General features: G+C 36.2%; 1 pseudogene; it reads left to right on the forward strand.

The window, feature by feature from the left end:
- Positions 1-2,620: 2,620 nt before the first annotated feature.
- LOC149195739 (acyltransferase GLAUCE-like) lies at positions 2,621-52,138 on the forward strand (annotated as a pseudogene).
- Positions 52,139-72,089: the final 19,951 nt, after the last annotated feature.

Genomic DNA, 72,089 nt, shown 5'->3' on the forward strand with positions numbered 1-72,089 from the left:
TTGCGGTAAAGACTAGCTTCTATTGATGAGCGTGAGGTGGTTTAGCCTCGGGATGCCCTGGTTGGTTATTTTGGTTTGAGTCCCACATTCATGCTTGGAATATGGTACGAGTGTGAATGGATGAAGAGAGGATTGGTTCAACCATTCTATGCTTGGGTGGAACATGGTAGTCCCATCCCGGGTTGGCTTTTGCATACATTAATAATAGGTCCTTTCCTTGATATCTTATGTGTAAATGTACTGGTGTATATGTGGATTCTATGGCTGATGTATCCTTGATATTTCTATTGTTATTATGTTGGTTATAAGCATGTTTTGTGATAGTGATGATGTATGGCTCTCCTTATGTTTTGATTTGTAAATGAATGGATAATGTATCTATGACCTAGTAGATGCTAGTGAAGCCAATGAAATAAGGGAACATTGCTTCTTAGTGATTATCAGATAAGTATGAGACCCCTATGCTCAGATCTGTTGTTTAAAATTATAGATTACATATTTGTAACATGTTTGAGGAAATTCTTTTCATGGTTGGTAGGAATCTAGTCAAGTCCTTGTTCAAGCAATTGCATTTGTATTATTGTTCTGTTGTTATCTTTCATTCCTAAAGGCGTCATTGATTTTTGTGTAGTGACCTGGTCTTTGGGCCTAAAAAATTGGCTCAAATCATGGGGATGCAGGCACAACGTTGGGTAGAAAAATCCCTAGAAGTTGGCATACCCGTGTTGTAGGAGCATCTAGAGCACCCTGGATACATGCATACCCATGTCAAGGGAGTGTCCAAGAGTTAAATGGTCTAAAATCTTAGTGGGACCCAGGGGATGGTTACCTGAGAGGTGTAGGTTTTAACCCTGTACAAAAATAACTTGCAAACGAATTCTTAAAGATAGAAAATATACAATGGCGAGAAACATAAAACAAATGCACAGATATTTTCCCCTGGATCCCAAAACCAAGACTACCAGATTAATTTTTCATTATTTTCCTTTCAACGTTACAAGACATATATATACATGTTGAAGCTTTCATAAACCCCAATCCATTAACTTTGGATTAGAACATAACCATAGTTCCCTTGATCGGATCTACAAAATACCATGCGTAGAAAACCATCATTCCCAAAACCATGCGTGAAACCCATGTGCAAAACCATATGTAGGTATGCCCACCTAATATAGGGTCCAAAAAAAATGCTCAGGCCACTACCCAGAACCCTATGTAGGGGGGCAGTAGCCACACTTCCAACCCCCCAACAAGGGGGGTTGTCGCCCCCCTATCACCCCCCAGCTACGCCTGGTGCATGGGGCCAGTCGTAGAAAGAATATAGCACACACCGAACATCCTCCCACTTGTTTTTTTCTTTTCCACAAAGGGGGTCATAGGAGAGCTTAGTCATTGGTTTAGCCCTACAATGCCCAATGTTTCTCTACACCAAGAAAAATTCTCAATGCTCACAGACTTCATCAATGCATTTGCAAGATTCTTCAAAGTGTCCACCTTTACCAGCAACACATTTTTGTCCTCAACCATATCCCTAACAAAGTGATACTGAACATCGATGTGCTTTGTCTTTGAATGATAAGAAGGGTTCTTTGCCAAGAAAAATTCACTTTGGCTATCACAGTCTATACTTATAGCTTGTTGTACCAACCCCATACTTAAACACAATCTCTACAACCAAACTGCATCCTTGTTTGCATGAGTGGCTTCCATTTATTCTACCCCTGTAGTTGAAAATGCCACTACAGACTGTCTCTTTCTCATCCAACTGACTGCACCTCTAAATAGGTTAAACACATACACACTTGTAGATATTCTCTAATCCAGATCTCCAGCCTAGTCTACATTAACAAAGCCATGAATGTCCAAAACTTTGTCCAATATTGGCCTTCCTTGGTAGCATAGATGATGGGACCAGCCCATAACTATGGATTGACATTAATTAACCAATGATTAAATTGTGATCTTGGTCAACACATATGATTTAGTGTTAAGCAATTGGATTAACCAAGATATTTCTCTGTCATATTGATTTCGGAGTTATTGTTGGTACGCTGGTTGTACTCACCCCGATTTTCGCCTTCCCGCTCTTTGGTGTTACCAAAACCCTCGTTTCACTTAATTGGTCATTTCATGGTTTCCTCTCTACTGCTATGAGGGTTTGTGTGCTTGGCCTGCTTGCGGCTATGTAGAGCTTGGCAATACGCTCTGTATGCACCCAGCTATGGATTCCTCCACCTGGTGGCAAGGTATCTCTGCCCACACTTGCAGTTTCATCGCCTAGTTGCCTGGGCACTGTACTGAAGGCTTCGTCGACTTCGTGAGAGGGTTTATGTCGTTCCTCTGTTGGCTCTTTAACCTTCTACGTGGTTATTATGCTTTCCTCTATTCCCTTGTCTTGCTCTGCTACAACTTTTCTAGTTAAGCTTCCTATTTTGATTCTCTGGTTGATGTATGAATATTTTAATGCTCTGGCAGGTCGCAGTCATAGTGGGCTTCCTTGGCTTCACTCGGTCCTAGCAAGGTAAGTTCACCCCTCCATGCTATAGCTTGTCTTCTTCATTTTTCTTCAACACTAACGGCAGTCGCCCCTTTGTCTACAGGGTTTTCACTGTTGACTATGACTCAGTTGGGGTTTCGTTCCTCCAATGCAAATACTCTTCAGGTAAGCGACTCTTTTGGTTGTGCTTGTCAATTTTTTTTTACTTCCAGGTTGTTCTCGGCATACAGTTAACTGACATGCTCTGTTGGTTCTCTGTGGCAGGTTGGGATTTGCTCCAGACTTGGTCTTCGAAACGATTACAAACAATGGCTCTGGTAGGGTCATTCTCTATTGTTGTTACTTAATTTGTAGTATTATTACTCTGTCTAGACACTAGAAAAAGTCCCAGTACTCCTTCGTTTAGTTGTCTTTGCTGTCGAGTGACCTTGGCTCTGTTTGTATGTAATCTTCGACTGTTGTTCGAGCTCTAGACACTTGTAATTTATTCGCCTTTTCTATTGTGACCGACTAGGGTCCAACCCTGGCTTTTGGGCTTTGGCTGTTTCATATTATCTTACTCTGTTTTAATCAATCACTTTGAATTGTTCTTGATGTATGCCAGTATTATAGTTATAAAGGAGGAATTAACAAGAAATTTTGTGTAAATGGGTTACCTCTGTTTTGGATTTCGTTCTTCAGTAGTTGTATTCTCGTTCTGTTGAGAACTGGCTCGTAACTATTGTCTGCTTTCATATACTTGGGAACTGTTGTTGTTTTTACTGGAACTCTGTGTTGGGAACACTTGTTATGGCTTCTTTGTTGAATTCAGGAACTATGTATATGTCTACTAGAAGAATTAGATGGAAACAATTAGTGCTATTTAATTCACACACATAGTAATTAGAGGGAAGAAATAAATAACATAGACAGTTTGTTTGCAGATGGATTTAGATACTCAGGTGTTTGAAAATTATTTTCTCCTTTTGTATTTCTATTCTCGTGCATTGAACCCCTTCAAAATGTATTACATTGGTTTTTGTATTGTATTCAAACAGTTACTCGAACTGTTCACAGTTACCCTTCAGTTGCTTTTATAGTTACATAATTGATAACTATTTTGGGTTTTCTTATGCTGTAGGATTTACAATATTTTTTTTAAATGAAAAGACAGTTGTAAGATAGATTAATAAAATGACAGAACAATGTGATGGTAATGACCCTAACCTAACTGTACTGTTCCTAATATCCCTTAACTAATAATAAAATTAAAAAAACTAGTTCCTAGACACTGTTTTGATCAACAAATGTAAATGAAACTAAATGACAATGAACCTGTCCTCCTTAGCTAAGACCAAACACCTTTCATGGTACCCTTAGCTGGATGCTCCTACATCAGGCTCCTAGGGTAATAAAAATTCATGACTCCGGTCCATGAGCTTCTCGACTGAATAGCCCACCTGCTATATTTGTTTGGCATCAAGCCATGAATTGTCCTCAATGGGACGGTCCTTCCACTTGACCAGATATTGCAGATATTCTTTCTACTGAGTTCGCTTGGCTGCCTGAGTGTAGAGGATCCTCTCGATCTCAAGGGGTTGAGCGGAAGGCATTTGTCTCATCCAAGTCTCACTCCCTTCCTGTGTGTCCTATGTAGGTCGTGCTGTACTGTCTTTCTCAAGACTGGTAGTATATAGAAACAAATCTACCACATTGAAGATGGGCGAGATGCCTATTCCAGGTGGCAGCTATAATTCATAAGCATTGGCTGAAAGTTTTCGGAGAATTTTACAAGGGCCAATCTTTTTGTATAGCAGTTTGTTATATGCACCTCTAGGAAAACGTTCCTTGCACAAATGTGCGAGGACTTCATCCCCCACATTAAACTATACCTCTCGTCGTTTCAGATCTGCCCGCTGCTTATACTTTTGACTGTTGTCCTGCAACTTCATTTTTACCTACTCGTGTAGGTCATTCATTGCCTTGGCGAAATCTTCTCCATCAGCACTCCATCTTTCCTGCTGTCCTAGATCTCGTAACTCATGCACTTCGCAAGGATGCATGCCATATAAGATCTAAAAAGGACTGTACCTAATCTAAAAATCACTCTTGAGTGATCGCAGTTAAATAATTATTGAATGAAGGTATTATAGACTCATGTTCTAGTGTGTGTCTATGTCTTTTAGGCAACGGATCGATCAGATTGCAAAATACACAAACACTAGAAAGATGGAAAACAATAAGAGAAACACAGTAAGAAAATACAAGAACACAACAAATTAATAAGGAGTTCACCCTATCCTCCAGGGCTACGTCTCCGGTTCAACTTTTAGTGGTGGCCTTCTTTTATTTGTCTTTAAAGCAAATATTTACAATGAGGAGCTCAATTTGAGTCTCCTGAAACAGATAATACTTGGTAGGGTGGTTCTTGGATTCTCCAAGCCACTAGAGTGCACAGACTCTTTTCCTTTCCAAGTCTTGACCTCTCTGGTCTTTAATGGGAGGAGACCAATGTGGTGCTCAATTCCCGATAGATCTTCACAGGGATTTGCTTGAACCTCTCAAGCCTTCTGTCTGCTCGATGCTGCCTTAGGTCAGCTCGGCTCTCTGATTTCTGTTTCTTGCTTCACTGTCTTTTCTTCGCTCTCACTCTCTCTGTCTTCGTTTTCTTCTCCTATTCTGTTCTCTGTCTGTTCATGGCTTAAAGCCAATCTATCCTTGATTGTTCGCTTCCTCTTCCGCCCCTTCAGATTGCCTGCTGATGTTCATTTGGAGTTCCCTACCTCTGCGTCATTGCCATCGTCCACAAGGAAGTGGCCACTTGTCTTCTCACGAACTGCGCCAACTCTTCCTTGACAGTTCGGTAATTCAGTTAAACTGTGGAATGATTCATCCACCAACTCAGCGGTCAAATAGGACTTCATAATTTTACATGCCGCGGCTTAATTCCCCTGTCAATTCCAGTTTCTCCATTGGGTGCAATCTCCACCGTCAGATCTAGATCACCCAGTTCCTACAGTGTTCACTCATTTCGCACGGTGTTCTCTCATCCACCGGACACACATCGTGCGATGAATGGAATAGCTCATTTTCAACCAAATCCGCTTACCGCCCAAGGATTCCCTCGATATACCGCCGGTTTTGGAGCGCAGGACCCGCCTTTCACCTTAGCGCTTTCCCCATGGTTTCCTGGCTTCCCATGCAACCGAGCACTCGGGCCTTTCCTTCTCGAGGGTTTTTTCCCATCTTAGTGTGAATCGCGCATCAGAAATGGCCTCCGTTTCCAGATCCAGGCTTCCCAACTGCCAGTTTTGCGTCCTGCGCAGTCTCCATGGGCCTCGATTAGCATGCTTTGACCAAGGTCCTCGTCGTTCCTTGTTGGCTGCAAACTACCACTATCCAGAGGTCTTCTTGATCACTCTTTGTTCATAAATTTCTAAGGTCTGTCCTAATTTGATAAAGTCATGGAACTTTGATAATTCTTCATGGATCCAATTTAGATCACGGCCTTCCCATTGAAAAAGCTTTTGGACCACCAAAAGTTGGTTTTCAAGCATCGACTAAGTGAGGGCACAATTGTCTCACTTGTCCAATCTCTGTCCACTTTGCACTGCTCGGCTTTGAACCCTTGAGCCCAATTCTGAGGTACTCAACATCTCCTTTTCTTGTCATCCTCACCTCCCTGTCCAGAACTGTGTCTTCCTGCAATTCATTAAGATATTTAGGTAGCAAGTCATCAATAGAAGGCAATTGACTCTGCTCTTCGGGATCCTCAATTAGTGAAGGTTCAAACAACCTCAAGCAATTTGCATTTATGACTGAGTAGATGTGCATGTAAGCTGGTAGATCAAGGCGAAAAGCATTCTCACCAATCTTCTCAAGTATCTTGAAGGGTCCATACCTGATAGGCTTTAGCTTTTTACCTTCACCTTGCATCCTGTCCTTGCTGATATACAGCTAGACTTGGTCACCAACTTGGAAACTATGCTCCATCTGATGCTTGTCATGCCTTGCCTTGTATTTGGCTTGGCTCTTTTCCAGTTGTTCCTGTACTGCCTGGTGGATCTCTTGGATTTGTTCAATGAACCTAGTTGCCTTGTCCACATCACTGTGTCCCTCAACTGTGGTGTCTTTACCAAAGACAAAATCCAAAGGAGACCTTGGTGTGAAACCAAAACAGGTCTCAAAAGGAGATCTCTGTGTAGAAGAATGTTTTTCTCTGTTGTAAGCATGCTGCACATAACACAAATGTTCATCCCAAAGCTTAGGATGTTTGCTGCAATATCCTCTGAGTAACTAGATCACTGTCCTATTAACTACTTTTGTCTGGCCATCAGTTTGTGGATGAAAAGTTGTGCTTTTCTTCAGTTTGGTGTCCATCAGTTCCCACAGACTTGACCAAAACTTCCCCACAAATCGGGTGTCTCGATCAGATACAATGGAAGTGGGTAATCCAAAATGAACCCATACATGTTCAAAGAATAGTTTTGTAGTTTGTTCAGCTGTAATCTGTTTATTACAAGGTATCAAAATACACATTTTGCTGAACCTATCCATAACAACATATAGATAATCATGACCTTTCCTAGATTTAGGCAGTCCTCCAACAAAATCCATGGAAAAACTTTCCCAAAGGTGAGAAGGAACTAGTAATGGAGTGTACAAGCCTAGTTTTCTATTGTTGGGCTTGATTTTGGCACACATAGTACACCCTCTTACATATCTAGAAACTGTCTCGTTCATTTTTGGCCAATAGCAAAATCTTTGCAGTTGTGCAACTGTTTTACTTACCCCAAAGTGACCTGATATCAGAGAAGTGTGTACTTCTCTAATTATATTTACTCTTTCAGTTTGTGGAATGCATAACTTCCCACAATGGTATAAGAGTCAATCCTTTACATGATAATCTAATTCTTCTAATCGTTTGCCTTGACTTAAAGTTGCATATACATCTTTAAAGTCTATATCTTGAGCATATTGTTCAATGTAGCTTTCATGTAGCACAGAATTATGCTTAAGTATAGTAGATGCATCTATAATGGGTCTAGATAACATGTCTGCAACTTTATTGTGTATGCCCTTTTTATATCTGATGACTAAATGAAATTTTTGTAGAAAACCCATCCATCTATAGTGCCTTGATTGCTACAACTTAGTTTGGGAGTGTAGATATTGAAGTGGTTGATGATCAGTATGTATTACTGTCTCTTTGCCCATTAAGTAATGTTTCCACTTTTTCACACTCTGAACTAATGCATACAATTCCTTATCATATGTAGGATAATTAACTACTGCAGAATTAAATGTCTCAGAATGATAACATATGGGTTTACCATGCTGTGTCAACACTGCTCCCATGGAATAGTCACTAGCATCTGTTTGGATCTCAAATGGTATTTGAAGATCAAGCAGTGCTAGTACATGTGTTGTACTAATATTTTCTTTCAAGGTGTCGAAGGCTTTCTGCTGTTTTCCTCCCCACTGAAACACCTTGTTCAATCCTGTTAAAGCATGTAAGGGAGCTGCAATTAAGGAAGAGTTAGAAATGAACTTCCTCTAATATTGTGCTACTCCTAAGAAGCTTCTAACTTCTGTAGTAGATTTGGGTTTAGGCCAGTTTACAATGACTGCCACCTTAGAGGGATCTATCTTCAATTCACCACCCCCTACTATATGACCCAAATAATTCAAAGATGTTTTGCAAAATTCACATTTGGAGAGTTTAACATGAAGTTTTTCTCTTTTCAAAACATCTAATGTCTGGTTAACATGCTTTAAGTGTTCTTCCCACGTTTTACTAAAAGTCAAAATGTCATCCAGATACACAATAACAAAATCATAAAGAAAAGGTTTGAGTATATCATTCATTAATCTCATGAAAGTAGCAGGAGCATTAGTTAAGCCAAAATGCATAACCAACCACTCATACAATCCCTGCTTTTTTTTGAAAGCAGTCTTCCATGCATCTTGTTCTGCAACTCTAACCTGATGGTATCCACTATGCAAGTCTAGCTTGGAGAAATAAACAGCTTCTTTCAATTGATCTAAAAGATCATCTATGCGAGGAAGGGGATAACGATTTTTTATTGTTATCTTATTCAGTGCTCGATAGTCAATGCACATTCTACACGAACCATCTTTCTTTCTCACCAAAACGATTGGTGACCCACATGGTGATGTGCTAAGTTTGATGAACCCTTTCTCGAGCAACAACTGCACCTGCTTCTTGATTTCAGCATTCTCTAAAGCGGAAAACCTCTTATACCTCTGGTTGCAATGGTTGTTTCATCTCCTGAGTCTGACCCCAAATCTTTCTAAATAGCTATAGCAGTCTTCTTCTTCTTTCCCTCGAACTTCTTAGGTCTCAGCTCTGGATGTAGAATCGAACAATGCTCATCATCATGCCCATCATTTTTACAGTGAGTGCATGAAGCCTTGCTTTTCTGTGCAGTGTTACCCTTCCTGGCTTTCCATTTCTATTTTCTTTTCTCCTTATTCTTGCTTGCAGTGGGTTGGGATGATCCCCCAACTTCTGGACTTCCATTCTTTCCTCTAGCTTCTAGATGAGTAGCTTGTACAAATACCTCCTCTATACTAGTGGGATTAAACATGAGGATAGTGTGCCTCATGTAGTTTTGTAGACCACCAATGTACTTCAACAAAGTCTTAGGTGAGTCTAATGAGATTCATAGAATCAATGCTCTCTTTCTAAATTCTTGAGTGTACCCTTGCACACTTCGCCCTTTCAACTGTCGAAGAGTTTGCCAACTCACCATGGCTTGTTGCATGTAGGCCAAAAGATAGAACTACTTTTTGATTGCAGAAACAAATTCACTCCATATAGAGATGGTCTTACCATGTCTTTTCATGTCAGCTTGGGTTCTGCCTTCCCACCAAACCAAGGCAGTGCCTCCAAGGCGTAGGCTTGCTAGCTGAATCTTGCTCTTGTCTGAATCGATATTCTGTACTCTGCAATAAACATCAATTTGTCTAATCCAATTGTCCAACTTTTCTGCATTCAACTCTCCATCATATATAGGTAAATCAAATTTAACATCTAGTTTGATCAAAGATGCTTTCTTTTTAGGGCTATTAGGAGGTGTGAGAAAGCTTTCCTCTTTCCCTTTGCCTTTTGAGTGGTCATGGGAATGTGACTCATCTTCTCCTTTGTCTTGCTTAGAGCCTAATGAATCTTCATCGTTATGTTTTCTAAAGTCCCTATACATTTATTCTACCATGGACTTTATGGCTAGGAAACTACCTATGAATTAAGGGTCTGGCCCCATAGAACCTTCTTCTAACATTGTCTTCCGAGGATAGACTCTCTCGATTTCAGGATTAGTTTCGACCAACTCTCCTTCTCCTAATTTGAGCTTTGATCTAGTTCGCATTCAACAGCTAAACCAACACAAGCTTGTCTAACCTTAACAGCCTAAAGCTCTGATACCACTTGATTTGAAAATCACTCTTGAGTGATCGCAATTAAATAATTATTGAATGAAGGTATTACAGACTCATGTGTCAGTGTGTGTCTATGTCATTTTAGGCAACGAATCGATCAGATTGCAAAATACACAGACACTGGAAAGATGGAAAATAGTAAGAGAAACACAGTAAGAAAATAAAAGAATACAACAAATTAATAAGGAGTTCACCCTATCCTCCAGGGCTACGTCTCCGGTCCAGCTTTCAGTGGTGGCCTTCTTTTATTGTGTCTTTAAAGCAGAGATTTACAAAGAGGAGCTCAACTTGAGTCTCTCGAAATAGATAATACTTGGTAGGGTGGTTCTTGGATTCCCCAAGCCACTAGAGTGCACAGACTCTTTTCCTTTCCAAGTCTTGACCTCTCTAGTATTTAATGGGAGGAGCCCAATGTGGTGCTCAATTCCCGACAGATCCTCACAGGGATTTGCTTGAACCTCTCAAGCCTTCTGTCTGCTCGATGCTGCCTTAGGTCAGCTCAGCTCTTTGTTTTCTACTTCTTGCTTCACTGTCTTTTCTTCGCTCTCGCTCTCTCTGTCTTCGTTTTCTTCTCCAGTTCTATTCTCTATCTATTCATGGCTTAAAGCCAATCTATCCTTGACTGCTCACTTCCTCTTTCGCCCCTTCAGATCGCCTGCTGCTATTCGTTTGGAGTTCCCTGCCTCTGTGTCATAGCCATCATCCACAGGGAAGTGGCCACTTGTATTCTCACGAACTGCGCCAACTCTTCCTCGACAGTTCGGTAATTCAATTAAACTATGGAATGACTCATCTGCCAACTTAGCAGTCAAATCGGACTTCACAATTTTACATGCCGCGGCTTAATTCCCCTGTCAATTCTGGTTTCTCCATCGGGTGCAATCTCCGTCGTCAGATCTGGAGCCCCTAGATCCTACGGTGTTCGCACATTTTGCACAGTTGACTTGCTCGACCATTAGCGTGCGATGAGAGGCAGTTTTCTCTCTCATCCATCGGACACACGTCGTGCGATGAATGGAATCGCTCGTTTTCAGCCAAATCCACTTACCGCCCAAGGATGCCCCTGATATATCGCTGGTTTTGGAGTGCGGGACTTGCCTTTTTCCTTAGCACTTTCCCCACAGTTTCCTGGCTTCCCATGCGACCGAGCACTCGGGGCCTTTCCTTCTCGAGGGGTTTTGCCCAGATTGCGCATCAAAAATGGCCTCCATTTCCCGATCCGGGCTTCCCAACTACCAGTTTTGCCTCCTGCGCGGTCTCCATGGGCCTCGGTCAGCGCGCTTTGACCGAGGTCCTCGTCGTTCCTTGCTGGTTGCAAACTTCCACTGTCCAAAGGTCTTCCTGATCGCTCTTTGTTCATAAATTTCTGAGGTTTGTCCTGATTTGATATAGTCATGGCACTTTGATAATTCTTCATGGATCCAATTCGGATCAATACCCCGTGCTGCGATTGGGTGAGTCGTTGTAAGCGAACTCTACCTGGGCAAGCACACGATCCCACATTCATGAATTTTCCTCAATCAAACTTCGTAGAAGGTTCCCCAAGCTCCTATTTACCACCTCTATTTTCCCATCGGTTTGCGGGTGATAAGCAGATCTGAAACTTAACTGCGTGTCCATCCTTTTCCACATGGTGCGCCAAAAGTGCCCTGTAAACTTCATGTCCCTGTCGGAAATAATGGACTTAGGTAGGCCATGTAGCCTGAAGATCTCTGTGAAAAATAAGTGGGCCACGTGAGTGGCATCACTGGTCTTTTTACAAGGGATGAAATGTGCCATTTTTGAGAACTAGTCTACTACTACCATCACCGAATCATAACCCTGTTGCGTCCTTGGTAGACCCAAGACAAAATCCAAACTGACTGAGTCCCACGGTCTACTTAGAATGGGCAATGGTGTGTAGAGTCCCGTATTCTGACTGTGTCCTTTCGCCAACTGACACACTTTACATCTGGTCACAAATCTCTGCACATCCCTTTGCATTCTTAGCCAATAATAAAAATGGCTGAGCTAATCTAATGTTTTTTCTATGCCGAAATGCCCGGCTAGACCTCCACTGTGCTTCTCCCGAATGATATTCTCTCTCATTGAACAATCAGGAATGCATAACTGTCCCCCTTTAAACAATAGCTTCTCTTGCAAATTATAGTCCAACCATGGACTATTGTTTCTCAGCAAAGGATTCTGATAGGCTTCATAAGCCTCTTTGAAATCCATGTCGATCTGATACAAGTCTTTCAAATGCTCAAAGCCCAGCACTTGTATCGTACTCTCCTGCAAGAGCAAAGCTCTTCTGCTCAACGCATCTACCACCTTGTTGGCCTGTCCGCTAATGTGTTTCAACACAAAGGTGAAACTCTACAAATATTCAACCCACTTAGCATGCTTGTGATTCAGCTTATGCTGTTGCATCACGTATTGCAGTGCAGAATTATCATAAAATAAAACAAACTCATTCCCCAGCAGATAGTGTCTCCAATGCTTCAGTGCTTGGACGACAACATAGAATTCTTTGTCATAATATGAATACTTTTGCCTGCTCTCATTCAACTTCTCACTGAAAAACGCAACAGGTTTGTCTCCTTGGCTAAGTACAGATCTAATGGCCGTACCGCTTAAATCACAGCGAACCTGAAAAAGCTTGTTAAAATCTGGCAATCTCAAGATTGGTCTTTCTGTGATCTTCTTCTTCAGTAGCTGAAAGATTTTCTCTGCTGCCTCGGTCCAACGAAAAGGCTGACTTGCCTTTTTTATAGTGTCCAACATAGGTGCATAGATCTCACTGAAATTCCTTATAAATTTACGGTAAAAACTTGCCAGCCCATGAAAACTACGTACCTCAAACAGACTTTTTGGGGATGGCCAGTTAATGATTGCTGCAATCTTCTCTAGGTCCATCTTCAACTCGTTTTTTGCAATCACAAAACCCAGATAAACCAGTTCTCTTTGAAGAAAAGTGCATTTTTTAAGATTTATCAGCAACTTATTCTGCTGCAATTTTTCCAGCACACTTCGAACATGTCGAAAGTGTTCCTCCCTCGTCTTGCTGAAAATTAATATATCATCAAGATACACTATTACAAACTTTCCAATGAACTCTTTCAGCATTTCGTTCATCAGCTGCATAAAGGTACTAGGGGCGTTACTTAATCCGAATGGCATTACTAGCCACTCATACAACCCTTCATTGGTCTTAAAGGTTGTCTTCCACTCATCCCCTTCCCTAATTCGAATCTAATGATAACCACTCTTCAAATCAATTTTCGAGAAATATGCTGCCCCGCTCAGGTAGTCCATCATATCGTCCATCCGTGGCAGTGGAAATCTGTACCTGATGGTAATTTTATTGATGGCCCTCGAATCCGTGCACATTCACCATTCTCCTCCTTTCTTGGGAGCGAGAACTGTTGGAATTGCGCAGGGGCTCAAACTCTCCCTTATCAGCCCTTTATCCAGTAATTCCTACACCTGTTTTCTGATTTCCTCATTATCTTTGGGGCTCATCCGGTATGCTTCCTTGTTCGGTAGACTTGCTCCAGGTATAAAGTCAATATGATGACTTATACTTCTCTTGGGAGGCAATTTATCTGGTAAATCGTCCACTACAATATCGTTGAATTCCTGCAGCATTTTCTAAATTTCTGCAGGCAAATCTGACACTTCTGTGTGTAACAACACCGTTTTTTCCCTTCTCACAACAACATAGTTCACTTCACTATCTTCAATCTGCCTCAAAAACTGTTTTCCACTCATTAATAACACTTTCGTCCCGCTTGTTTCTGCTGTCTCCTCCTCCTTGATGGGCACAAGTGTGTGCTTGATCCCATCTTTGACAAACTTGTAACAGTTTGTCTTCCCATCATGTACTACCTTCCGATCATACTGCCATGGCCTTCCTATCAGTATATGACATACGTCCATTGGCATAATATCACAAATAACCTTGTCTTTATACCTGCCAATATGGAACTCAACTTCACAATGTTCATCCACCAATAGCTGATGGCCTTTATGCAACCACGATACCTTGTAGGGAGTGGGTTGCTTCAGCCGCTTCAACCCAACTTCTCTACCATCTCTTTGGCAACCAGAGTATCCGTGCTCCCACTATCAATAATCAACTTACAGCATTTTCCGTGTGACTTACAAACTGTCCGGAATAATGCTTTCCTTTGAGTTTGTTCAGCTGTTTCTTTAGCTGGTTTTAACAACACTTTATTCAAAACTAAGGCTTCCCCTGTTTCCAGCACATTTTCTGCTTCCTGGGGAGGTGCCTCTACTTCCTCTGGCTGGGCAACATACGCTCCTCTTTGACCAGCTTGTTCTGCTTCAGGACACTCAAAAGATCTATGCCCCCACTTGTGGCACCTGTAGCACTGATAGTTAGCTCCTCTACCTCGGCCATTCCCTATTCCTCGCTGATATGGCCTGCCACCTCTAATGTTGTCTCCTTTTTCTGCTGTCCCTGTAGTTTTGGAACTGTTGCCCTCTTCACTATTATTGGTAGTTCATCCTCTGCCATAGGACTATCCTCTTCCTCTGCATGTTCCTCATCCTCTCCTAGCATTTTGTTTTCTGGTGATCTTCTCCTCTGCCTTCATGGCACTCTGGTAGGCTTCCTTTATATTTTTTGGGGAGAGAATACTGATTTCATCCAATATTTCCAATCTTAAACCATTTACATACCTTCTTGTTTTCTCCACGGTGTCCTCAGTGTAACCAGCTCTTAAATTTACTCGGGAGAATTCTTCAGTATATTCTCTTACTTTCATCCCTTTTTGCCTCAAATTCTACACTTGCTGATGTAGTGCAATCTGGTAATCTTTGGCCAAAAATCTACCCTTCAACTTGGCCACCATTCTTGGCCATTTCTTTATTGGAAACTTGTTCATCCTTCTTCTTTCCACTTGGACACTATCCCACCACAAGGCTGTGTCTCCCTTCAGCTTTGTTGCAACAAACTTAACTCTCTGATCTTCACTGACCTCTTCACACTAGAAATATTTGTCCAATTCGCTGATCCAGTCCAATAAAACTTCTGTGGACAAGCTGCCATCATAATTTGGAATCTCTGGCTTAGGCTTGCTACTAGCCAATAGGACCAACCTCAACAATCTCATTTCTGGCCCTTCTTCATCCGATCCATCTGTTGTAACTATGGCTTCTTCTTTGCTGTCATCTCCTACCTCTGGATCCCTTCTCCTCCCTGCTTCAACTACCTCCAAATGGGCAGTAAGGATCCTAATTTCCTCCCGCAATCCTTCCCATACTACTCTCCGAGCACCTCTTCCATGACCTCATCTTCCAACCTCCATTTCTCAGGAAAACTCCAAATCCTGTTTTGATACCATAATATAATGGGACCAACCCGTAACTATGGATTAACGTTAATTAACCAATGATTAATTTTTGATCTGGGTCAACACATATGATTAGTGTTAAGCAATTGGATTAACCGGGATATTTGTCTGTCGCATTGATTTCGGAGTTATTGTTGGTATGCTGGTTGTACTCACCTCGATTTCCGCCTTCCCGTTCTTTGGTGTTACCAAAACCCTCGTTTCATTTCACTTGGTCATTTCCTGGTTTGCTCTCTGCTGCTATGAGGGTTTGTGTGCTCGGCCTACTTGCAACTGTGTAGAGCTTGGCAATATGCTCTGTATGCACCCAGCTATGGATTCCTCCACCTGGTGGCAAGGTATCTCCGCCCACACTTGCAGTTTCGTCGCCTGGTTGCCTGGGCACTGTACTGAAGGCTTCGTCAACTTCGTGAGAGGGTTTATGTCGTTCCTCTATTGGCTCTTTAACCTTCTGCGTGGTTATTATGCTTTCCTCTGTTCCCTTGTCTTGCTCTGCTACAATTTTTCTAGTTAAGCTTCCTGTTTTGATTCTCTGGTTGATGTATGAATATTTTAATGCTCTGGCAGGTTGCAATCACAGCGGGCTTCTTCGGCTTCACTTGGTCTGGCAAGTAAGTTCACCCATCCATGCTATAGCTTGTCTTCTTCATTTTTCTTCAACACTAACGGCAGTCGCCCCTTTTTCTGCAAGGTTTTCACTATTGACTGTGACTCAGTTGGGGTTTTGTTCCTCCAACGCAAATACTCTTCAGGTAAGCGACTCTTCTGGTTGTGCTTGTCAATTTTTTTTACTTCCAGGTTGTTCTCGGCATACAGTTAACTGACATGCTCTGCTGGTTCTCTGTGGCAGGTTGGGGTTTGCTCCAGACTTGGTCTTCGAAACGATTACAAACAATGGCTCCGGTAGGGTCGTTCTCTGCTGCTGTTACTTAATTTGTAGTATTATTCCTCTGTCTAGACACTGGAAAAAGTCCCAGTACTCCTTCGTTTAGTTGTCTTTGCTGTCGAGTGACCTTGGCTCTGTTTGTATGTAATCTTTGACTGTTGTTCAGGCTCTGGACACTTGTAATTTATTCGCCTTTTCTATTGTGACCGACTAGGGTCCAACCCTGGCTTTCGGGGTTTGGTTGTTTCGTATTATCTTACTCTATTTTAATCGAGCACTCTGAACTGTTCTTGATGTATGCCAGTATTATAGTTATAAAGGAGGAATTAACAAGAAATTATGTGTAAATGGGTTACCTCTATTTTGGATTTCGTTCTTCAGCAGTTGTATTCTCGTTCTGTTGAGAACTGGCTCGTAACTGTTGTCTGCTTTCATATACTTGGGAACTGTTGTTGTTGTTACCAGAACTCTGTGCTAGGAACACTCGTTATGGCTTCTTTGTTGAATTCAGGAACTATGTATCTGTTTACTAGAAGAAATAGATGGAAACATGCAGTGCTATTTAATTCACACACACAGTAATTAGAGGGAAGAAATAAATAACATAGACAGTTTGTTTGCAGATGGATTCAGATACTCAAGTGTTTGAAAATTATTTTCTCCTCTTTGTATTTCTATTCTCGTGAATTGAACCCCTTCAAAATGTATTACATTGGTTTTTGTATTGTATTTAGACAGTTACTCGAACTGTTCACAGTTACCCTTCAGTTTCTTTTATAGTTACATAGTTGATAACTATTTCGGGTTTTCTTGTGCTGTAGGATTTACAATATTTTTTTTTAAATGAAAAGACAGCTATAAGATAGATTAATAAAATTACAGAACAATGTGACGGTAATTCCCTAACCTAACTATATTGTTCCTAATATCCCTTAGCTAAAAAAAAAAAATAAAAAAAAAAAACTAGTTCCTAGACACTGTTTTGATCAACAAATGTAAATGAAACTAAATGACAATGAACCTGTCCTCCTTAGCTGAGACCAAACACCCAATCATGGTACCCTTAGCTGGATGTTCCTGCATCAATAGACCATAATCACTAGTGCCAGGAAAATACCTAAAAACCGACATCACTATTGTCCAATGCTCCTTCCTTGGTTTTTCCATAAACCTGTTGAATACTCCCACTACATGTGCAATGTCTCGTATAGTATAGAACATTGCATACATCAGGCTACCAACTACACTTGCATATGGAATACAGTACATGTCCTCTTCCTTTTCTTGTGTCTTGGGACACTATTCAACAGATAACTTTACACTTACAGGAATAGGAACCTTCATCGGTTTACTATCCTACATATTAAACCTCTGTAGTATTGTCTCGAGATACTTCCTCTATTTTAACTAGAGCTTCCTCTTTACCCGATCTCGTTTAATTTCCATGCCCAAAATATAGTTTACAGCACCAAGATCTTTCATGTCAAATTTGGAGGACAATTGGGTCTTCAAATCCTAGATAATTTCTTTGTTATTTCCAATCAGGAACATATCATCCACATACAAGACCAAATAAATAACATGGTCACCAATTAATCTAAAATACACACAATGATATTCTTTGCTTCTAGTGAAGCCAAGTCCCTGTATATATGTATCAAATTTCTAATACCACATTCTTGGTGATTTTTTTAACTCATACAAAGACTTTTTTAAACTGCATACCAATTCTTTCTTACCCTTCACCGCAAAGCCTTCAGGTTGCTTCATGTAAATCTCTTCTTCTAGATCCTAGTGAAGAAATATTGTCTTCGCATCCATCTGTTCTACCTCAAAATCAAAAGCAACAACAATAGATAAAAGTAATATAATAGAAGCTACCTTAGCAACACGAGAAAAAAATATCACCAAAATCAATTCACAGCACTTGGTAATAACCTTTTGCTACCAGTCGAGCTTTATATTTCTCCACCTTTCCTTCTACATTCATCTTTTTCTTAAACACCCATTTTCTTCCAATTGGTTTCCTTCTAACCAGCAACTCCACCAGATCCCAAGCCTCGTTTTTGTCCAAAGATGCCATTTCATCAACCATGGCCTCTTTCGAGAGTTTATCATCCTCTAAATATACTGCCTCCGTGACAGTTCTGGGATCATCATCAGTAATAGATAAAGAAAAATTTGAATAGAAAGTAGATGGACTATACCTTTCTAGTTTCCTTATTTCTCGAACTGATCTTCTCACAGCTGGAGTTTGTGGCTCTTTATCTTCTGATTTATGTTGTGTTGTAGAGTCCGATTCTTCCTCCTTTAGCTCAAAATCTATCTTCTCAAGTTCCTTTGGTAGGATTTCATGTTTAATAACATCTTTCACCTCTCTAAACACCACATCTCAACTATACCCAACCTTCCTTGTTTTTGGGTTCCAAAGCTTATAATTTTTTCAACCATCCTTATACCCAATAAAGATGCACCTTTCAGATTTACTATCCAACTTGGTTCTTTTCTCTTTTGTAACATGTACATATGCATCACAGTCAAATACCCTTGGATATGAAAGAGATGATTTCTTACCAATCCATACCTCACGTGGAGACTTATCGTCCAACACTGATGAAGGTGATCTATTAACCAGGTAGCATGCAGTCTCCACTACCTCTACCCAGAATTCTTGTTCTAACCCAACACCACTGAGCATGCTTCTTGCCTTTTCCATCAACATCTTGTTCATTATTTATGCAACTCCATTTTGCCGAGGTGTGTATGGATTAGTCTTCTATCATGATATACCACACTTCTTACATAACTCTTCAAATTCCTTCTTGCAAAACTCTCCACCATTATCTATCCTCAACACCTTTATCTTTTCCTCTGCCTGGTTTTCCACCAGAGCCTTAAATTATTTAAACATGTAAAAAAACTTCAGATTTCTCCCTAAGGAACTATATCCATGTATTCCTTGAGAAGTCATATATAAATGATACATAGTACACATACTTACCCGTGATGGAACCGACACACTTACCCTGTGATGGAACCGACACTGGTCCAAACACATCATTATGCATAAGCTCTAATATCCCTTTGGCCCTCTTAGCACCAAAGGGTAAACTCACCCGGTTTTGCTTCCCATATACATAATGTTCATAGAAATCAAAATCTAGAGAGAAATTAGACATACATTATACCATACCATTACCATCAAGTATTCGAAGGCCCTTATCTCCAATATGTCCAAGCCTTTGATGCCATAGCATGGCCTTTTCTCCAGAGACTACAAGGTTTTCTGATCCACTTTCAGGAACCACAAAACCATTGCACCCATCAATAACACTGCTACCCAAAAGCTTGTACAAAGTTCCAATATGAACTCCTCGCATCAATACCAGTTCTCCCTGAACCATCTTGTGGGTATCTTTCTCAAACACTGTTTTTACACCTACATCATCCATCTTTCTTACATAAATCATATTTACGGCCAATGAAGGAAAATGCAAAACAACCAGAAGTGTTCTAATCCTTCCACCTTGCAAATTCAACTTGAATTTTCTGCGTCAAATGATTCCAACCTTCCTGTCATCCCCTACGAAGACATCACCACCATCATATTTCTCATACTCGCAAAACCACTCCCTGTGGGGAGTGAAGTGAAAATATGCACCGGAGTCAATCAACCATGCCTCATGATCTACATGCTTACTTGAAGAAGAAGCCAAGTACAGATCCCCACCATCATCTGAGGTGGTTTTTGCCTCTATAGAAGGAGCATCATCAGATCCATTTCCTTTCTCAAGAGCTTTAGATCTACGATCCTTTTTTAAGTGCCCTTCCTTTCCGCATTTGCAACATACCTTTATCAGATTTCCTAGAGATTTAGATCTCCCACTTGAGGACTTATTTTTGTTTCTATTCTGGGACTGTTCTCGTACAAAAAAGGCATCTCCATTCTGGCCCTCCATATTTTTCCATCTCATCTCCTCCGATAGCAAGGATGAAACTATTTCATCAAACTTTAAGGTATTTGTATTTCTACCTATTGCAACAACCAAACTATACCACGAATGTGGTAGAGAACATAGCAAACTGATGCACTTATCTTCATCTGAAATTTTAATATCAACAGATAACAACTGGCTCACCAAAACATTAAAGGCGTTCAGATGCTCCGTCATCGAGTCTCCATCCTTCATCCTCAGGTTATACAACTTTTTTCATAGGAACAATTTGTTCACCAGAGACTTAGATTGGTAGAAAGTCTCTAACTTTTCCCACAAAGCCTTCGTCGTAGATTCCCCTGATACATTCAGCAATACTGAGTATGAAATACACAACCATATTTTTCTCTTTGCTTTTTGATCCAACTTCACCCAGTCTTTAGTTGACATTGTAGTTGGTTTAGTACCAAGATCTATTACAATCCACTGATCTTTATCCACCAGTAGATCCTCCATCTTGAGTTTCCACAATTCAAAACTCTGACCGTGAAATTTCTCAATCTCTATCTTTCCCCTGCTCGCCATCTTCTTTCACCGCAAGAATCAATCTCACAGATCTCCCACTGAACAGGATCTACCACAGGCCCGAGCAAAACCCCTCAGAAGTAAGGCATCCCCTTGAAGCAAAAAAAAAATCTGATATGAAACGTAGGTTTTAACCTTGTACATAAATTACCTGCAAACGAATTCTTAAAAATAGAAAATATATAATGGCGAGAAACAAAAACCAAATACATAGATATTTTCCCCTGGATCCTAAAACCGAGACTACTAGATTGATTTTTCATTATATTCCTTTCAATGTTACAACACATATATATACATGTTGAAGCATTCATAAACCCTAATCCATTAACCATGGATTAAAACATAGTCATAGTTCCCTTGAATGGATCTACAAAATACCATGGGAAGAAAACCATCATGCCCAAAACCATGTGTGAAATCCATGCACAAAACCATAGGTAGGTCCGCCCACCTAATATAGGGGCTAGTCATGGAAAAAATATAATACTTTTTTGATATTTGTTGTTTTTGTTTTAAACAATTCCAAGTAATATCTTACCTTCTTAAGGTTTAATAGTCCATATTTAATTTTAATGAATGATAATCATCATCATCACTATCATCAGATATAATCTAAAAATATAATAGAGAAAACCATATTTTATATAATATATATATAATTGTAATAAAAAAATTTAAAACAATAAATTTAGTTTGATATAAAAATTGACAATTATCAATATGCTGAATTTAAATTTTGTGATCTATATCAAGTTTTTAATAAGAATTTTTGACCTAAATCACATTATAATACTTTTGCATTCATTAATTCGCAACAGATTGACAAAAATATTATAATATGATTTCCATCAAAAAATCTTCAAATTATCGATATATTAAAAATTCATAAAATATAAATAACTTGCGAAAATAATGACCTAATATGCCCACAGTATTAGAAAATACAAATAAATTTTTTTATTCATTAAAAGCCCAGTCGTCGGCGTTAGTAAATTAATTAATCTTAAACGTTACCGTCATGTTTGCAAATTTTTCATCGTTGTATTTATTAACTAAATTTAGAAAATTTATTTGCCTCTCTTGGGACTCTCGACTCGATATGCCCCCAGTAATTACGGAGATTCAAACTGTGTTTTTCACCCGTGTCAATACGGCAATAATTCAAACTTTGTTTTCATCCGTGTCAATACCGTAATTTAAGCTTCGTGTAGCGCGCCCTTGGTGCATATACCTTTCACCTCTGTCAACTTTCTTCACATTTTTATGCTCTCAGTCAACACGGCATTTAAACTCTGTACCATTTTTCAATCTGCGTGAGCAACTTTTCCTCACTGATTACGGCGATTTTTCATCTCAATATGCCCCACTGATTACGGCGATTCAAACTTTGTTTTGACCCGTGTCAATACGATAATTTAAGCTTCGTGTAGCGCGCCCTTGTGCATATACCTTCCAGCCGTAGTCTTTAACGCGACTTTTTGAAAGCCTTTCCGGCGATTTTTTCCGGTGAAAATCCGGCAGTGATTTATGGAAATCCAAGTTTGATAACTAATTTCTGCACAATGAAACTGTCCCAGGGGTTTTTCAGGGTGCTGAATCCGAATATGCAGTTAAAAAACCATTTTAACTGCAACAAATCATGATTTCAGCTCAATTTCTTCCGCCGGATTCCGTCACCGGAATCTCAAAAAGTCGCATTATAGACAACTCCTTCCCTTCCACCTTTTTCAACTTTCTTCCGATGAACCCGATCGTACGTCCGGTACTTCCACAAGGACGCGGCGATCCCTATTTCCAATTTTATAGAAAAGTTATTGCGTTTGATATGCCCTTTCGATAGTCCCATATAACATGTTGTTTTTTTCTTTAATTATCACTGTGTGTTATATTTAGCTAGGCGCATATCAAGGCTCAATAATAACTTTTTTATGGAGTTGGAAATAAGAAGGAAAGCTCTATTTCCAATTCTATAGCATTTTAAATGCAGCTTGACATGACCTCTCAATACCCCGATATAACACGTCGCCATGCCACTGCCATTGAAAAATAAACAGAAATCAATATGCCCTAGATATCTAGTGGCCATGTTAGACCGCATAGGATTGGAAATAGAGCGTTCCAAATAAGAGTCCCCCAAAGACGCCAGGCAGCACTCTCGCTCGAGAATGACACTGGAAATTCCGAGATTTGCAGACTGCTACGGCTAATCCAGACGGCCCAGCGCTTACTATAATAACTTCTTCATCGTCGAATTCATTGACTGATTCGTCGAATTTCAGTATGGTTGGTGTTGAAAAGTTTGCCATTTGGTCAACTATTCAAATTTTCCACACGTTCGTCAAACACAAAGCTACACAATCTTCTCACGTACCATAACAAAATAAAAGTACTTCCATTGGTTTGAGATTTATCGCTAATTGTTGAGATATTATCTCAACTTCTAAATCTAAAATTAGAATTAATTAGATCATAATCCAATTATATATTTATTATATTTGTATACACCTTTTATATTTATAAATAAATATATTTTAATTTGAAATTTACTAGTAATTTTTGAGAGATTATCTCAACTTCTTTATTAAATTGCAATCGAATTATATATATGTATTATATTTATAAATAAAATATAGTTTTGTGCGAATAGCTAGGTTTCTTTTATACAAATCGATGCTACGTCCATTTTTAGCAGAAGAATGAAAAAAGAAGAACGTTACCAGCTTACACATTTTATACAAAGATGCCACGTGATGAAGGTGTGAATTCATTTTTGCAATTTCGACTGAATTCATTAATTAATGCATGGACTCTTGTGATATTATAATGTAATGTATTGTGAGAAAAGCTATTCGATCTCTCTTTTTAAATGTAGAATTAGAATGGAGCTAATCTAATTTTAATTATTTTATAAGTAAATTAAAGTTGGAATATTTTATTTATAATTAATATTGAATCATTATTATATTAATTATTATATTGAATTAGACGTTTTTCTATTGTAAAATTGTCTTTACCACAAAAATTTCTTTATGGAAAATAATATTCTATTGATATTGGGTTGTTTTCTCATCCATTCAAGTTCAATTCTAAAAGACACGTTTGACCCATTGTGATAAGAGTAGTCATGGGGACTTCAATGATAATAGCCAATACTAGTCTATGCCCAAATTACTCCAACTAGTTACTGGCTGCTTCACTATAGTTTAAAAAAAAAAGTAGTATTATAGTGCAATGTTCTTTAGTCATGTTTTATTAATTTATTTATTAAACTTAGTAACCCTATTTATATTAATATAACACAAAAATTGGCTTTCTGCAAGCAGACAAATAACCAACATATTTTCTACCAAGTTTTTATGCATTTTAAAATTGTGTCTTCTAGGAGTTTTGAGAAGGCATTTTACTTTGTAGAATACCTAGAATGTATTTATCTTAGCCACTGGCATAGGTCATCTATCATTGATGACCCTTGAGCTCTAGGAGCTACTTAAAATCTCAATAGGTCAAGTGTGGTGGTCCCACAAGTCTTGTTTGGCCTTGGATACCTAGAATATTTATATTTTGGTTAATTATTAGGTTCCTACCTTTAGAGGCTAAGCATAGGTCCATCTAAATATCGTGTCTCGTGTTTAAAGGCATTGTTCAAGGCTTTATAAACCCTTAATCTCTCTTTAGCGCCTAAGGGATGACCATCTTCCCTAAATCATTTCTAATACCCTACAACTCAAAACCACCTAAAACTAGTAACATCCCCAATCATAGGTCAAGATAATATCAAGAGGACATGTGGTGTTGCTCATGACATCCTTCTTGGCCCTAGATGGCTAGAATCTTCCTTTAGGTCCTAATGTGCATGTTTCCTTCCCTTACCATGTCCAAAGCCCCAAGCCTTGTACCTAGTGCTTAAATATTAATCCCTTAGGTTTATAATCCCTTAGGTTTATAATATTAATCTTAGGGTTTAGTATTAATCCTAAAGTTTATGATTTTAATCCTAATGTTTAATATTAATATCTTGGGCTTATAATATTAATAAATTTTTCTGTTTATTAATCCATTGGGTTTATCATATTAATCCCTTGGATTTAAAATATTAATAATTGATATGAAACCAACTCACAAAATAGAAGAAGAGATGGATCAACGACTTCAAAATCAACCTCTTCAAGGGGGCAACCTCCTTTATATTACACAGATGAACAATTCTTCGATGATACAAATGACAAGACCTCCTTTCTATATATAGGAGTCTAAAGGGGTCACAATATAATCAGAGCCTACATAACAATAATATTGTAAGGGAACAAAAATAAAAATAGTGGGCTTCTATGGGGTACAATAATAACAATATGGCGACTACATGGGCACAATAATACAAAAAGGGGGTTCCACTAATAACAATAAGGGCCACACTAGTAGTATAGAGACCTAACATGCCCCTCTCTTCCAAAAAAGTTTTGTTCTTAACGCTTGAGTAGTTTTGGATACTTCTGTATAAAATTATCGTCCTCCCATGTGGAATCTTCAGTGGGTAAGTTCTTCCACTTGATGAGATACTCTGAAATTGATCGATTTCATAGCTGTCAAGTTATTGTTTCCATGACTGCTTCAAGTTCCAATATGATTTTTCCTTCCTTGTCAAGTTTTGACAATATTGTTTGAACTAGGATCTTGTCACCTATAACCTTCTTTAAGCATGAAACATGGAGAACTAGGTGCACTTAGGAAGATGCAGGAAGCTCCAATTTGTATGCCATAGTATCAATATTTTGCAACACCATGTAAGGACCATATTACTTTGGTGATAATTTTTTATCCTTCTTAACTTTCTTGAGGGACATTTGTTTGTATGGTTGTAGCTGTAAAAATACCCAGTTGCCTACATCAAAACTTTTTTTGCTGCGATGTTTATATGCTTGTTGTTTCCTTCGATTATGCGCTAAAGTGAGGCTATTCTTTAAGAGTTGGAGAACTTATTGTTGATGCTCGATGTGGTATTCCATTGTTTGAACCTTAGAATGATTGTCCAATACCTTTTGGAGATATGTAGAAATAGACGATTTCGTTGTTTGGACCTCTAGTAAACATAATTGTGCAATTACGCCTCGTTGTTCTTTCTTTAGAAGATTTTTCATGCCATTAAAGTTGATTATCTTTCTTGGTTTCCCTATGATACCCCTTAATTCAATTTCCTTTCATTCCCAAAAAAATTCAAGAAAAGTTCTTGAAAATTAAAAGCTATCATACCCAAAGATTGTAACCATTGGACTCCTGGTACAACATCAGCACCACCCATTGGAATAGAAAGCATTAGACTAGTCAATATGTATTATCCCATGGATAGATTGATATTATGAGACTTTCCAAAGTAATTTATGGTTCCTCCATTTGCAACCATCACTTGACACTCTACTGCTGGATATAGGAAGAAATTCAATTCCTTGTCTATCTTACAGTTAATTAAATTATGGGTACTAGCCGAATCAATCAACACTATTACCTTTTTCTTGTTGATATGTCCTTCTATCTTGAGAGTTTGAGGAGTGGTAATTCTTGTCAATGCATTATAAGATATTGTTAGATTCATTTCTTCTTTCTCTGGGGTTGGTTCCTAGTGTACATCCTCTTCTTTTGATGTTTCTTGTTCCCTTTATTTCTCCTCTTCCCAATCTATGTACATTAATTTATTCTCAACACGCTTATGACCTTTAGTGTATTTGCTATCACAACTATAATAGAGGCCTTTTGCTCTTTTTTCTTCCAATTGTTGTGGTGTCAACCATGTAGGTTGTGAAAGGCTAGGAGCAACAACACTTCCATCTTTATAGTTGTGAGTGGTAGGATTCCTTGTTTCCATAATTTTGCTTTCAATGTTTCTTGCCAACCTGAATGCCTTATCCATTGAATCAGGTTCCCAAGGACGAACCTCATGTTGGATTTTATCCTTTAAAGTTCCTATGAAAACATCAATCTTATGCTCATCTGGAATATCATTTACCCTTATATTCAATTTTTGGAAGTCCTCAATGTGCTCTGCTATTGAACCCTTTTGTTTGAGATTTATCAATTGGCTAAAGAAGGTGTTTCTCTTTGTATCTTCATAATGGGCTATCATTTCCTTCGCTAAAATTAACTAGGTGACAAGTGGTTTATGAGAAAAAAACCCCTCTATACCATACAAACTGATTTAGTTCTAAATATAAAGATGTAATATGTACCTTTTGTGGCAGTTGTGCATCATGTAGATCAAAATATTTCTCCATCTGTAGTATCCAAGTTACCATATCATTGCCATAAAACTTCCTCATATCTATATTTGGAATATGGTGGGTCTTCAATCCAATGTTAGAGTCTTTGAAATCATGATTAACATTTCTTTTGTTCTCGTCATGAGTTTCCTCTATTACCTTTTCGCCATTAGAAAACCTTTCTTGTAGCGACTTTGTCCCACCTTCGATCAAACCTTCCATGTCTTTCTTCAAATATTCCATGTTTCCATACAGTTTTTCTTCTATACCATTGATATTATTGATCATATCTTCGATCACATTCTTCAAATCACCCCTCCAATTTTTCTTACTAGGTGTTTCTATTTTCTTGATTCGAGTCATTTTTTTCTTTTATGAGCTCAATCTTGAATCTGTTGTATCTTTATAATTTCATATCGCCAAGGTATAAATTTCATCTCATGGTATCCCTTTGAGGCCTCTTTCCAACCCCACAATTCTAATTGAGATTTCATTCTCCAAGAAAGAGTTATGCCCAATCTCTCACGATGACGTAATTATAGACTAGTTCAGTAGAGAAAATTTATACGAAGTTCCACATGTCATTTTTTCTACCTTCAGCCCTGAAAATGATACACAAAAAACTAAAGTTTGTCCTATTTTTTTGTCATTTTTACGAAATTGAAATCCAAAGCTCAAAGAAAAAGTTATGACGCTTTTCCCAAGGTCACCTATTTGAGATGGAATTTGGGAGCCCGTAAAATCCCTAACTTCCTTGGATCATATCTCAAAAAATATAGTGATAAAATATCTGAAATTCGAACATGGGGTTCATCAAGATTTTGGCTCAAATGGGTTTTAATTTCAGTTTCTGAAACTTCATATAAAAAATTATCGCAAAAATTCTACGATGACCTGTTTGAAGCAGTGAAACCCTAGAATTCAAAGCTCTGATACCAAATGTTATGAAACTGACTCACAAAATAAAAGAAGAGATAGATCAACGACTTCAAAATCAGTCTCTTCGAGGGGGAGACTACTTTACATTACACAAATGAATAATTCTTCGATGATACAAATGACAAGACCTCCTTTCTATATATAGGAGTCTAAGGGGTCACAATATAATCAGAGCCTACATAGCAATAATATTGTAAGGGAAAAGCAATAACAATAGTGGGCTTCTATAGGGTATAATAATAATAGTATGAGGATTACATGGGCACAACGATACAATAAGGGGGTTGCACTAATAATAATAAGGGCTACACTAGTAGTATAGGGACCTAACAATAATCTCTTGGGTTTATAATATTAATCCCTTGAGTTTTTTAATATTAATAATCTCTTGGGTTTATAATATTTATCCCTTGGGTTTATTAATCACTTAAGTTTATAATATTAATCCCTTAGGTTTATTAATCTTTTGGGTTTATAAAATTAATCCCTTTGGGTTTATTAACCCCAATGGTTTATAGTATTTACCCCTTGGATTGATTACTTGTTTGGTTTTATGCTATTAATAATCCATTGGATTTATAATATTAATAATCCTTTGGATTTATTGATCCCTTTGATTTATAATAATAATAATTCTTTAGGTTTAGAATATTAATAATCTCTTGGGTTTATAATGTTAATTCCTTAGGTTTATTAATTCCTTGGGTTTAATATTTTTCCCTTGGGTTTATAATCCTTTGCGTTTGCAATTTATTATTATTATTATTATAGCATATATATATATATATGGTTAATATTGCTAATTTAATATATATATATATATAATATGGTGAAAGATAAATAAGTATTATTAATAATAACAATATGATATTATTATATTATATGTTAATTATGTTATAGTTTGAAATATAAATGTTAATATATTAATATAATAACTGAATATTAAATTAATCAGTTGTTTCAGATTATAATATTAATAGTCTCCTGTATTAATCCCAAGGGTTTATAATTTTAATCTCTTATGCTTATAATGCTAATCTCGTGGATTTATTAATTCTTTGGGTTTATAATATTAATCCTTGCGTTTATTAATATTAATCCCTTATTTTAATAATATAAATCCCAATTGTTTATAATATTACTCTTTTGAGCTTATAATATTAATAATCTCTTGCATTTATAATATAATCATAAGGGTTTATAATATAAATTATCCATTAAGTTTATTAATATATTGAGTCTATAATATATATTTTTTAAGCGAGTATGAAAAAATTCTATTAATAAAAGGATTTTACATTGATAGCATGCTTATCCAAAAAATGTAGTATTACATTGCAATGCTTTTTAGTATTGTTATCATGTAATATAATATATATTAACCAACATTTATATTAATGTAATATAAAAAATGGCTCTCTACAAGGATACAAATAACCAACATATTTTCTACTAAGTTTTAATGAATTTTAAAATTATTTCTTCTAGGAGCTTTGGGAAGGCATTTTACTTTCTAGAATACGTCGAATGTATTTATCTTAGATACTAGCTGAGGTCATCTATGATGGTTTAAGGTGTCATTCATGACCCTTGAGCCCTAAAGGCTACCTAAAACCTTAATATCTCAAGCGTGGTGGTCTCACAAGCCGTGTTTGGCCTTGGATGCCTAGAATATTTATAGTTTAGCTAAGTCTTGGGTGCCCAACTTTTACCATATTAAGGCATTGAGAGTTATTCTTAATGCTGAAAAGTTTATGAGGGCACTAACATCCTTTCTTAGAGGTCGAGCATAACCTCCAAAGGTTATGTGTGGTGTTTAAAGGCATTGTTCATGGCTCTAGATCCCATTAAGCTTTATTTATGACCCAAGGCATGACCTTCTGAGGTGAAGTAAAATTATAAGTGTGGACACGAATGAATTCCTCTAGCCCAATGATTGTTCTAGCCACAACATATACATTCTATGGAAGATTTCCTTATGTTAGAACCAATTAAGAGATCTTACCTCTTAGTCCGCTTATCATGTTTGTGTTGGGTGTGGAGCATGATTATTTAGAGGTCTTTGTTTTAGCCGGATGTATACCCCAGGAAGTTTGTACACCCCTCCACGCGAGGGGGTGTGGGGGGGCCTTGTCCCCCCCGCAGGGGTTCGGAGGGGACTTGTCCCCACCGCGGGGGTTCAGGGGGGCCCATCCCCCCCAGCTGGGGGGTCCAGGGGCCAGCGGTCCCTCGGCAGGGGTTTTGGGGGCAGCGCCCCTGAAGCTAAAAACAGATGTAAAATTGCCTTGTAAAAATATAGTAATTGCTTGGATGATATGACGGTAGAACTTATGTTTAGTTTAGGGTTTTTTGCCCTAGAAGGCAACCCCCTCTCTTTGTATCAGGGCATTGTATTGAGGTTGTGTAATAGATGTGTATTTCTCCGAGTGAGAAATAGAGAGGCGAGACTGTGAGAGAAAATAGAGGATATTACAGCGAGTCTGTTGTAGGTTGTGTCTCTTCATTTTGCTGGATAATAAAAAGGAAGGAATGGCTGCTCAGGGTGGACGTAGCCCAAACTGGGTGAACCACGTATATCTGTGTCTCTTTGGTTTTATGCGTTTTCTGTGTTTATATTTCTGCTATATTCTATGTGTTCCATTGCTTTGTAATTTATAATTTTCTAACAACTGGTATTAGAGCCGAAGGTCTATTTGGTTGATAAACTCACAAGAAAGAAGGGTTCCTTGTTCGAGTGGGAGCAATGGCGGAAGATGGTAAGTTTATGGTTGAGAAATTTAATGTGCCAAAACTTCTCGCTTTGGAAGATGCAGATGGAAGATTATCTGTATCAAAAAGATCTATACCTACCATTGGGCAGAAAAACAAAGTTGCCGATAGGTATGACAGATGAAGAATGGAACCTTCTCGATAGAAAGGCACTCGGAACAGTACGGTTGTGCCTCACAGCATCGGTCACCTTCAACATTTCGAACGAAACAACAACAGAGGGTTTGATTAAGGCATTGGCAAAACTATATGAAAAACCCTCGGCCTCAAACAAGGTATTTATTATGAAATGATTATTTAATATGAAGATGTTAGAAGGTGGATCTGTTGCAGACCATTTAAATGATTTTAATATTGTTACAAGTTAGTTAAATTCTGCAAGGGTAAACTTTGATGATGAAGTTAGAGCTATGTTATTCTTGTGCTCATTACCAGAAAGTTGGAATGGTTTAGTAATGGCCATTAGTAACTCTGTTTCTGGATCTAGTACTTTAAAGTTTGATGATGTTGTCGGTGCTATCCTTAGCAAGGAAATGCGACAGAAAAGCTCCAGTGAGACATTGGGTAATGCTTTGAGTGCAGAGTCTGTGGAGTACTAAAGAAGGTACATTTTGGTAATTATTTCAGCATCTTTTCATTAGAATTTACAAACCTTTTGCATCATGAACTAGGAAAATGATAAGGACTTGTAATAAAACCTGTGAGATTAATGTGCAAAACGAAAACACTGACAATTGTCATTTTCTTATGCAGGAAGAAGGAAAAACGAAAAACTGTCGTTCCAAAGGAAAGGACAAGGACGGGTTAACCGTTGTCCCTTTGATGGGGAACCGTATGCAAACAAGGCAAAACAAATCAAAGCGAATCAGCCCTGGAAAGGAAGTGGAGATATTGGCTCGGCGTAAGAAAGAAAAGAGATAACTGATGACTAACGGTTCGGCGAATCCCTCAGTATCCTTTGATCTTGAGGGATCGATGCTTTAACTATTTTTTCACCTAGACATCTCCGCCTTCACCATTATAAAAGGGGCAACACTGTTAGCTCGAGGGGTAGAGCTTGTTATGTTTTATGTAATTTCTCTTAAGATTAAAACTTTGATCATCGAGTCTCGTTGAGAACTGATCTACTGTAATTCCGCCTTATGCATTAATACAAACTTGGTTGCTATTTCATCTATGAGTCTGGAATAACTTCAAGCGGTGTACCCCTAGAGGCTAAGGGCCTGGCCCTGGAGGACACTTGCTCCTGTACTATTACTTTTGGTTTATGCTTGGTTTTCTTATCATCGTTATTTGGTAATCTGATGTGTTTTGTTAGTTTACATCATATGCTCTGTTATGATTAATTTATTGAGGTTTCTAAAGACAGAACTATTGTATTAACTTTGCAACGTATCACTGTTCTTTTAAGTGATTGATATAATACTGCCGGTCTTTTCAGAATACTGTTGCTGTTTAATTACAAAGTATTTGTGCTGTACACTTATTTCATTGGAACTACTAAACTCATCTTAGGGATTATGTTCTTTGCGACTGTTGAATCTATAGACATTGATGTTCCATTCTGAATACAGTCATAATCTTTATAACTGAGATTGATAACTGGTTTACCAATATCAGGTTACTATCAAGGTGTGATGTGTGCATATATGGTTTTCAAGCACTGTTCTATAGTCTAGCATTAATCAATGCTGTTCTATTTTTGTGTGTTGTTCAATTCGTCCTTAAAAGTGAAGGATTGCCAATTGATTCCTGTAGGTCACGATTAGTGCATTTGATCTCATAGATTAAGGTGTTCCTACTTGTTAGACTTAATTGTTGTTACAGTTTCCTGTTTGCTGTTCCATTTCAGGACTGCTGTTCTATTTCTTATTTGCTGTTCCATTTCTTATATGTCGTTCCATTTCCTGTCATTTGTTATTTTGGTGTGAAGAACGATCTAAGGCTGTAGTGAGTATTGACATTTATTGTCCGGCTCCCAGATCCACAATCTGTTCTCTGATTTCCTTTAGTTCCATCAGTTTACAAAGGGATGAGTTACTGCTACTGAACCCTTGACTGATAAATTGCTTAGTTTTCTGCATGTGTGGTTTAATCTTCTGAAGTAGTTTGCTGTAAACAAGCATCCATTTACTCTTGTATTTTTGAGCACTGTATTGCTAGCATTACTCTAGAAAATGATAGCCTCGGACTAAGAAACTCTTTGAAATAACGAAATGTTCCTGGATTGACAAACTAATGTGAGGTAATTAGAGGTGAAAGAGACCCTTTTTATAGCTCGACAAAGTCTAGGGGAAGAAAAATGGAAAGAGGAAAGATCTCAGGATATTGCAGTAAATCAAAGAAAGGTAGATCCAAGTCCAGATCAGGGATAGTGTGTTGGAAATTTGGAAAGAAAGGACACCTAAAGAAAGACTGTAGATCTCGGAAGGGAAAAGAAGGAGATGCACAACAAGAAAACAATCATGAAGCAAATGTGACAGGTGAGGTGTTACAAGATGCTTTGATTCTTTCTTTCGAAAATATTACTGATTCTTGAGTGGTAGATTCAGGGGCCTTATTCCATGCCACACCTGATAAAAAATATTTTCATGACCATGTTCAAGGAGATTTTGGACAAGTCTATCTCGGTGATGATAATCCCTGTAAAATTGTTGGAATGGGTAAGGTTCTTGTAAAATAGTAGAATGGAAACCAATGGCTATTAAAGGAGGTAAGGCATGTTCCATATCTGAAGAAAAATTTGATTTTAACAGGGCAGTTAGGCGGTGAAGGTTGTGTGACAACTTTCACAAATAAAGCTTGGAAGGTCACCAAAGGAGCCCTGGTAATAGAAAAAGGCAAAAAGGTTGGTACATTGTATTTATGCAATGATATTTCTAACTCTGTTAATGTTTTAACTTCCAAAGGAGCAAATGCAGCATTATGGGATCATAGGCTCAGACACATGAGTGAGAAGGGGATGAGGAATTTGTTGCCAGGTTTGAAGAATATTGATTTGAACTTCTGTGAGAATTGCATTTATGGAAAACAAAAGAGAGTCAGATTTCTTAGAGTTGGGAAAGAAAAGAAGAGCGAAAAATTAGAGCTTGTGCATACAGATGTATGGGGACCTGCTCAGGTATCATCTCTCGGTGGCTCTCATTATTATGTTACTTTTATTAATGATGCAACTAGAAAAACTTGGATCTATTGTATTAAGAATAAATTTGATGTATTTGATACTTTCAAGAAATGGAAAGCTTTGGTTGAGATTGAGACAGAAAACAAATTGAAGTGTCTCAGATTAGACAATGGAGGTGAATATTGCAGTAAAGAGTTTGATAGGTACTATTCAGAGCATGGAATTCGCAGAGAGAAGACAATTCCAAGAACACCACAAGAAAATGGTGTGTCAGAAAGGATGAACAGAACAATCATGGAGCATGCAAGGTGCATGAGATTGCATGCAGGATTGCCATTACAATTTTGTGCAGATGCTGTAGATATTTTTGTTTATTTAATAAAAGGAGGGACTTCAAGTTCCTTGGATGGTGGTGTTCCAGAGGAAGCATGGACAGGTAAAAAGGTAAACTACTCTTTTTTAAAGCCCTTTGGTTGTATGGCTTTTGTCCATATTAATAAAGAAAATAGAAAAAATCTTGAGGCAAAATCAAAGAAATGTACCTTTATTGGATATGATGTTAATGATTTTGGTTATCATTTATATGATTATGAAAATCACAAAATCATTAGGAGCAGAGATGTAATATTCAATGAAAAGGTCTTGTATAAGAATCAGTTGCAGGAAAAGAAATAAGAAAAAGAAAACAAGGAATACACAGTTCTTGATGAGCTCACTGAAAAAGTAAAGGTGCCTGAAAATAATAATAATCAACAACCACCACAACAGCAACAGGCACCCCAAACACCTAAAATTGGTGTTAGAAGATCTACTAGGATAAGTATACCCCTGAACGATACTCTCCGTCATTATATTATTTATTGTTGACTAATTCTGGTGAACCTGAATGTTATGAAGAAGAAATGCAGGTTGAAAGCAGGAAGAAGTGGGAGCTAGCCATGGAAGAAGAGATGGACTCCTTAATGCATAACTAGACTTGGGACTTAGTCAGGTTGCCAGCAGGAAAAACTACATTGAAGAATAAATGGGTTTACAAGCTAAAGGAAGAAGATGGAGGAAAACAAAGGTACAAAGCTAGACTTGTGGTGAAGGGGTTTGCACAGAAGAAAGGTATTGATTTTGATGAAATATTTTCTCTTGTTGTTAAAATGACTTCATTTAGAACTATTTTAAGTCTAGTAGCAATTGAAGATTTGCATCTTGAGCAGTTAGATGTAAAGACAACCTTTCTCCATGGGGATTTGGAGGAAGAGATATATATGTAGCAGCCACAAGGATATGAGTTAATAGGGAAGGAGAAAATAGTGTGCAAGTTGAAGAAGAGCTTGCATGGCTTAAAACAGGCTCCAAGGCAGTGGTATCTAAAATTTGACAAGTTTATGTCTGAACAAGGTTATACTAGATGTCACTCTAATTATTGTGTTTATATGAAAAAGAAAAATGATGGCAACTATATTATATTGTTATTGTATGTGGATGACATGCTTGTTGCAGGGTCTAACATGTAAGAAATAAATGTGCTCAAAAGAAAATCGGCAAATTCATTTGCAATGAAGGATTTGGGAGCTGCAAAATAAATCCTTGGTATGAGAATAACTAGAGACAGGAAAAATCAAAAATTAACATTGTCTTAGAATGAGTACATGCAAAAAGTGTTGAAAAGATTTAATATGCACAATGCAAAACCAATTAGTACACCTTTTGCTAGCCATTTCAAACTTAGTAAGGAAATGTGCCCAAAGACCCAAGAAGACATGGATTATATGCCTAAAGTTTCATATGCATCAACAATTGGAAGCTTAATGTATGCAATGGTCTACACAAGGCCTGATATTGCACATGCAGTGGGAGTTTTAAGAAGGTACATGAACAATCCAGGAAAGGAACATTGGATGGTAGTGAAATGGATTCTCAGATATTTGAAAGGTACCACAAATCAAACATTATGCTTTGGTGGTTCAAACATTTCACTACAGGGATATGTTGATGCAGATATGGCAAGTGATAGAGATAATAGGAGGAGCACTGCAGGATATGTATTTATTGTAGGTGGAATAGTTGTCAGTTAGGTTTCAAAAATCCAAAGTGTTGTTGCACTTTAAACAATAGAAGTAGAGTATGTTGCTACTACAGAGGCTAGTAAAGAAATGATTTGGTTACAAAGGTTTATGGGTGAATTGGGTAAGAAGCATGATATGGGCACGTTATACAGTGATAGCCAAAGTGCCATTCATCTTGCAAAGAACTCAACATTTCATTCCAGGACTAAACACATATAGCTCAAGTACCATTTCATACGATCAGTGTTGGAAGATGGAGAGTTGAAGCTGGAAAAGATACACACTAGCCAGAATCCTGTAAATATGCTAACAAAAGTTGTAACCAGGGAGAAACTGAGAATATTCTCAATTTCAATTGGTCTTCAAGGATGACGATGAAGATGAGAAACAACCAGGTCCAAAGAGGAGTAATTTTCCAACAAATGAAGCAACATTGGAGTTGCTACAATCATTCTCCAAGTGGGAGATTGTTGGGTGTGGAGCATGATTATTTAGAGGTCTTTGTTTAAGCCAGATGTATACCCAAGGAAGTTTGTACACCCCTCCATGCGGGGGGGTGCAGGGGGGACTTGTCCCCCCGGCAGGGGTTTGGGGGGGCCCATCCCACCTGGATGGGGGGTTTGGGGACCAGTGGTCCCCCGGCAGGGGTTTTGGGGGTAGCGCCCTCGAAGCTAAAAACAAATGTAAAATTTCCTTGTAAAAATATAGTAATTTCTAGTCAATCTAGGCCATTCATTAGGCAGATGATCTGATGGTAGAGCTTATGTTTAGTTTAGGATTTTTTTCCCTAGAAGGAAACCCCCTCTCTTTGTATGAGGGCATTGTGTTGAAGTTGTGTAATAGATGTGTATTTCTTCGAGCAAGAAATAGAGAGGCGAGACTGTGAGAGAAAACAAAGGATATTACAACAAATCTGTTGTAGGTTGTGTCTCTTCATTTTGCTGGATAATAAAAAGGAAGGACTGGCTGTTCAGGGTGGATATAGCCCAAACTAGGTGAACAACGTATATCTATGTCTCTATGGTTTTATGTGTTTTTTGTGTTTATATTTCTGCTATATTCTATGTGTTCCATTGCTCTGTAATTTATAATTTTCTAACAGTTTGATGATGTCCTTGCTTTCTCGCTCCAGCTATCTCTCACTTCTTTCTTCGAGCACTTGAAACAAGTAAACAAAAGTAAACAACAAACGTGATAATAGACAAATTGTAATTCAACATACTTAACAAGTCAAGAAACATTAAGCCAATTGATTATGTAATATGACAAAACATGTATGAAATCAATTGATAGTTGCATATATTAATAATAAAGAGAGATTACAACCATTTGTCTTGACGTTGCAGTCCTCCTCTGACAAGACCAGGTTCCCACACACTTCTGCTAGCATTCCATGATGGCCTCAATCAACAATAGTTTTAAGGCTCTTCCCTTTAGGCTTCACTCCAAACCAAATCACACTTCTCCCTCACACAACTAGTAATATCTTGTTGTCTACTCCAAACCAAAATAGCATAAGCACACCAATATCAACACTAGCTTATGCTTGGGAAGAAGGGAGGTTTATATAGGAAAAATGGATGGGAGATGGATCCTCTTCTCATGGGAGAAGGGATTATCCCTTGAGGTGGTTCCATCATTATAGGGGAAAGGAGCCCAAACTGACATCCTCGACCCCATTTGGCCAAACCATTTACCAGACTTTCGTTACAAAGCTTCTAGAGCTGGAAGCTTCAGCTCCTAATTTAAAAAAAAAATCCAAAACAAGATCGGCGCGACTGAAACACAGCTCAGTCACTCCGGTCAGTGCAAGGGGTAGTGCTAATATCTATACATCACTGCAGGGGAGACAAAGCTCATTAGCGTCGGTATTGTAAACTGGGCAAAATAGAAGTTTCAGGGGAAATGGTGCAAAATGGAATTGATCTGCTCATAAAGAGGGAAACAATGGGAGTTTCTTCATGAAGGAAAAGCATGTGGGGTTCACTGTAGAGGTCCTCCAGGATCAAGGAACGAGGATTACAGGGACAGTGACAAAATTTTGTGTAACACCTTCTTCCCTATATCATTTTTAAGACCTCGGGACACATACCTACAACTCAAAACCACCTAATATAAATGACATCCCCAAACATAGGTCAAAATAACATCTCAATTCCAGTAGACATAAACATCTTCTTGATGAATACTTTCCTTTTATCACACTTATCTACACAATGGTTAGTTGAAAGGAAAAAGGTGCATGGAAACATATTCCTCAACACATTATTCAAATCTATGTGTTGTTTTTCATTATGAACAACATTCAAATTAATAAAATGTAATATACCTTTATTTTTTGTCCTTTGGCTTACGCTTCTTGTGTGAGGAACTTGCGTGGCAAGAATAATTTAGCTTCCCTTCTTTTGCAACATCTTCATCTCTCTTTAGAGACACTTTGCACTTCGAGTCCTCCTTACGCTTGAGGAACCAAGTGGGAACCATTTCTGGATGCAACTCCCAACATATTACCTCCTCATGTCCTTTCTTATGGAAAAAGGAACACAATACCCATGAGTTGCCACTAGAAGACCATTCTTGTTTTGCTACATAGCCTAAGCCTTCTTATTTAGGCCTCTCGTTGGCCTCAATTGGATTTTTAATGCCTTGCTGGTTTACTCGAAGGCTTCCTCCCTTGTAACCTGTCTTAGTCAAGAGCTTAGATCCAATTCATTTACTGTGTTTTTCAAAGGCTGTAAATGAATTTACATCAACACTTCTGCATAAGGAAGAAGCATGTAAATTCTTACCATTTTCTTCATCTTTTGACTGACATACAAAGATGTTTTAGAACTCCCTTTTGATTCTGGATGTGTCCTCTTAGACTCTTTGGCTCTCTTCTTTCAACTCCTCGAATTTCGGTGCTAATAGAACCTCGTCTTCCACATCATGTGGGAAAAGGGTACAAACTTGTCCATCTATTTTCTTTGAAGGACTTTCTACACTAGCATCTTGCATAAGAGTTGTAGAAAAACATGAACATTGTGGAGAAGATGGTGGTTTATCACCATTCTTGTTACCTTCTTCCCTTCTGAAAGCATTCTTCCCTTGGAGGTCTAGAGATTTCACCTTGCAATTTGGTATTCCTTTCTTCATAGAGGACTTTCACCATTTCTTCCATGTCTAAGAAAGCCTTTCTAAAAGCCTTCACATCCTCAGACATTCTTGTAGGCTCTCCTCCTTGGGACATGCTTTGCTTGAATCTTGTACTACAATTTGAGGTAGAACTTGGTGGTAGAGATTGTCACCATCTTGCTCTCCTTTCCAAAACCTTCTCCTCAATGAGCTTCAAAACACATTCACTTGCAAACAATAGTCAATTCCTCCTTGCACAAAGAAAACCAGAGCTTTGATACCAACTTGATGTGAAATGGAGTAGATTAGTAATGTTATGTTAATTCCCCATTTAGAATATAAAAATGTGCCTAAGGTTTTACTCCAAAATAGCAAGTAAAAACATGAATTTTATGTGTGTTTAATTAAGTTAGTTTCATGAAGAAAACTTAAAACATCAAACCAAAACATTGAATGGAAGCATGCATCAAACAATAATACACCAGCCATTGTTAAAGGAGTTCGCCCCTCCTGGGCTACATCTCCTGGGATCATCTCTAAAGGCATGACCCCTTCATTTTGCTCAAAATTCTTTAGTAGTAAAGAGTACATAAGTGTGTTGACATTAAGAGTGGCTAGTTTCCCCTTCAAGGAAACATTCTTCTGTAAATAACTCGCACTCTAAACACATAAAAACCTACAGTTATTCATGAAACAATCAACAATCTAAGGGCTCTCAAATAAAGACCCCATACTCCAACTTCTAAGAGCATAAACAGTATTATAATCCACTTGAAGTACTTAAACAAGTATCTTTCTCCATACAAATATGGAGCAAAGGAGAAATAAATCTACAACACTACCATAATGGCTGATGCAGAAAGCACATGGAGGCTGGAAGACCCCTGCAAGGTCATCTCCATCTTCATACTTCTCCATAAACTAAATCAACACTCTGGTTGACCATGGCACCCATAGACTTCACTTTTCAAAAATCCTATTCAGAAGTGCTCCTTTGATCCTGAAACTTATTCCAATGATTTCATAATGTCCAAAAATGGCTATCTAGCCTCTTTTTACATCCCATTTGGTTGAAAATTTCCTTAGTTATGACTTCTGTCAATCTTTCCACAATTTTCTCCTTCAAATCTGGCTTACTTCCAGTTAAATTCATTAATTGGAGTTAAATCTGGTAGAAATCAGCGGTCTTGCCATCTTCTTTCCTATCTCACAGTTAAGGCCGAGTGGTCACATACAAAGTGGTCGGTCCGGTGGATAAGGCAATGGTTCCACAACTCCATCACAACTTGCAATTGGTGAAGTCCAACCATCGACGGATAGTGCCAAGCCCAAACAACAAGCACTTTGTAATACACTGATCCGTCAAGATTATAAAACACAACATATAGCATATCGCATCCGTGGACCCCATCACAATCACAATTGGCACTTTCCCTCGGCGGATATCAAAGTCCATACAATACAATAGTAGTGACCCATCGGGTTTACAAAATACAACATATAACAATAGCTGGTCCGAAAGTCCCCCCGTCGCAATCCGCAAAAAACCCGTGGTCTTAAGGTCTGTGAAAAAAATAGGTGACTTGTGCAATTGCTATATCATAGACCCGACAAGATAATAAATCGCAACCTATAGTGGCATCGCATCCGGGATATCCTATCGCATTTCGCATCGGCGGAGAACCGACGGTAATATAATGTGAGACTTTTCTGTGATTGCGATATGCGATAAATCGCATCGCAACCATGATTTTACGAGACCAATTCTTAGTCACTTGCGATATGATATTACGATCGCATCACAACCTACCTGTGTCAGGAACAGATTTTGTAACGCTCGTACACCTCCGATTTGCGATATTCGATATCGTTAATCATAAATCAGAAATTCTTAGGGGCTGATTCTTAACCCATGACCTTTGTTTTTCTCCAATATGTGAAATGCGGGACCCAATGGAAACCTTCCACCTGGCGCTTCCCCATTCGCTGGGACCGTTTCCATGTCGTCCAATCCTACCACGTGTCCAAGTCAAACATGAATTTTGACTTGCTCTAACTTCTGCATACGAGCTTGGATTTGAGTGTCGTTTGCAGAATTGGATTCAGAATGACGAGCTCTTTGATCTTAGGCTAAGCTTATCGAGATTCTGAAACTTTGGTCTTTTGGAAAATTTTGAGCTCTTGATCAAGAAGAGATGGAATCCCTGATGCATAACTAGACTTGGGACTTAGTCAAGTTTCCTACAGGTAAAACAACATTACAGAATAAATGGGTTTATAGGTTGAAGGAAGAAGATGGAGTTAAACAAAGTTATAAGGCTAAGGCTTGTGGCGAAGGGGTTTTCACAGATGAAAGGTATAAATTTTGGTGAAATTTTTTCTCTGTTGTTAAAATGACTTCAATCATAACTATTTTAAATCTAGTGGCAACAAAAGATTTGAATCTTGAGCAATTAGATGTAAAGACAACCTTTCTCCATGGGGATTTGGAGGAAGAAATATATATGCAACGACCACAAGGGTATGAAGTCAAAGGACAGAAGAAATTAGTGTGAAAATTGAAGAAGAGCTTGTATGGATTAAAAAAGGCTCCAAGGCAGTGGTATTTAAAATTGAGAGGTTTGTGTATGAACAAGGTTATACTAGATGTCACTCTGGCCATTGTGTTTATCTTAAAAAGAAAAATGATGGCAGCTATATTATATTGTTATTGTATCTAGATGACATGCTTGTTGCAGGGTCTAACATGCATGAAATAAATGTGCTCAAAAGAAAATTAGCAAATTCATTTGTAATGAAGGATTTGGGTGTTGCAAAACAAATCCTTGGTCTGCGAATAACTAAAGATGGGAAAAATCACAAATTAAACTTGTCTCAGAGTGAGTACATAGAAAAGGTGTTAGAAAGATTTAATATGAAGAATGAAAAACTATTTAGTACACCTTTCGCTGTCCATTTCAAACTAAGCAGATGTGTCCCAAGACTAAGGAAGAGATGGATTATATGTGTAAAGTTCCATATGCATCAATAGTTGGAATCTTAATGTATGTAATGGTTTGCACAAGGCTTGATATTGCACATGTAGTGGGAGTTGTAATAAGGTATATGAAAAATCCAAGAAAAGAGCATTGGATGGTAGTAAAGTGGATTCTCAGGTATTTGAGAGGTACCACAAATTAAGCATTATGCTTTGGTGGTTTAAACATTTCTCTACAGGGATTTATTGATGCATATATGGCAGGTGATAGAGATAACAAGAGGAGAACCACAAGTATTTGTTTACTATAGGTGGAACAACTAGGTCAGTTGGGTTTCAAAATTACAAAAAAAAATTCACTTTCAACAATGGAAGCGAAGTATGTTTCTGCTACAAAGGCTACTAAAAAAATGATTTAATTACAAAGGTTTATGGATGAATTAAGAAAGAATATGGAGATGGATAGGTTATATAGTGGCAACTAGAGTGTCATTCATCTTGCAAATAACTCACCATTTCATTCCAAGAATAAACATATATAGTTCAAGTACCATTTCATACGATCATTATTGGAAGATGGACAATTGAAACTAGAAAAAATACTCACTAGCCATAATCCTGTAGATATGTTAACAAAATTTGTAACCATGGAGAAATTGAGATTATGCTCGGTATCAATTGGTCTTCAAGTATGATTATGAAGATGAGAAATAGTCAGGTCCAAAGTGGAAGATTTTCCAGCAAGTGAAGCAGTGGTGGAGTTGTTATAATTAACTTCCAAGTGGGAGATTTTTGGGTGTGGAGCCTAATTATCTTCCTAATTGTTCAGAGGTTTTTGTTTCAGTCGCGTTCGATCCATGTTCCTAATGAAGTGAAAATGTTGCCCATTTAATCACTGTCAGGGGGTCCAAAGGGGATGATGATGTCTTTTATCAGCTCCCCCCCCCCCCTAGCGAGGGTTTGGGGGCAGTGCCCACAAATCTAAAAATGGATGAAAATTTGGCTTGTAAAATATTGTAATTTCGTAGTGAATCTAGGTCGTTCATTAAGCGAATGATCTAACACTAGAATTTATGTTAATTTAGGATTTTTTTCCCTAGAAGGAAACCCTTGCTTTATATGAGGGAATTGTATTATGGTTATGTATTATTATTCTAAACGTGAGAGAGAGAGAGAGGAGGAGGAGGAGGTTGTGTGAGAGAAGAGGAAATTACTCTGAATTTATTGTATGTTGTATCTCTTCATTTTTTTGAATAATATAAAAGGATAGACTAGTTGTTTCTTTATGGACGTATCCTAAATTAGGTGAACAACATATATTTGTGTCTCTCTTGTTTTATGTGTTTATGTATCTATGTTTTTGCAATATCTTGTGTATTTCATTTCTCTGTTAATTAATTTCTAACATTTTACTAGGACACAGTTAAATACTTCAGCAAAAATTCATGTCAATACAAGAATCAACACAAGAAGCACAAATAGAACACATAATTTCTTCATACTTTTTTTGAATTACTTCACAAAGGCAAGCTTCTACTTGTTGTTACAAAGTTTTTTAGCTACAACCAGAAGGAAGATACTACTCTCTGATTTATCAACTACAGCTAAAAGGAGCTAAAACCCATAATTTATTAGCTACCACTAAATGGAGCTCCAACCCCTAACTATTTACCATCCACTACTGGAAGGAGTTACAACCCCTGAACTGCAAGTTACCACTTGCTTGACCTCAATTGTTCATCTTTCATACCATTTTAAAACTCAAATCATGAGCGCCACTTCCTTTCATAAATAATTAAATTTTTCACTCCAAACACTCACAACAACTACTATAAAATCACCTTTATCAATCTCTAATAATTGGTCAATCCACCATCCACCTTTGAACAATCAACAACCAATACGACCGACAACACCTATCTTGCAAATTTGATTTTTCTTATATAGAAATTAGGATTGATATTTGTAATTCTTGAACTTGCACTTATTTTCACTTATCAAAGGTTATGATCTCATTAACTTCTTGTTTTTTTATTTCGGGAATATCCTCTTATTGTGCACAATAAGTCTTCAATCTCTGATTTTCTGTCTTTGTAAGAAAATTTAAGCTTAACTGTCCAAATTTTTCATTCTAGAATTTTACATGTTTTGGCAATGTTTCTTTTAAAATTGGTTGACTCCAAATTTAACAAATTTGCTAAACCCGCCTCCAAACTGTTTATTTTGCCATCTAAGCTACTAACTCATTCATGCCAATTTTAAAGTAATGTTGGCTTGGCAGAGTTCACCAAATATAACTCATAACGCCAAATTTACCAAGCTATTGGCCCATGCATGGAGTTAAGCCCTTTGTATAGGCATGAGGTGCTGAAAATCAAGACTATAGATTTGTATCATGCCTAAGAACTTTGCGCATAAAACCACAACATACAACCACTAGTTAGGCCCCTCCATTATAAGCCTCGAGGGCTTATTCACCATTCAATTTTTGCGTACCTATGGTTTTACATCTACATCAACTTAGCCACCCAAGACTTAGCCAAAATACAAATTTTCTAGGCATCTAAGGCCAAACACGACTTCCTAAACCATCACGCTGGACCTATTAAGGTTTTAGTTAGCTTCTAGGGCTCAAGGGTCATGAACAGCACCTCAAATCACCATACATGACCTATAGTAGTATCTAAGATAAATACATTATGGGTATTCTAGAAAGTAAAATGTCTTCTCAAAACTCCTAGAAGACACAATTTTAAAATGCATAAAAACATAGTAGAAAATATTTTGGTTATTTGTATCCTTGTAGACAACCACTTTTTGTATTATACTGATATAGATAGGGTCGTTAAGCTTAATATATAAAAATAATAAAATATGACTAAAAAATTTACAATGGAATATTATTTATTTTTACTACGTTGAATAGGTTACTGGTTAGCATAATCTAGGCGAGGCCAATATCACATGAACCCCCTCACAGGATCACATGAACCTCCTCATGAGGGAGTTTCAAGCCTTGTCACAATGGGTGAAACATGTGTCTTGAAATTGAACCCTAATGGATGGGAGAACAACCGAGGGCCAATAAAATAATATTGTTTATAAAAAAATGGTCAACCCAGTGCATGAGGGAGATGTTGTCACGTAACGTTACATTATATATATATATATATATATATATATATATATATATATATATATATATATATATATATATATATATATTGTGCATAACATTATTTAAAAAAAATAACGTTAATTTAAAAGTCAATGTCAACCATAAATAAAATACTTCAATTTTCACCTTTATTTTACATCAAACTTTACATAGTGAGATAAAGTAATTGAAATTAAAAAAATAATAATAATACTCTTTAGTAAGAGGTATATATGTCATTCCAGGATATATATAATTCCTTCATTAAGTCGAGATTTAATTCATTTTTATTAAAATCATATCACTTGAAATTATCCACTAATGATATATAATAGAGCAGGCTTTCACTTCTACCATATATCTTTGGGTCTTAGAACTTTAACTTATTTCTCTCTACGTAAATATTTCCTTTACATAATTTTCACATTATTTAATATATAAAAAAAAATATTAAACTAAGAGTAGGCTTTCACTTCTGCCATATACCTTTGGGTTTTAGACTTTTAACTTATTTTTCTATACAGAAATATATTCATTTACATAATCTATACATTATTTAATATAAATCTTTTTCTTATTTAGATTAAGAATAGGCTTTCACTTCTCTATCGGTCTTCAGTTATCCACTAATAATACATAACATAGCAAGCTTTCATTTCTACCATATATTTCTGAGTCTTTATACCTTTAACCTATTTTTCTATAAATTAATATTTTTATTTAAATAATTATGCATTATTAATATAAATATTTTTTTATTTAGATTAAAAGCATGGACATAAGGAAAATGGAAATTCTTAATGTGATTTGAATCATTAGAACATCGTTGTATTACTTAGTCTTTGAATTAGAATTTACACTAGAAAAGGTTTTTTTTTTTTATATAATGATGTAGTTTAATTATTTAATGGGTTTTGGTTTTTCTTCCTTGATTTATTGATATAATTTTGAATAGAATTATGATTTTTTAATATTTAAAAAATAATAATAATAATATTATTGTTGAGTAAAGTGGTAAACTCTCTACAAATTGGGTGGTATTTTTTAGAATCACAAATTTGAATTGTAAACATTTCATAATTAAAGCGTTTTTAGGTAAAAAAGGATAAATAATAAATAATAAATAATATAAAAGAAAATGTTGGGTTGACCCACAAAGGGTTTAAACTTTAAATCTATAGTCATTTGAACTACCGTTGTAGGCTATAAGCTACCGCTAGGCCATAAAAATGTTAAAACATATTGTTACAATTCATAATTTTTATTAAAAAAATTATAAATTTAAAATAATAATTTATGACTAATTAATTCCAATTATTTTACCTTTTAACTTCTATGAGGCCAAATTACATGCTTATTCCATGAAAGGACTACATTAGATAAATGTCCTCCTATTCTCAAGGTCAGGAAAGGGAGATGAACATAGTGGAAAAGATAATAAAGTATGATGAATGGGGATTCACTTGCAATATAAGGAAAGGGAGATGAACATACTGAAAAGATAATAAACTATGATGAGTGAGGAATCACTTGAAATATCTTATAGTAGAAAAGACATTTAAGTATAACAAGGAGGGACTCGATAAGTGATGAGTGGGGAGTCACTTGAAATATCTTATAGTGCAAAAGACAATTAAGTATAATAAGGAGGGACTCGGTTGGAATATTGTATGAGTGCATTTTGAAAATTTATCATTGTAACTAATTTTATATAAATCTGAATAATATCAAGCTTGCCTTTAACAACTTTGAATAATTTTCAAGTGTGAATACTATGATGAATGTGTGTGTTTGTAGAAAATTTGTGATAGGTTAACCTGATAATGCAATATAAATCAAAGCAGAATACTATAACCTACTTCTACTATCAATTTGCAGAAGCTTAAAGATCGAACTGAACAATATAACCAGAAGAAGAATAATCAATGGCACAATAGACATGAAAATAATTTGGGGAAAGCCTCAGCTAAAAACCCCACACTATTGTATTATCATACATGGTGGAAATACATAGGAATTATACAAATCCTTAGCTCTCACAGCTAGCCAGCTCTCAGTACAATCCTCACAGATTCTCACAGGCAATCTTGGCTTCTCTCTAGCCTTCCTCTCTGCCCTCCAAGCTCCTATTTCCTTGCGTTGTTCCTTCTGAATGATCTTCCTTCTACCAAGTGGAAAACTCCTTCCAAAACTGCGCAATCCTCAAGGATTAAATCCTTGACTGCATGCATGAGTTTTCTCCATGAGAAAACACATGCAATTGATAGTACACTGTCCTTGAACATTAATCTCAACTGGGTCTTTCTCAGAATAGACATGCACGAGTTTCTGATGAGGGAATCTTCAGTTAACTGGAGTAGCACTAGTTGAGTGCATTAATGCATCAACTGACTGTTAATTCATTATTAGTTCCTCAAACAGTTTGGAACTAATTTAAATGGACTTAACTCAATAAATTGAGTTAACTAATTGCAACTCAAATATAACTCAATCTTATCTTCTTAATTTAAGGGATAACTCTTGCATGTCTTCAGAAAGGCTTCTAACTTGAATTTCTCCAACTAATTGATTTAAAATAAATAAATTAATTATTTCCAAGTAGTTGTTAAGACTAAATTCGATTTTAATTCACAATTTAATTCAAGGACAAATTAAATTGGAATATTCTTGTTACCATATTCAAGAGTGTTTACATGATATCCAATGAAATTCTAATTAGAAGGATGTCTTCAATTTCATTGTCAACAAAATTTGAATGTCTTGAGACATATAGTGTCATAAAGGAAACACCTTGTCTTGTAATAAATATTGCAACCTTGAGGTACATGTAGATATAAGTTTAGGTGGGCCTTTGATGAAATATATTGAAAGGTTTGGAAATGTGAAAGAAGGATGAGGTAATTGCAAATTTAATTTAAAAAAAATGTAAATTAAACTTCTCATAATGTCTAAGAAATTGTGAAGTGGATACAGTTGCCCAAAATTTGATTTGACAACTATTTATGGATATGGAGACTCACAAAAAGAGAGCTACTCATACAATTTTTGACTTCCAATTTGGTATTAGGAAGAATAGGGAATATCTCTTTCCTTAGGTGGTCAAATCTTATAAAAAACATGTTTAATTTATTCACTAGCATTCATGATCATATGCTTTAGAACCATTGAACACAACCTAGGGAAATATCATATGTTGTGTGACAATGAAGCCTACACCTTTCCTCCCTTTCTTATAGCATATAGTTTTCCATCCCTCATGACTAGTTCTTATGCTTTTCCTATAGCCTCTTCGCCTTCTTATGATTAACCAGATTTGGCCCAAATTATTAGTCTATCATTGACATTCTGACCATGAGTACAGACTTTTAAAGGACATTACAAAATCACTGTGCCTTGGGATTAGTTTGCCTACTCAAACAAATGCAAAGGAAAATGATATACCAAATTTAGTAATCCCACTTATCCCAATTTTAGAGGAAACAATAGAAAGAAGAAGAGGCAATGATCAACATAAGAGTATATGTGGTCATAATTACAAAATTAATGAAAAGTGAATGCTACAAGCAATAATATATTGTCATTAATTTCTTTTGGCATCCACTTCATTTCCATTGAAACACCATTAAATGATGGCAAATAGTTTATCTCAAGCTTACATACCTTGTACAAGAAGCTCAAAATATTCAATAATTTTCCATATGGTCACCAAAACATTAACGACACTACGCGCTCACTTAGTTCATTGAAAACATTACAACATCCAAAACAACAAGAGATAATGTGATCTTTATAATAAAATTGTAATGCCTCTGGCTTAAGAATTTCCATAATTATTTTGGTTAATTTAGACCTAGTTTATTTATGATTATTATTTATTCTAGTTAAATTTCATTTTGGATTAACATTTATTAATTTTATCCACAACCAAAATCTTTTTGATTAGACTATAGAGTGTGCATTGATTCTGTAAATATAACTAGGTCAAATTATATTAAACTATATTTAGAATATTGAATTATTTTTACAACTGAAAAATACCTTTGTTTAGAGGTATTGTTTAGCATGCCACAAACTCACGTGATATGTTAGAGGTTCATTGAGTGAATCCCCTATGCACGTGAACCCCCTCATGAGGCTTTTCGAGCCTTATCACAATGGGTGAAATATGTGCCTTTGAATTGAATCCTAATAGATGGGAGAACAACCATGAACCAGTAAAATATTATTGTTTATAAAGAAGAAGAAAAATTGGATTAAGTACTTTTTATAACCCAATATTATAGATAAATGTATAATTTATTTAGACAGAAAAATAAAATTCATATTACATTTAAAAAGAATTTTAAAAAAGTAACATGTTTATACATAAAATATTTTAATTTTAATTTTAAATATAAAATAATTACAAATTGATTTAATAATTACTTAATTGATTGAGTATGGTGTATTAAAAAGCATTTATCCTTTACAAATACAAATACAAAAACAAAAAAACAAAATATTTTCGTACCAAAATCTATTCCAATAAAAAACCAAAATATAAATTTAATGGTAACCCAAACACACTTCATATACACCTTGAATTTGTTAGTATATAGCATCTACTCCAGCCATTACTATGCAGTTCTTCTTCCGTACCAATAACAAGATAAGACATGGTCATGGTTTATTTGCTTGGACTGCGATCGTTGGTTGTCTATGCTTCTTCGTTGGTTGTCTATGCTTCTTGTTAGTCTATGTTACCTTCTCTCATTGCAACTAAAAGTCTATGTTACCTTCTCTTATTGATTTATAATTATCTAATTATTCAAACAAAAAATAATATAAAATTACGACCAATAATGAGTTTTATAATTTTTTATTAGATTTTATACCCAACCAAGAAATATTATAAAATTAGGCACAGGTTTATACATACCAGTGCAATCTAAATACACTTGAATATTACTTTTAAATATGGAAATGGAGATGTCATCGTATGGTTTTTGTTCAACTCCTTTATCTTTAATTGTGATTAATCTTGACCATTGCAATCATTTTCTTAAACAATTTCAACATCTACTTATCTAATAGACAACTTGATTAACAATTAAAGCTTCAGACTAACCACTTTTACCACAAAATTTTAATAATATATAATGTAAATATTCTACTATGTAATTAGGTCGATAACTTGATTAACAATTAAAACTTTAGACTAACCAACCACGAAATTTTATTAATATATATGTAAGTGTTCTACTATATAATTAAGGCATTTCCCTTTGAAAACATCTTTAATTGTCCACAATCCATTCTCGAAATCTTCTTCATATTGATAACTTCACGTATACTAACCAACCACGAAATTTTATTAATATATAATGTAAGTGTTCTACTATATAATTAGGTCGTGAGGCATTTCCCTTTGAAAACATCTTTCCCAACTTGGTGTGTGTGATTGTCCACAATCCATTCTCTATATTAAATAATAGAATTATCTTCTACCGTCATATTGATAACTCCATCACGTGGATATCCAGGCGGTTATAACTCCCAAGCCACAGTAATGGTAAAGAAATCGTATAAGAATTCAAGGAGGAGCGTTTCAGTAGATCAACAATGGCAATGGCGATGACAGAGAATGACTTTGTAAGTTACTTACAAATAATGATGGAGGCTCCTTTATTGTGTATCCAGCAGAGCCCACCCCACGTCGCGTCATGTTTCTTTCCAACATTGATCAAACCTTGTCTTTGTTGTTGCAGCAATCACCTTCTTCCTCACATCGCTTTACATGAAATAGTCCAGATGTATGTAGATGCGTTAAGGAAGTTGCTTCAGGCTTACTCTTAACAAGGAGAGGAATTGGTTGGATATTTTTTTGTAAGGTTAGTCATTTTTCATTCCATAAAACATCAAAATACAATTAAACTAGAGTTCGGGTGGCTGCCTTGCTCGAGGGAAACCAGACCGCCACTTTTTGGCCTGAAAGCCGGACCAAAATTTAAAAATGTTTAACTCCTTCTTTCTATCATAACCATTGTTCTGTTTATTCAAAGCTAAGCTAACTACTGTAACAGAGAAAGGTATCCCGATATACTTCAGATTCATCACAAAACAGTATAGAAAATAACACACCACTAATCTTCATAGGTACCCAGATATACTTCAGATTCATCACAAAACAGTATAGAAAATAACACACCACTAATCTTCATCCAACAAATTCACCGGGGCAGGCTTAGAGTCCTTGGCACCAGGCTTCAGGATCTTCTGCTCAATGGCCCATTTGAGCTCCAACGTCAGGATTGGTTGGATATTGATTGCAATGGCAATGGGGTATTCTTTGGTGTGGGGACGAGTGATCTCACCATGGAAGAACTGAAGGATATAAAGTTTCTGGGTATTCTTTGGTGTGGGGACCAGTGATCTCACCATGGAAGAACTGAAGGATATAAAGTTTCCCAACCCAACGTTCAGGCACCTCATATTACAGGACTATGTTTCTCACTCTCGCCTCTAGGATCTCTCGCTCCTTACCCTATAGGCCACCCATTTCAAATGTGGTGGTTTTGCAGTTGGGGCTGCACTCAATCACTGCCTTTTTGACAAACTATCTTTATTCGGTTTCACTGTAAATTTTCTTCCATTATTAAAGGAGAAATCTTGGAAGTCACACCAAACTTGGATCAAACTATTCTGAAAGCCAGGGTTCCTCCCAGAATCGAACACAACCAACTCGAGTACACCAAGCTTTGCAATATCCCTCGTGGATTGACAACTTTCAAGGGAAGAGGAGGCAACGGGGAACCCGTGGAGTCAAAACCGATCAAAATCCCACCGCGACTAAAGCTTTTGTTGAATCTCTTTCCCGTATCTGTAGAAATGTTGCATCGCCTCAAAGAAAAAGCAATGGAGGATGGAAAGATCAAGAAGTGCACTAGTTTCAAAGTGTTGATCGCACACTTGTGGAGGGAAAGAAGCTGGATTTATTTTGATCTATTTTCATATTGGGCCCTAGTGTTCAAAGAGAAGATGTGGATTATATACCAGCAATAGTATCAATGGTCTCTATCCTTTCATCTCCATCCAGAATGAATAGTATCCAGCATCTGTATTTATTTATATTGTGATCTATGGTGTCTATCCTTTCGTCTCCAACCGGAATGAATAGTATCTTGCATCTGTATTTATTTATATTGTGATCTATGGTGTCTAATTTCATCTCCATCCAGAATGAATAATATCCCAGATCTGTATTTATTCATATTTTGATCTATTTATTTATATTATGTAATTGAAGTTAATGTTGTTGTGAAAAAATTAATATGAACGTAAAATGAATGAAAGAAAAAAAGGCCTAAATTTCCAAAAGAAGATGATGATGGATTCAGGTCCCTAAGAATGTGATGACCAATCCACTTCATTTCCAATAGTACATAATATCTCATTTACATTTTTTTTTAATGTTTGTTATCATATTTTAAGAAATATAGCTTTGTAGACTCAAAGGGATTAACAATTCTTTCATCTACATGTATGTGATAAACTTTTGACATTGCCATGTCATTCTATTATTCTTTTTAACCATTGAAAAGATTACTCACTTAAATTTTTGTAATCACTATTGCTAATTGTTGATATAGTAGTAAAAGGTTTTAGAAGAGTTGATTTGTTTAGCCAATTTAGTTATTTCGTGTGAGAAATTATATATATTTTTTGTGAATCAATAACAATTATCTTGTAGATAATGTCATTGGTTAAGGAGTAACTTATTTTTTTTTATCATTTGTATCTTTATTCATGTGTAAATACAACTTTAATCCTGAGTATTTTGTAACAAAAATGGTTCAATGGAGATTAATAAATTTTTTAAGCGCTTGTGTGCTTGATTGTGATGAGATGGTGTGGTATTTTGTTAGGTTTTGAAAAATTCACACATGTGGATGTTGATGTTGTTGACGAGGAAGATCAGTGTTCAGGTTTGCATTTTTGCAAGTTTTTATCATTCTCATAAATGTGTTGATTTTCTTCTGATGAAGAATGAGACAAATCCTGGATGCCTCTAGAGGAAGCTTTATGGAGTTCAAGCCTTGATGTTGATTGGGAATTATCCATTGATGCATCTAAAATTGTTAAAAATTTGGGGAACTTGATCTAAAAGTCTTGAAATAGATTGGGATCAAGTGCAATTGCAAGAATACTCTTGTCGCTCTTGCACTCAAACTCAAAGGTCTAACATTAGTTTCATTGGTGTCCCTTTTACATGTTAGGAGATCTATCATAGATATTGTGATTAAAGGGTCAAAATATGATATACATTATAGAGAAACAATAGTTGATTATATGTTAGGAAGAGTACTAGCCTCTTCACGTCCTATGAGCTTGGATGAAAAATCCCAAAAGTTTATGAAATGTAAAAATAGTTAACCTAGAGGAAAATGGTGTGCCAGAAATAATGACGTCTAGAAACATTTGAGGTGTCTGGGATGATAATAATCCTGAAATAAAATCTAGAAAAGATATTGTTGAGTGGGAAGAAACAAATTCAAAATATTGTATAAATTCAAGTCAAACAGAAATTTCTTGAAAGAATGGTAGTCTAGAAAGGGATTATGATAAGGTATCTAGTAAAAGAAATGAAAATTATGATCCACACAATAATTGTAGATTTACAAGAAAAATCATAGAATGTATTCTCCAATTTGTCAAGAACTGGAATGCTCATTCAAAAAATTATTTTCCTCTTTTAATTCGAGTTGTCTAGGCAAATGATGATGCACTTCTAGATTTTTTATTAGCATTTGTTACTCTAGTCAATGACACATATCAAGATGGAAATAAATCTCTACATTGGGATTTGAAACATGACACTCCTCCCAATGGATTCAATGTAAATTTTTCGGTTGTGGAAAAACTTTTAGATGTTGGTGCTATAGTAACTTCTAGAAACAACATAGGACCAACTCCTGTTCACATAGCTATCAGTCATGGCCACCTTGAAGCACTCTTATTAAAAATAAATAAGGATGGGGGAAGTATAAACATACTCACAGGAATAATAGATACCCCTCTACATTATGTTGTGAAGAATAACCATCTTGCATGTGTTGCTCTCTTGCTCATACATGGAACCAATAGATATGTAAAAGGTTTGAGAAATCAAAATCCTATTTAGCTTTCACATTCATCTGAGATGAGTGCATTTTTTAGTCTACATGATAAAGAATTCCTTGATGAAGCATGTGATAATGTTATAACTTCTCAAAGTTTCAGTTTTTCTTCCATTAATCAATCTTTAACAGGGTTCAAGTATTTGCATCCCCAGAAATCATGTGGGACGGATTCAATGCTTCCAGGAAATTTGTCTACTTCTAAACATGTATCTTGTTTGCAACCTGTTTTTCATCCTGCAAAATCCTCCAATGCCTAAATATTTCTCATAAATTGTTGCAGAGGCTCCACAGAATTTCCAGGTAGAGTCTTCCTCACAATTCCCTTCTTCCAATGGACAGGATTCTGAGCAGGCCACAAATTCAACTTGGGAAATGGTTTAGAAAAAGTCTCATAAGCATATAAATAGTTAAAATTCAGCTTCGAATGTGAAGCAGATACATGTTACTAAGATAGTATTGTCTCCATAAAACTTTATTTTTGTTCATGTGTTAATATAACTTTAATTGTTAGTATTTTGTAACAGAAATGGTTCAATGGAGACTAATGAATTTTTGAAGTTAGAAAAAGGAGTTTTACATTATGCTTGTGTGCTTGATTCTAATCATATGTTGCAACCTTTTGTTAGGTTCTGAAAAATTCACACATGTGGATGTTGATGTTGTTGATGAGGCAAATCAGTGTTCAGGTTTACATTTTGTAAGGTTTTATCATTCTCATAAATGTGTTGATCTTCTGAAGAAGAAGGGGGGAAATCCTTGTCTCTTAGCATTCAAGGATGCCTCTAGAGGAAGCTTTATGGATTCCAAACCTTGATGTTAGCTGGGAATTCTCTGCTAATGCATCTGAAATTGTTAAAAGAATTGGGGAAAATGATCCAAAAGTCTTGAAACAAATTGGGATCAAGTGAAATTGCAAGAATACTCTTGCCACTCTTGCACTCAAACTTGCCAAAGGTCTAACATTAGTTCCTTTAGTTTCAATTTTACATGTTAGGAGGTCTATCATAATTTTTTTTATTAGAGGGTCAGAATTTGATATACATTCTAGAGAAACAATAGTTGATTATATGTTCGGAAGAGTACTATCATCTTCACATCCTATGAGCTTGGATGAAAAATATCAAAAGTTTATGAAATGTAAAAACAATTAATTTAGAGGAAAATGGTGTGTCAAAAATAATGAAGTCTAGAAACATTTGGGGTGCCTGGGATGATGATAATCCTGAAATAAAATCCAGGAAATATATTTTTGAGTGGGAAGAAATAAATTCAAAATATTGTACAAATTCAAGTCAAACAGAAATTGCTTGAAAGAATGGTAGTCTAGCAAGGGACTGTGATAAGGTATCTGGTAAAAGCAAGGACAATTATGATCCACAGAGTAACTGTAGACTTACAAGAAAAATCATAGAATGTATTCTCTAGTTTGTCCAGAGTTGGAATTCTCATTCAAAAAATTATTTGCCTCCTTTGATTTGAGCTATCTAAGCAAACGATGATACACTTATAAATGTTTTGTTAGCATCTATTGCTCCAGTCAATGAAACATATCAAGATGGAAATAAAGCTCTGCATTGGCCTTTGAAACCTAACACTTTTCTCAATGGATGCAATGTAAATTGTTCATTTGTGGAGAAAATTTTAGATGTTGGTGCTACTGTAACATGTGGAAACAATACAAGACCGACTCTTATTCACACAGTTGCATGTCATGGCCACCTTGAAGCACTCCTATTAATAATAAAGAAGCATGGGTAAAGTATAAACATACTGACAGTAACAAGAGATGCCCCTCTACATTATGCTGTGAAGAATAACCATCTTGCATTTGTTGCTCTCTTTCTTAGACATGGAGCTAATACAAATGTAAAAGGTTTGAGAAATCAAAAGCCTAGTCATCTTGCACATTCATTTGAGATGAGTGCGTTGTTGAGTCTAAATTATAAATAATTCCCTGTTGAAGCATGTGATAATATTATAACTTCTCAAAGTTTCATTTTGTCTTCCACTGAGCAATCTTTAACAGGGTTCAAGTATTCACATTCCCATAAATCATGTGGGATTGATTCAATGCTTCTAGGTAATTTGTCTACTTCCAAACATGTATCTTCTTTGCAACCTATTGCTCATCTTGGAAATCCTCCAATAGCTAAATCTTTCTGAAAAATTGTTAAAGAGGCTCCACAGAAGTTCCAGGTAGAGCCTTCCTCAAAATTCCCTTCCTCCAACGTACAAGAATTTGAGCACGCCAAAAATTCAACTTGGAAAAAGTCTAGATAAATTCTCACAAGCATATATATAGGTCAGATTTAGCTTTGAATATGAAGGAGATACATGTTACTAAGATAGTTGCACTGCCTCCATACAAATACATTCTTCTCTATTTTTATGGGACTAACAAGAAGTGTGAGTGCGGAACTAATTGTCACTTTTCTCACTCAGAAGAATAAATTTGGAAAGATATAGCAAGTATTGGATCTTTTTGGCCAGAGAATGAGATATAATTAAATCCTGGATATTTTCCAACACAAAATCAAAATCATAATAGGATCTAAAAATAGACATTCTCATTCATGAAAAATGAATAGAACCACCGAATTGTAATAAGATTATGCAATACTTTCAGTGTGGAAGGATGGATCTTCAAGCCCTTAAGTGACAATTCATAAGAATCATTACTGCAAAGAAAAAATATCATCTTTAGGATCGTAGTGATCTCTAGCTACTAGCACAAACCCATCTCACTTAGGGTGTGATATGCACCTCAACTTTGACAAGTTACATGTTTCCTAATTTGAGATCCAATATTTGATATTTTGGCCATTTTTAGTCTCCAACATCAAATATGGATTTAGAAGGGTTTGTGCTAGGTCACGGCCACCTTGAAGCACTCCTATTAATATTAAAAAAGCCTGGGGAAGTATAAACATACTCATAGGAACAAGATAGACCCCTCAGCATTATGTTGTGAAGAATAACCATCTTGAATGTGGTACTCTCTTGCTCAGACATGGAGCCAATAGATATGTAAAAGGTTTGAGAAATCAAAAGCCTATTCAGCTTGCACATTCATCTGAGATGAGTGTGTTTTTTAGTCTACATGATAAATAATTCCTTGATGAAGCATGTGATAATATTATAACTTCTCAAAGTTGCATTTTTTCTTCCATTAATCAATCTTTAATAGGATTCAAGTATTCACATTCCCAGAAATCATGTGGGATTGATTCAATGCTTCCAAGAAGTTTGTCTACTTCCAAACATGTATCTTCTTTACAACCTGTTATTCATCCTGGAAATTCTCCAATGGCTAAATATTTCTCATAAATTGTTGCAGAGGCTCCACAGAAGTTCTAGGTAGATTCTTCCTCATAATTCCCTTCTACAATGGACATGAATATGAGTAGGCCACAAATTCGACTTGGGAAATGGTCTAGAAAAAGTCTTGCAAGCATATAAATAGTTAAAATTCAGCTTCGAATGTGAAGGAGATACATGTTACTAAGATAGTTACACTATCTCCATACAAATTTATTCTATTCATTTATATCTTTATTCATGTGTTAATATAACTTTAATTGTTAGTATTTTGTAACAAAAATGGTTCAATGGAGATTGATGAATTTTTGAAGTTAGAAAAAGGAGTTTTACATTATGCTCACGTGCTTAATTCTGATGAGATGTTGTGGCCTTTTGTTAGGTTCTGAAAAATTCACACATGTGGATGTTGAATTTGTTGATGAAGCAAATCAGTGTCCAGGTTTACATTTTGTAAGTTTTTATCATTCTCATAAATTTGTTGATTTTATTCTGAAGAAGGGGGGAAATCCTTGTCTCTTGGCATTCAAGGATGCCTCTAGAGGAAACTTTATGGAGTCCAAGCCTTGATGTTTGTTGGGTTGTGTTATATTCTTTCCACGACTACCCCACATGCGTAAGGGTCATAAGGGGCGGTAGAACCCCCTGTACGTTGCATCGGGGCACTATCGGGGGATCATAGGTGGGGCATCTACCCCCTATCATGGGGTAAGAAGGGGGGCGGTAGCCCCCCTACACAAGGTTCGTGGCAGTGCCCCAGGAAAAACATTTTGGAACATATAATTAGGTGGGCAGAACAACCTATGGTTTTGTGCATGGATTTCGCACATGGTTTTGGGCATGATGCTTTTCTGTCCATGGTATTTTGTAGATCCAGTCAAGGGAAATACTGTTATGTTTTAATCCAGGGTTAATAAATTGTGGTTTATGGATGCTTTTGACATGTATAGACATGCATTGTAACATTGAAAGGAACATAATGAAAAATTAATCTGGTAGTCTTAGTTTTTGGATCTAGGGGAAAATGTCTATGTATATTTTTTTTATGTTTTAATCTCTCGCCATTATTTATTTTCTATTTTTTAGAATTCGTATGCAAGTAATTTATGTACAAGGTTAAAAACTACATTTGGTATCAGAGTGTTAGGTCCCTATACTACTAGTGTAACCCCTTATTGTCATTATTACAACCCCCTTATTATATTGTTGTGCCCATGTAGTACCCATATTGTTATTATTGTACCCCATAAAAGCCCACTATTGTTATTATTGTGCCCTTACATTATTATTGTTATGTCGGCTCTGATTATATTATGACCCCTTAGACTCCTATATATAGAAAGGAGGCCTTGTCATTTGTATCATCAAAGAATTGTTCATTTGTGTAATGTAAAGGAGGTTTCCCCCTCGAAGAGGCTTATTTTGAAGGTGTTTATCTATCCTTTCTATCTTTTTGTGAGCTGGTTTCATAACATTTGGTATCAAAGCTTTAGATTCTAGGATTTCATTGCTCCAAACAGGTCATCGTGGAAGTTTCGCTATAATTTTTTCGCTATGAATTTTCAAAAGCTAAAAAAAAAAACACATTTGACCCAAAATCATTTTGAACCTTGAGTCAAAATTTCAAATATTCTCTCGCCATATTTTTGGAGATATGATCTGAGGAAGTTAGGGTTTTGAAAACTCCAGAATTCCATCTCAAACAAGCCATCGTGGAATTTTCTCTATACTTGTTTTTTTAGAAATTTTTTGACTCTAAAATTAAAACCCATTTGAGCCACAGTTTCGGCGAAGCTCGGACCCAAATTTTAGATCCTGGTTCGCTATATTTTTGGATATACAGTCCAAGACATTTAGTGTTTCTACAAGCTCCCCAATTACATCCTAAATAGGTGACCTTGGGAAAATCGTCATAACTTTCTCTCTGAGAATCAAATTGCAATTTTGTAAGAATTTTCAAAAAGAGGATGGACCGCAGTTTTCTTTGTATCGGTTTCAGGTCCTAAGGTTGAAACAGTGACATGTGGTACTTCATACAAGTTCGCTTTACTGAACTAGTCTATAATCAGGTCATTGTGAGAGATTTGACATGACTATTTCTTGCAGAATTCAATCTTGATCAGACTTACGGGGTTAGAAAGAGGACTCATAGGGCTACTACAGGATGTAATTTTAGAACTTGGAGATTTAAAATTACAGAGTTACAATCGTTTCAAGATCGAGCTCCTGAAATCAAGAAAAGGCGATATGAGGAAGTTTGATGGCAAGGTTCCGGTAAATTGGATACTATGTATGGAGCAATATTTTGATCTACATGAGGTGAAAATGTTACAAAAGGTATGTATTGCATCTTCATATTTAGAACCAGATCAATTTTTATGGTATAGAGGACTTTGTTCTCATAAAGCACTTGTTACGTGGTCAATTTTCACGAAGGAAATTATAGCACATTATGAGGATACAAAGAGCAACACCTTATTTAGCCAATTGATAAATCTCAAACAAAAGCGTTCAATGGAAGACCCTATTGAGGACTTTAAAAAATTGAATATAAGGGAAAATGATATTCCATAAAAGCAGAGGATTGATGGCTCCATAGGTATTTTAAAGGATAACATTCAACATGAGGTTCATATTTGGGAACCTAATTCATTGGAGAAGGCATTCAGGTTGGCAAGAAAAGTGGAAAGAAAAATTATAGAAACAAGGAATTCTACCCTCAAAACTATAAAGATGGAAGTATTGTTTCTCCTAGCCTTCCACAACCTACAAGGTTGACACCACAACAATTGGAAGGAAAAAGAGAAAAAGGGATTTGCTACAATTGTGATAACAAATACATTAAAGGTCATAAGTGTGCTGAGAATAAATTATTTTACATTGATTGTGGAGAGGAGAAAGAAAAGGATCAATAAACATCAAAAGAATAGGATATACACCAGTAACCAACCCCAGAGAAAGAAGAAACAAATATGACCATATCTTGTAAAGCATTGGCAAGAATTACCACTCCTCAAAATCTCAAGATAGAAGGACATATCAAGAATAAAAAGGTTCAAGAAGTGAAAGATCACATTGAGAAAGAAGAAATGAATCCGACCATATCTTGTAATGCATTGGCTAGAATTACCACTCCTCAAACTATCAAGATAGAAGGACATATCAAGAAGAAAAATGTTCAAGAATTGAAAGATCACATCAAGCATCAAGAAATGAATCTGACCATATCTTGTAATGCATTGGAAGAAATTACCACTCCTCAAACTCTCAAAAGAGAAGGACATATCAAGAAGAAAAAGATTCAAGTAGTGAAATAGCACATCGAGCATCAACACCAATTTCTCCAACATTTAAAGGATAACAACACTTTGGTGCAGAATCAAATGAAACAACAGGAAGATCAACATCACAGTGAAAGAAGTTTTGATGTAGGCGTGTTTGGCGAATTTAATGTCTTTAAATTTTCAATCATAAATTGTCAACTAGGGTACGTATACTGATGATGTACAGGTGCACAATATCTGCTAGAAGTTATTTCTTATGCCGTTATGTTCTTGTTAGGGTCTAAACTTAAGATTAGTATGGAGATGGTGTCATTAATTATATTAATGTCTCAATCCCTAAAGTTACCATCTAATTTCTTAGGAGTTGTTCTCTATTGAATTAGTTTATGGATGATATGAGAGCAATTCTAGATTCTACTTGTGTTAGACAATTTTTGGATTTTTTTTTTGTCTTGAATTTTATGCTACAACTCTAATTTACTGAGTGCAAGAGAAATCTATTCTATCAAACTGTAAAGGAATATTGTCCGAATTCAATTGTTAAAGAGAAGACTCTCACTCTTTAACTTATTCAATTTCATCCAAACAAGACATTCTGAACAACAACTATACTATGAAGTGAACACAGTTGGACTACACTAGATAAAAATAAAATGAAAATACCATGTTGTATGAGATAAAAATCAATTCAAAAAGCATATTAAACTAGGCATAAAGCAAATGGAAGTGGTCATGCATATAATGATTCACCGGTGAACTCATCATACTGCATTTCTTCACACAAAAATAGAGTATTCAAGGAATGAAAAGAAATCTAATTGCAATTGGTTAAAGACCTGTCACTGGTCGTAGGGGCCCTCCACAGATCAGTCCATAATCTCCAATCAATGCAATACATACACACATAAAGCCAATTCTATTACTTGCAAAACGAAATTCAACAAACTGTTTCAAAAATTACATCATCCAGCGCGCACCAAATCACAGTGCGGCCATAGTTTTTATAACAAGTCTTTGGCATAACAGCATGAGCATTTTAAGCCTAAATATCTTTATTCCAACTAAACTATATCGCTAAACCTTCAATTTTCTATACTGAAAGAAAATCAATAAGGTTTTGATGAAATTGGATTTTGTTCTGGAGACAATCCTGTGTTTGACTTTGTGGTTTGACCGTGATATCCTACAATCATCTTGATGAACTGGTTCAAGGGGATAGGAAGGGATCCACTAGGGGACCATTCCTTATCCATTTGTACCCTTCATCATTGATATGGAGCTTCTAAACCTTGCAAACAATGGAGGCAGCTGCAGAAATCTGGATTAGTTGCGGAAACAAACCAATTTTGTAGCCAAATGCATTCTTTAACAAAACAATAGGGTATATAGTCAAACATGAAGAAGAAGACATGTTATTGCTTACCTTTAACAAAACCTTATGTTTATGGCATTATTTAGGTGGTAAGTAGAGGAAAAGAGAGAAAATATAGGCAAAGATGGATGTCAAGGTAAGACAATCTTTGGACTCTACATTCCCCCAAGGTGGACATTTTGTATGTCCTGATACACTTCATCATTGTCAGCCACTTGTGCCTTTTGTTCATCACCTCCAAGTTTCACTTTTTTCTTCTTTTTGGCAACTACTTGCATCCTAGGTTTTCTCATGAGAATTTTGTATTTTAAGTTGATAATCTCTCTTTGCATTGTCCTATTTTCCTTCTTCAGATTTTTGTTCTTTTTATACCACAAACTCAAATGAAGGATGAGATTGTCACATTTTGCAATCTAGATCTCACTTTGTGCCTTCAATGCTTGATTCTCATTCTTGAGATACATGTTCAATGTTTCTAACTCAAAAATCTCTTGCTTTAAAATGTTTGAGGCTGAGTGTTCCTATGGTTCATTTAACTAATTGCTCCCTTCTCCGAGACTTTGAATTGTTTCTTTAGTTGTTGTCTCTTTTCTTTCCAATGACTCTATATAGTCATATATCTCCTGTTGAACAGGGTCAACACCCGGACTATGCACTGGGCTTCTTAGAGGTGAGATGCAAGGTGGTGGTGATACTCTTGGTGATTATTTTGGTGAGCCTTTTGGAGAACTTTCAGGGTTTTTAGTTGCCTCGTTCTTAGTTGGCTTGTTTCCTTCGAGATCAATGTATTCTGTAACTTTAGAGATTGTCTGTTGGACTGTGCTCAACCTTGTGCTCCTCCTCAGTCCTAAGGTTTGTAATCCATATACTTTCCTTCTTTTATTCTCTAATTTTTCTTCTTGAGGAAGGGTCCTAGTTTGTGGTATTTCCTTTTCTCTTTTTCTAACTTTCTTCCTTCTAATATTTCCCTTTTTCATTCTCTGCAATATATCTACTATGGGCAGCTCTTATTCTGATAATTCTGGGTGAGTTTGGGGTTCCTGCTCTTTTACTACTTCTATTTTTCTCTTCCTTCCCCTGAGGGTCCTGCTGCTACTAGCTTGTTCTGGGTATCTTTCTTCAAAATGGTTCCTCACCAGGAAACTCTCCCAGTTATCCCGTATACTCCGAAGATGGATCTCAACCAATATCTTTATCAGGCCATGATGATACATGGTGTTTTCTATAAACTGAATTCTCTTTTGAACGTTTGTGGACATTTTCTTGAGACTATGTAAGAGAAAATAAGGAAGATTCATCTGGTGATATTCAAGAAAATGCATCATCATCCTAACATGGTAAAAATACATATACCCAAACCAACCCTCACAAGTGACAAATTTTTGAAGTATAAGCAACAAATTTCTCCATTTACTCTTAAGGGTTGTGCTAGGAATACCTTTCTTGAAGACAGTGGTGTCCATATTTGGATTTTTCAGGAAGACCTTCCAATCTTCTCCATTAATTCCCCTGTTCTTGAACCATTTTTCCCCGCTCCTTGGTAATTCATTAGCTTTTGCGATCATGGAATCCGTTATGGTGGTCTTAATGTCTCCTATTTTGGCTTTAGTTCCATCAAACGAGTGTGCAAATGTCTTTGTCACTTCCCTGTGAAAACCATTGAATTTTTCAATGAACGACATCCATTGTTTCTTTTGCAGTATCTCCTTGGTCTGAGGGTATCCCTCCAAGAATTTCTTCCCTTTTGGCTCAGTTCGAACAATGATCCCCATTATGGAGGATGCTTTGCCTTAAAGACTAGTTACCTTGACAAGAGAATGGTGTTTGTAGGGTTTTTCTAAGTGGCGAAAGGACAGAGTGGCTATGAAAATTCAAAGGAGTGTAAGAACAGGTGGATTATAATCACGGTTATAGGAATGAATCGTACCATTGGACGCATTTAAAATGATGATTCGGTAATTACTTCAGTGGATTTGGAATGAGGACATGACATGACTTTTAAGTGGTGGATTATGATGTTTTGTTAAGTGACCATCACCCTTAAGTTGTAATGATTTCGTTTCAACTTTTGGTAGTATTATGTCTTCTTAGTCATATATGCAATATATCAATCCCTATTGCTAAATTAAAGTATCACATACCTGTGATCCACTTTGCTAACATTGTTTGTTGTTATAAGATTCCCTGCAGGTACTTTGCTCTATCATTTATCTTTCAATTCAAATCACCAAGTGTCCTTGTAGGCTAAAAAAAATATTAGGCTACAGAAACTTGTTGTCGCTACAGAAACTTGTTCGAGCTATAGAAAGTTGTTGATTCTGCAGCTGAGAAAAAACTTTTTAATAAGGGAACTTTATTATTTTCTTTTTGAAAGGAAAATTTGAAGTGCCAACAAAAATTGGTTTTCACTCTAAATTTTCTGTATAAACCTGCCAACAACATGTTGGTTTTCATGTTTATACCTTTTTATCTTCTTTTTATTATATATATATATATATACATACAATTTACTTATTACTATTATTACTTTTTAAAGAGTAAACTAAGTAAAAGTTTCTAAGGTAGAAAAGGAGAATTCTTCTTGATCGTTTTCAGTTCTGAATTATCTTGGAACATTTTAACAAACTCCTCTTTTGTCAATGTCTTCTGGTACAATCTGAGTCGATGTCCATTTACTAATAGAGGAATTTTCTCTTCATCAATAGTCCTAATTCTAACTGCACCATTTTCAAAAACACTTTCAACTTCATAAGGTCCAAGCCAGTGGGTTTGGAATTTTCCTTGAAAATTCTTGAACTTTGAATCAAAGAGTAATTCCCAATCTCTTGGATAAAATTTCCTTTCCTTAATGTACTTATCATGCCATCTAGATCTCCGTTGTTGAACTAGGCTAGTTCTCTGGAGGGTTTCTTATCTGATTCCATCTAGTTCATTTAGTTGTCTCATCCTTTGCTTCTATGCTTCTAATAAATCAAGATCTAATTAGACTGTTGCCTTATAGGTCTGGATCTTGAACTCTATCGGAATTAAGACTTTCTTCCCATAAACAAGTTCATAGGGAGTATGTCCTATAGTATTTCTCCATGTAGTTTTGTAGGCCCATAAAGCTTCTAGAAGCTTTTCCACCCAGTCCTTTCTGTGTAGATGTACAGTCTTGGTAAGGATTGCTTCAATCACCTTATTTGTGGACTCAACTTGTCCATTGGCTTGTGGATGGTTCGGAGTGGACTTCCAATGTTTCATTTTCTATTGATCCACAAGCTTCTGCACTCATCTAGATGTGAACTGTGTTCCTTGATCTGCTACAAATTCTCTTGGAACACCAAAATGAGTAAAAATATCCTCAAAAAGAAATGAAACTACAACATTTTTAGTAGCAAAAGGAAGTTTTTTAGCTTCTATCCATTTAGTGACATAATCAGTACATACCAGAATATACTTTTTTTGCTTTGAAGATGGGTTGATTGGTCCAACAAAATCTAGTGCCAAATTTTCAAATGGTTCGATGAGTACCTATGGTTGCAGTGGATTTTCCTTTGAAAGAGTGGGTTTGACCATTCTTTAACAACTGTCGCATCTTTTAACATATTCTTTCGTGTCCTTGAAAATGGAAGGCCAATAATATCCTAAAAGCAAGATTTTGTAAGTAGTCCTTCTATCAAAAAAATGTCCCCCACATGGCTCATCGTGGCAAGCTTTAAGTATTTCTAGTATTTCGTCCTCTCGAACACATATTCTGATGATGAGATCTCGTCTTGTCTTGTATAAATCTTCATTTATCCATGAATAAGATGTGTTATTTTGGACTATTCTTCTCTTTTCTCTAGGAGATAAATGGAATGGAATTTTTCCTATAGCTAAATAGTTAGCAATATCTACATACCAAGGTGATTTAGTAGATACTGCAAAAAGATATTCATTAGGAAATTTATCCTCTACGGGTTGATCATTATTTTCATTTTGTATTCTAGATAAAAATTCAGCAATTGTATTCTGCTTTCCTGGCTATCTAGAATGCTTATGTTGAATTCTTGTAATAGTAAGAGCCATCTGGTTATTCTTCCATTAATGATTGGTTTATTCATTAGGTATATAATGGAAAAATGGTCCGTGTGAACAAAATTTTCATAGACAGTTATGTAATGTTTGAATTTGTTAATGGCATTTACTACAGCTAAAAACTCCTTTTCAGTTACAGTCTAATTTAACTATGCAGGATTTAAATTTTTACTAGTATAAAAGATTGCACAAGGAGTAAGATCTTTCTGTCCCTACACAGCTCCTAAGGCTAAATCTGAAGCATCTGTTGAGATATGGAAAGGAAATTTCCAGTTAGGTCCTTTTAAGATAGGTGCTTTAGAAATTCTCTTTTTCAAAGTTTCAAAGGTAGCTTGACATTTAGAATCCCAATTAAATTTGCAGTCCTTGGTGAGCAATTTAAAAAGTGGGGATGCAATTTTTGTGAAGTTTTCTATGAATCTTATGTAATATCCAGTAAAATCGAGAAAACTTCTAACATCTTTTTGACAATTTGGCACTAATAACTTAGAAATGACTTCAACTTTAGATGAGTCTATCTTGATTCCATCTCCTGAAATATGATGACCTAAAACAATTCCTTCATTAAACATCATGAAACATCTTTCATGGCTTAACGAGAGATTTGTTTCTTTACATATTATTAATACTTTTTCCAAATTCTCCAGTGCTTCAATGAAACAATATCCATAAACTGTGAAATCATCCATGTACACTTCCACACAATAATGAATAAGACCAGAGAAAATTCCAAGGACTGCTCTTTGTAATGATGTTGGAGCATCGCATAATCCAAAGGGAAGTAATCGGTAAGCATAAGTTCCCCATGGACAAGTGAACGTGGTTTTATCTTGATCTTCAAGGGCTACCTGAATCTAGTTATATCCATTGAACCCATCCAACAAGGAAAAATATTTTTTTCCTGCTAATGTGTCTAGGACCTAATCTATAAAATGTAGTGGAAAGTGGTCTTTTAATGTTTCTTTGTTTAGTTCCCTATAATCGATGCATACTCTCCATTTTCCGTTTTTATTAGGAACGATTACTAGGGGTGAAACCCACTGAATGTCAGATATCAGATAGATAAAATTTACATTTAACAATTTCTACAACTCCTCCTTAACAATTCCTTTTAAATTTGGGTTCATTCTTTGTTGAGGTTGTCTAACTGGTCATGCATTATGTTCAATGTAGATATAATGTAGGCAAGTTTTACGATCAATTTCTCTCATGTCAGTGTATTCCCATGCAAAAACAAAAGAATGTTTCCGTAAAATTTATATCAATTGATTCTTCTGCACTTCTTCCGGGTTTTCATTAACATTCAAGGTTTTTCCTGGAAAGATTTCTATTGAGGAATTCCCAAATTTTTCCATGGAGAGCAATGATCCTGTTTAGATGAGAGATACTCATTGCGACTACGATCATAATGTGAGTAAGATTCATTATTTTCTAGTAGATTTAGAATTTGGTCTACCTCTTTTACTTGTTCAGTAGTAAAAATAGGTTGTATATATTCTTCATCTTCTATCCATTCTTCAGTTTTTGTATCTATTGTTATTCTTGCAGGAGGATATAATGTAAATTTATTTGTAGAAATTCCATTTGAGATAAACATGTCACCTGATCTACAATCGATGAAAGCATCAGTTGTAGCTAACCAAAGTCTTCCTAGAATTAATGGATGTCCTCCTAAATTATTCTTGGGCATTAAGACCATGAAATCAACAGGATATTCCCAAGAATCTAAGGATACACAAACATCTTCCAACACACCATTAGGTTTAATCACAGACCTATCTACTAATTTCAATAAGGTTGGTGTGTATTGAAGGTTAGGAAGCCTAAGTGTGTCCATAACTTGTTTACTCATTATGTTTATGGCTAATCCTAGATCAATCAGTGTGTTTGGTATTTTAGTTGCATTGATGTGAATTTTTACAATGGGGCTTCCTGGATCTAAGTATTTTTGAATTGTCATCTTCCCCATCATAATGTCTGCAATTTTTCCAACCAACTAAATTCTTTTTATGTCTTTTCTTTTTCTCCCTAATCTTTGTGTACTTAGTTCCTTAGTTGTTTTTGCAAAAATTGGTATTTCTTTTATGGCTTGTAATAAAGGAATATTAATACAAACATTTCTCAATTGATCCATCATATTGTAATCACGCAAGATAATTTGTTTTTCTACTCCATCAATTTTCAACCGTTTGGGGAAGGGTGGTCTCACTGATACCGAGGGTTGTTCTATGATGGGAATGTTTATTGGAACTTCTTATGTTTGTTTATTATCCTTATGAGAGGGAGGTCTCCCCTTATTTTGATTAGCTTTTGTGGATCTTGTTTCTTGAATGACAACGGGGGGTTTTCTTGTTAACACTCTTCCAGACCTTAATTGGACATTATTTAGGTCTAGTGGAGTTATTACATAAGTCTGAGGATTCTACCCCTCCATGTTGTACAAAGGTTGTTATGGTATTTTATTATTAAGATTCGGAAGTGGTTGAGCAGGTAATTGATTTGGTTTTTGTGGAAATGGTAGGGAGAGTTGTGGGTTTTGATTCTGAACTAGAATTTGTGGTAATTGGTTAGCTTGGGGAATTTGATTAGATGGTGGTAGAAATTGTGGTGGAAGGTAAGATGGAAAATATTGTTGATGTTGAGCATAGGCTCCATAAGCATTTTTCCATCCTTGATTCCAAGGTTGTGACTGTGGCTAAGCCCAAGGCTGCCAGGCTGAATTCCAATTATTTTGTGAAGACTGAGCAAATTGTTGTGGTCTAAATCCTTGTGATTGATTTGGTTGGGGATTTTGCCATGGTATTTTGGCTATAAAGTAGAGAGGGTCTACTAGTTCTGATATTCCTTCATCATTAAATACAACCTTGAGACCTGGTAAGGATGGAAATTCCTTCGTATCATGATTATCTGCACATATGACACAAGTTTCTATGGCTTTTGAATCTAAGGGACACTCTCTTAGAGCATGTTTCTTTTGACATTTGGGACAGAAGATGGATAATGCAACATTTTTAGAATTTTTCTTGTTTTGTATTTTAAGGGTGTCTATCTGCTCACTTAGGCTCCCTAAAATATCTGTTTTGAAGGTATCAAGAAAATTTCCTAATTCTGCTCTGCTGACTATCCCAGCTACAAATTTATTAATTCTTGATAAGAGAGGATATCTAGGACCCCTTCCAACTCGTGCTTTACCCCTTGAGATATGTACACATAAATAACAAATATCTGCAAATGGTAGTTGGGAAATATCTCCCTTCCTAGTCAGGTTAAGGAGATCGATCCACTCATCTTTAATAGCTCTGAGTAAGAGGGATTTTAAGGTTTATTCATCCAAATTATCCATTTTTTCTCTTTTTACATTGTAAACAAACCTTTCTACTAAATCTTCAAGCTTCTCATCTTCCTTTTTCTCATTTTGAAGACTTCATCTTTAAAGTTACTAGGCATACAATAATCTCTATATTTGCCTGATAAAGCCTCTTTCACTTGTCCCCATGTTTTTATAGAATTCACTCCTAGACTCATGAACCATTTTAATGCTAAATTTTTTAATGTAGCAGGGAACAATTTTAACTTTTGAGCATCATGTAGATAGTCATACGATCTACATAATACTTCAAATTGAAAGAGAAATGACTCTGGGTCTTTGTTTCTTTTTCCGTGGAAATTAGGAAGAATTGAGGGTGATATATTTTTCATTGTGAGGGTTGTATCTTCATCAAGAACAGGAAATCCAAAAGGATCTTGGTTTCCTCTGCCTTTACTCCCTCCTCTATTCCTATCTCCACCTCTACCTCTACCCCTTCCTCCAATCTTATTTTCCTCACCATGGACATTGTGTACCTCTCCTTCCCCTTCTTCAACCATGATTGATTCTTCAGAACTAATATAGTTTTCTTCTAATCTTTCTAGTTCCTTTATCAATGGTTGTCCAAATAAGTTTTTGATTCCTCTTCTTCACTAGGAACTTCTAATTTTTCTCCCAAAATTTTCTCACCAGTGGAGGATAGAAAAATTACTTATGTAGTTGGGGATGTAGGATTTTCTTCAATTACAGCTTCAGTAGAGGAAGCGAGTGAAGTTCTGGATTAGATTTCTGATCTTGAGATTTCAGGAAGCCTTTGTCGACCTCTAAATGGAATTTAGGTTTGAGTAGGTGGTGTGGATTCTTGAAATCGAGGTGAAGTGAGTGGATTTGTGGGAATTAAACTTCTTCCTTGCCCTACAAATATACCTCTAGAGTCTCTATCCCTACACATATCATGTTTTGATATTTTTCTTAACTTCTATTTGTACTTTCCCGACAGCAGCACCAAAATTTTTGGCCAATTTAATGTATTTAGATTTTCAATCATAAATTGTCAACTATGGTACATATATTGATGATGTACGGGTGCACAATATCTACTAGAAGTTATTTCTTATGTCGTTATGTTCTTGTTATGGTATAAACTTAAGATTAGTATGGAGATGGTGTCATTAATTATATTAATGTCTCAATCCCTAAAGTTACCAACTAATTTCTTAGGATTTATTCTCTATTGAATTAGTTTATGGATGATATGAGGGTGATTCTAGATTCTACTTGTGTTAGACTATTTTTGGATTTTTTTTTTGTCTTGAATTTTTATGCTGCAACTCTAATTTACTAAGTGCAAGATAAATTTATTCTATCAAACTGTAAAGGAATATTGTCTGAATTCAATTGTTAAGGAGAAGGCTCTCACTCTTTAACTTATTCAATTTCATTCAAACAAGATATTCTAAACAACAATTATACTATGAAGTGAACACAGTTAGACTACACTAGATAAAAATAAAATGAAACAAGCATGTTGTACGAGATAAAAAGAAATTCAAATAGCATGTTAAACTAGATATAAAGCAAAGGGAAGTGCTCATGCATATAATGATTCACTGGTGAACTCGTCATACTGCATTTCTTCACACAAAAACAGAGTATTTATGGAATGAAAAGAAATCTAATTGAAATTGGTCAAAGACCTATCACTAGTCGTAGGGGCCCTCCACGGATCAGTCCATAATCTCCAATCAGTGCAGTGCATACACACATAAATCCAATTCTATTACTTGCAAAACAAAATTCAACAAACTGTTTCAAAAATTACATCATCCGGCGTGCACCAAATCACAATGCAGCCATAGTTTTTATAAGAAGTCTTTGGCATAATAGCATGAGAATTTTAAGCCTAAATATATTTATTCCAACTAAACTATATCTCTAAACCTTTGATTTGGTAGTCCAAAAGAAGATCGATAAGGTTTTGATGAAAGTCGGATTCTGTTCCGGCGACAATCTTGTGTTTGACTTTGGGATTTGACTGTGATATCCTATAATCATGTTGATGAAATAGTTCAAGGGGATAGGAAGGGATCCATTAGGGGACCATTCCTTATCCATCTGTATCCTTCGTCGTTGACCTGGAGCTTCTGAACCTTGCAAAAAATGGAGGCAACTGTAGAAATTTGGATTAGCTACCGAAACAAACCAATTCTATAGCCAAATGCATTCTTTAACAAAACAATAGGGTATATAGTCAAACATGAAGAAGAAGACATGTTATTGCTTACCTTTAACAAAACCTTGTGTCTATGGCATTATTTAGGTGGTAATTAGAGTAAAAGAGAGAAAATATAGGCAAAAAGGGATGTCAAGGTAAGACAATCTTTGGACTCTACAAGGTGATTAGGTATTTTTACGACTACATCTCAAGCAAGCTATTTATGAGAAGGAAATGTTGGAAATACTATATGCACTTAAGAAATGGTGACCTTACCTA

Source organism: Pinus tabuliformis, chromosome 2_2 (genome assembly GCF_031772625.1).
Source record: "Pinus tabuliformis cultivar Carrire ecotype Pingquan chromosome 2_2, CPIR1, whole genome shotgun sequence".
Lineage (NCBI taxonomy): Eukaryota > Viridiplantae > Streptophyta > Pinopsida > Pinales > Pinaceae > Pinus > Pinus tabuliformis.